The sequence below is a fragment of the Chiloscyllium punctatum genome, chromosome 32 (genome assembly GCF_047496795.1).
Source record: "Chiloscyllium punctatum isolate Juve2018m chromosome 32, sChiPun1.3, whole genome shotgun sequence".
Lineage (NCBI taxonomy): Eukaryota > Metazoa > Chordata > Chondrichthyes > Orectolobiformes > Hemiscylliidae > Chiloscyllium > Chiloscyllium punctatum.
Genome location: NC_092770.1, coordinates 55,510,120 through 55,582,208, shown reverse-complemented (window position 1 = coordinate 55,582,208; position 72,089 = coordinate 55,510,120). Strand labels below are relative to the sequence as shown.

At 44.0% G+C, this 72,089-nt stretch overlaps 1 protein-coding gene and 1 long non-coding RNA gene across 8 annotated transcripts in view; one reads left to right on the top strand and one right to left on the bottom strand.

Moving 5' to 3' along the window:
• Window positions 1–10,213, top strand: part of LOC140458191 (uncharacterized) — a 14,236-nt gene extending 4,023 nt beyond the window's left edge. Inside the window, exons 1-3 of one of the 4 annotated variants that reach the window (XR_011953454.1) lie at window positions 1–1,473; window positions 2,137–2,234; window positions 4,131–10,213. The exon at window positions 1–1,473 is cut by the window's left edge and continues 625 nt beyond it. This is a non-coding gene — a long non-coding RNA (uncharacterized lncRNA). Of the gene's footprint in view, window positions 1,474–2,136; window positions 2,235–3,809 lie in introns of all 4 variants that reach the window. The other 3 variants (XR_011953452.1, XR_011953453.1, XR_011953451.1) reach the window with 3 other exon arrangements.
• Window positions 10,214–26,774: 16,561 nt separating this feature from the next.
• Window positions 26,775–58,773, bottom strand: LOC140458189 (transmembrane protein 17B-like). Of its 4 annotated transcripts, none has more exons than XM_072552425.1 (4): window positions 58,435–58,754; window positions 31,028–31,131; window positions 30,140–30,253; window positions 26,775–29,841 (listed from the first exon to the last, which is right to left on the bottom strand). In XM_072552425.1, the coding sequence occupies exons 1-4, from the start codon at window positions 58,559–58,561 to the stop codon at window positions 29,446–29,448; spliced, it is 741 nt and encodes a 246-aa protein (XP_072408526.1). In that variant the 5' UTR covers window positions 58,562–58,754; the 3' UTR covers window positions 26,775–29,445. The 4 variants fall into 4 exon arrangements, with proteins under 4 accessions (XP_072408526.1, XP_072408522.1, XP_072408523.1 ...); XM_072552421.1 differs by lacking the exon at window positions 58,435–58,754 and adding an exon at window positions 32,368–32,604; XM_072552422.1 differs by lacking the exon at window positions 30,140–30,253 and having other exon boundaries at window positions 58,435–58,773.
• Window positions 58,774–72,089: the final 13,316 nt, after the last annotated feature.

Below are 72,089 nucleotides of genomic sequence, written 5' to 3'. Positions count from 1 at the left end.
TTTGCCACCTCTCAGCCCAGCTCTACAGCTTAACCATGTCTCTCTGTAACCTTCATCGCTATCCACAACTCCACCGACCTTAGTGTTGTCTGCACATTTACTAACCCACCCTTCCACGCCCTCATCCAGGTCATTTATAAAAATGATGAACAGCAGTAGACCCAACACCGACCCTTGTGGTACACCACTGGTAACTGGACTCCAGGATGAGCATTTCCCATCAACCACCACCCTCTGTCTTCTTTCAGCAAGCCAATTACTGATCCAAACTGCTGTATCTCAATCCCATTTTTCCGCATGTTGTATAATAGCCTATTGTGGGGAACCTTATCCCCACAGCCTTGCTGAAATCCATATACACAACCGGTTTACTCTCATCTACCTGTTTGGTCAATAAGGTTTGTGAGGCATAGCCTTACCTTCACAAAACCATGCTAACTATCCCTAATCAAATTATTCTTTTGTAGATGATTACAAATCCTACCTCTTATAACCTTTTCCAACACTTTACCAACAACTGAAGTAAGGCTCACTGGTCTATAATTACCTGGATTGTCTCTACTCCCCTTCTTGAACAGGGGAACCACATATGCTATCCTCCAGTCTTCTGGCACTATCCCTGTAGGCAATGACGATTTAAAGATCAATGCCAAAGGCTCGGCAATCTCCTGCCTGGCTTCCCAGAGGATCGTAGGATAAATCCCATCTGGCCCTGTTAGTAAACATTCTTCGCCTATTTGTAATCTAGCTGAGCAAAGAACTGATTTAAATAAAAGTACTGATGTAACCACTCCAGTAATGGACAATACTGAGGCAGCAAAGGTGCCTGCAGAATTACAAATTAAATATTTTAATGGAATGAATCTCAGTGACCTCGAAGTGATCATAACACTTTAAATTAAATGTAAAAAAAAACAATGAACTTTGGATGCTGGAAATCTAAAGCACTGACAGAAATTGCTAAAGAAACTCAGCGAATCTAATAGCATCAGTGGAGAGAAAGCAAAGTGAATATTTTGAGTCCAATGACCCTTTTTTAGGGTCAAAGTGACTCTAAGTCACTTGACTTCGTGGTAATTCTGGCTTTTCTTGAGAGATTGCTACCTAACCAGCTGTGTTTCTCCAGCAATTTCTGTTATGTCGTTGAATTAGACATATTTGCCAGTACCGAAAAAGTACAGAATACAACAGGATTCAACGGTCTGATAATAAAAGGGGGTGGTTAGACAAGCTCTGAGTTTTTTATTTAGCGTATGGGAGACTGAGGATGGGATCTTATAAAAGTGGATAAGAACATGAGAGGCAATGGATAGAGTGAATGCACTTAGTCTTTTTCCCAAGGTTGGAGAATCGCGGATAAAAAAACAACAGTTTAAGGTTGAAGGGGACAGAATAAAAGGGAACCTGAGGGGCAATGTTTTTACACCAACAATGTCATCCATATAGAATGAGCTGCCAGTGGAAGTTGTTGAGGTGGGTACATTAATAACATTTTTTAAAATATATTTTTATTGAAAAAGACTTTTTTTAATGTTACAACAAATCCAAAACAGTACAAATCTGGGTACTAGATTCATGAAAACACACACGTCATGGCTATTTAAAAGCCCTTATTAATGAACAGACAAATCTGTGTCCAGGTTGTCCACAAAGGGCAGCTATGTCTTATAGAAATTCTCAATTTTATGGTGCACCATACTTGTGAGAAAATCCAATGGGATGTGCTCCATGACTAGTTTATGCCAGCCCAACAACCCTGGGGGATTTTCAGACTCCCACATGAACAGAATGTTTTCTCTTGTGTAAAAAACAAGGATACTGAGAAGGTTTTTTTTGTGCCTGTCTGAAGGAAGTACATGAGCCAGGCCAAGAGGAAGAGTTACCTGGTCCATCTCTACTCTGTCCCCAAGATCCTCTGTATTGTATGTACTATAGCACTCCAGTATGTCCAGAGCCTGTGACAAGACCAGAGACAATGAGTGAGAGTGCATATTCATTTTGTACTTGGGGCATATTGAAGATACTCCCACTTTAAATTTTGAGAGACGATCTAGAGCCAAGTGGACCTTGTGGAGAATCTTCAATTGCAAGACATGGGTCCCATTGCAAATCGAGGTCCTTCTTATGTTTTCCCAGATATCTTTCCATGTTTCGGAGGAGATCTCAATACCCAACTCCCTCTCCCATACCTTACAAAGCTGTTTGGTCATGTCCAAGGAGCCTTCTCCCAACAGGTGAGAAAGAGTGCTGACAGAAAGTGTGTTCTTAGCATTAAGCACCCTCTTCTGTGTGTCAGATCGATATGAGTCTTTTAGGAGTATAGTTCTTTTCTGAATGAAGTTCCTGATTTGAAAAAAGCCAACATAACAGGAGGTCAAAAGAGGAGGTCATAGGAGCTACCTGGTCAAAAGACATTATTGTGTCACCCAGACAAGTCACACCCCAAGCTGCCCAAAGCTTAAATCCAGAGTCCATCATCCCCGGTTGAAAACTCGGTGTACCAATTATGGATGTAAGAAACAATGTTTTGGCAATATTGCCTTACCTCTGCTGTGTTGCCTTCTATGCTTTTACAGGTTGATAACTATTGGGTTATGGCAATATTCCTTAACAGCCATCATTTTGTCCAAGAACAATAAGCTAGTAAGGGGGCACCCTGCTTGAGAAACTTTGACGTCTAACCATATTGAAAGAGGGTCCCCACAGGCCCAGTCATTCATATTGAACCCTATCAACTTGGGTGGCAACATTGAGGAATCTATGGATATGGATGCCAAGATCTCTCTGTTCCTCCAAACTGCCAAGAATCCTGCCTTTAACCCCGTAATCTGTATTCAAATTCGACCTTCCAAAATGAATCACTTCACACTTTTCCAGGTTGAACTCCATTTGCCACTTATCAGCCCAGTTCTGCATCCTGTCAATGTCTCTTTGCAAATTACAACAGCCCTCCTCACTATCCACCACTCTACCAACATTCATGCTATCGGCAAACTTACTAACCCACCCTTCCATTTCCACATCCAAGTCGTTTATAAAAATCACAGAGTAGAGGTCACAGAATTGACCCCTATGGAACACCACTGGTCACCAAACTCTAGGCTGATATGGGCCAGCCAATTCTGTATCCAGATAGACAGATTTCCCTGTATCCCATGTTGTCTCATTTTCTGAATGAGCCTACCATGCGGAATCTAATCAAACACCTTTCTAAAATCCATGTACACCACATCCACGTTGTCAATATGTTTTGTGAAATGCTGGCTATATCTGATCAAACTATGGTTTTCCAAATACTCATAAATCCTGTCTCTCAGAATTCTCTCCAATAATTTGGCCATCACAGAGGTAAGACTGACTGATCTGTAACTCCCAGGATTATCCCTACTCCTTCCTTGAACAAGGGAATAACATTTGTCGCCCTCTGGGACGAGGGTGATTCCATCTGTGTCCCTCTGTCAAAATCCTGGAAATATTCACCAGAGCATATGTCAATTGAGATTTGATGAAAACTGAGATGTCAGTCGCACAGGCAATATAAAAGAAGAGAGCACAGGAAATGGGAATAGTGTTGATTAACTGGTCTATATGGTTCCAAGTTCAACATCTATGTGGGAAAACGTGTCTGATTGGAGCATGGAGAGAAAAACAGTGAGAATGTGGTTATGGACCTTATATAAGAGGGGTTCAGCCTCTTCATTTTAGATTTTCTCTGTATTTGAAAGATCTTTGGTATTCCATAACTTATTCTTGATGAGTGTATGATAAATTAGACTACAATGTTAAATTCAGCGGGATTGGTATTTCAGGATCGATCCTTTGAAAATGACGGACTACATCCTAATGTGTGCTCCCAGCAACTGAGACTTACTGATGGCAGTTCGTATTCAGAACATTACTAGACTTGGTGAAATAACTCCACAGACGATGATAACCCATCACCAAGTCACCCTTTATTTACATGGGAATAGTCCTTGACACTGCTCCAATTCTGTCTGAGTGTCAAGATGTCTGGCACTTTGTTTTAAGCCAGGGCTCCATGATTGGAGCAGATTAACAGCCCCAACCAGGGTCTAGCTGCCTGACATCACTACACTTGGGTTCTCAGGACATACCTTCCAATTTTGCAGGTACCACACAAATTGACAATAAAGTGACCAGGGAAGAGAATCGTAGCAGACTTTAGGAAGATACAGACAGAAGCTGTTTACAGTTGGTCTGAGGATGAAAGTGCTCCACAGTGTTCCTGATGTTTTTGCAGTAAAACACTCGAAGCAAGACTTCTGAAAGAAAAGGAGAGAGAGAGAGAAAGACTCCTGTGCATTGTCTTTGTCATTACTCCCTCAATGTGGTTCTGAACATGGAAAAGAGCTGTGACAGCAGTGAGGCGTGGTGAGGGTGGAAATTATTGGAAATCACTAGGAGGTGATCTTGCCCACATTTCATCAGATGCAATAAACCTTTATTGGGATTGGAGTGGATACAAATCAGGGATTAATCTGACAATGGGGCAAATTTCCCAAGCATGTTCTAATGCATCAACAGCAGGAAAACCTCATCCTAACCATTTGCCACCTCATCTGTGTACTCTCCATGATGGAAATGATCACTATCAAGCAAAGTTATGACATGCTCAAAGGCTGTCAGTATAGTTTCAGACAGGGCCAGTTACTCCTGAACTCATTAAAACTTTGGTGCAGGAATGGAAAAGGGTGACAAATTCCAGAGGTGAAGTGAGAGTGACTGCCCTTGACCCAACCATCGTCAGCTGCTTCTTTGTTCCATCAGAAGGTTGGAAGTAGGATGCTCGCTAACGGTTGCAAAATGAACAGCAGTATTTGGAGCTCCTCAATTCCTGAAGCAGTCCATATCCAAATGGTGCAAGACCTAGACAATGCTCATGCCACATGAGTACCAGTCAATGACAATCTCGAACAAGTTCCTTGTATTTTTAATAGCATTATTGATTTTAATTTCCTGATAGTTACCACTGATCAGAAACTGAACAGGTGCAGCCAAACAAATCCTGTGGCTCCAAGAGCAGTTCAGATGCTGGTACTAAGTTGCTGCTGACCACTTCCCATTCCCTATTGCCCAGAGCTTCCTCAGCATCAACAAGGTATAAGTTGGGAGTGTGATGGAACTCTCTCCGCTTGCCTGGATGATTGCACCTCCAACAACACTCAAGAGGATTGTCATGATCCAGACCAAAGCAGCCCCTTGATTGGTCCCACATTCACAAACATACATTTCTTCCACCATCAATACTCACTGTGTCAAGTGCTATCTCCTGTAGCTTCTCATTTGGCTTTGGAGCTGTATTCTGGGTAGTTTCATCAATTTTATTTGTCCACCTCCAGTCCACTCAGACTCTCCAATGGAGGAGGATATTGTACACTTTTGATTAGATTACGTACAGTGTGGAAACAGGCCCTTTGGCCCACCAAGTCCACACCGACCCTCCGAAGAGAAACCCACCCAGACCGATTTTCCCCTCTGACTAAAGCACCTTACATATAGGCAATTTAACATGGCCAATTCACCTGGCCTGCACACCTTTGGACTGTGGGAGGAAACCGGAGCACCCGGAGGAAACCCACGCAGACACGGGGAGAACGTGCAAACTCCACACAGACAGTCACCCGAGGCTGGAATCAAACCTGGGACCCTGGTACTGTGAGGCAGCAGTGCTAACCACTAAGTCACTGTGCCACCCATTTTGGGGATTCAGAGTGATTTTGACATGTGATGGGTGTAAGATGGAGGAACTATAGGGAGGAGGGGAGGGGTGCAGTTCAGGGTGGTGAAGTTGCACAGGGGAGGCCAGTTAGAGAGGGTTCATGGACAGGGTGGTGCATGATTGGGAGACTGCAAATTCAGCGAATAAACATCTGATCAGCGTCAGGTTGAAATAGCAATTGATCAGCCAGAGGTATTTACAAAAACACGCATAATCCAAACACAGCTTATTGAATGAACACATTATCCTTGATCAATATACCCATCAGTAATATAGAAACATAGACACACACACACACTTTGCAGTGGCTTTCTTTCTGAAATAATAAATCAAATCTTGTATCCAATGGATGGTTTTGTTCTTGAACTGGAAAGTAAGACATTAGATATGGAGTATTAACATCATCTCGTTCTGTTTTGTGGATCCTGAAGGTAGTGCCCAAGACAAGACACAGGCTGCTCAATAATTAAAATGTTGGGAAGGTCTTTCAGACACTCCTTAAGAAGGACAAGTCAATTTGCCCCTGAACTCAGAAGAGAGTGTTTCAGAAACAGGAAAGATCAGCTACTCAGTTTTATCACAGGCTCCTTGTCCCTTCACTAATTGGAGATAACAGAAGCACTCTCTGCTAGTCCTGTGCCAACAAACCCAACTGCATCCTAAAGCACAGTCTGGTCTAGGGTGTAGGTTTGCTTGCTGAGCTGTAGGTTTGATATCCAGACGTTTCATTACCTGGCTAGGTAACATCATCAGTGGCGACCTCCAAGTGAAGCGAAGCTGTTGTCTCCTGCTTTCAGTCTTCAGTTCTCTAGGATTTTCCCTGCCATTGGCTCCAGACCACCCTCTGTTGGGACCGTATGGTGGTTGGTCTGCAGTGACCACTCCACATTAAAGGAATCCACAAACTGGCAGCTTCCATCCCAACCCTGCTCAACCCCAAATGAATCTGGGAGCTGGAACATCAGGAACCTGATGGATAACACCAACACCAATAGACCTGAGTGATACACTGCTACAATCACTCATGACAACATTGACATCACTGCCGTGAGTGGGATATATCTGACAGGAGAAAGCCAACTTGAAGAACAAGGTGGTGGTTATACCTTCTTCAGGGAAAGCAAACACAGAACACTGCCTCGAGGGAATCAACTTCACTATGAGAAAGAAACTAGTCAGACATCCCAACAAATCCCTCTGTGGGGTAAATGAGCTCCTCATGACCCTCTGACACACCCTCAGACAGAAGCAGTATATCACAGCTGTCAGTGCCTCTGCCCTGAATCTCGACACAATGGAGGAGACAAAAGACTCGACTATTGCTATCCCGCTGAAGGAAGTATTTCTCAGGCATTGCCTCACAACCGACCTGCTGATGACCAAGATACGTGAGTCACAGAGTGCCCATGGCATCTGGTCCACCCTAAACTCCGCCCCAGTCAGCAGCTGTGTGGAGACTCTTAGCCTCTTGACCGGGGAAGTACCCAGTGCCAGATGGGATCTATCCCAGGTTACTGCGAGAGGCAATGGAAGAAATAGCTGGGACATTGGCAGATATCTACATATCCTATTTAACCACAGGCGACTGGGGATTAACCAATCTTGTTCCAGAAGCAGGGATAATCCAGAAAATTATAGGCCGGTAAGCCTGAGTCTGTGGTAGGGAAGCTCTTAGAGAAGATGCTGAGGAACAAGACAGATGCACATTTGGAAATAATGGACGAGTTAGTGACAGACAGCATGGTTTTATACACAGAAGGCCATGTCTCACTAACCTGATTGAATTTTTTGAAGAGTCAACAATGATAATTGAGGGGGAAGGGCTGTGGATGTAGCTTATGTGGACTTTAGCAAGGCATTTGATAAGTCCCATATGGCATTGGTACAAAAACTAAAATCACATGTGATGTGGATGGGCTGGCTAGAGGGATACAAAACTGGCTTGGTCATAGAAGACACATTGTAATGCTGGAAGGGTGCTGTTCAGGTTGGAGACTTGTAACTAGTAGTGTTCCACAAGGATCAGTCTTAGGCCCTCTGCTGTTTGTAGTTTATACAAATGACCTGAGGAAAAATATATGGATGGTCTGTTAGTAAGTTTGTAGATCACATGAAGATTGGTGGAGTTGCTGATAGGGCTGATGATTGTGAAAGTATCCGGCAGGATATAGATAGATTGGTGACCTGGGCACAGAAATGGCATGCAGAGTTTCATCCAGGCAAATGCAAGGCGATACATTTTGGAGGATCAAATCTAGGTGTGAATTATACTATAAATGGCAGAAGCCTCAGGAACATTAGCACACAGATGGATCTGGGTGTCCAGGTCCACAGTTTCCTAGGTTAAGAAGGCATAAAGAGAGACTGAAAGAGAGAGCTTAGAAGAGCCAGGAGGGGACATGAGAAGTCTTTGGCAGGTAGGATCAAGGAAAACCCTAAAGCGTTCTATACATATAGAATAGATTAAAAAAATGAGGAGAGTAAGATTAGGGCCAGACAAAGGCAGTAGTGGAAAGTTGTGCGTGAAGTCTGAGGAGATAGGAGAGGAGCTAACTTAATATTTTTCTTCAGTACTCACACTGGAAAATGACAATGTTGTCGAGGAGAATACTGAGGTACAGGCTATTAGACTCAATGAGGTTGAGGTTCACAAGGAAGGGGTGTTAGCAATTCTGGAAAATAGATACGTCTCCTGGAATGGATGGGACTTTTCCTGGGAAAAATCCTTTGGGAAGCTAAGGAGATTTCAGAGCATTTGACTTTGATCTTCATGTCATCATTGTCTAGAGGAATATGCTAGAAGACTGGCATATGTTCCCTTGTTCAAGAAGGGGAATAGAGACAACCCTGATAATTATAGACCAGTGAGCCTTACTTTGATTGTGGGTTAAGTGTTGGAAAGGGTTAGAAGAAATAGGATTTATAGTCATCTGGAAAGGAATCATTTGATTAGGGATAGTCAACATGGTTTTGTGAAGGGCAGGTCATGCGTCACAAACCTTCTCAAGTTGTTTGAGAAGGTGAACAAACAGGTAGATGAGGGTAAAGCAGTTGATGTGGTGGAAATGGATTTCAGTAAAGTGTTTGATAAGGTTCCCCATGGTAGGCTATTGCAGAAATATGGATGCATGATATTGAGAGTGATTTACCGGTTTGGATCAGTAATTGGCTATCTGAAAGAAGTCAGAGGGTGGTGGTTGATGGGAAATGTTCATCCTGGAGTTCAGTTACTAGTGGTGTACAGCAAGGATCTGTTTTGGGGCCACTGCTGTTTATCATTTTTATAGATGACCTGGATGAGGGTGTAGAAGTATGGGTTAGTAAATTTGTGGATGACAGTAAAGTTGGTGGCGTTGTGGACAGTGCAGAAGAATGTTGTAGGTTACAGAGGGACACAGATAAGCTGCAGAGCTGGGCTGAGAGGTGGGAAATGGAGTTTAATGTGGAAAAGTGTGAGGTGATTCACTTTGGAAGGAGTAACAGGAATGCAGAGTACTCGGCTCATGGTAAGATTCTTGGAAAGGTGGTTGAGCAGAGAGATCTCAGTATCCATGTGCATAGATCCCTTAAAGTTGCAACCCAGGTTGATAGGGTTGTAAAGAAGGCGTATGGTATGTTAACTTTTATTGGTAGAGGGATCGAGCTTCGGAATCATGAGGTCATGCTGCAGCTGTATGAAACTCTGTATGTAGCGGAGGAAAAGGTGGTGCCAGTGTTTGTTTGTTAAAGGATTGCAACTAATTGTTTTTACACAGCTATTGTATGGTTTCATCTACTCTCAGGGAGATGGCTTGGTCCATAAAGGATGAAATTAAAGATCTCAGATGGATTTCACAAGGAGCCAGAAAATGTGAGGGAATTTTCTTGTTCTTCACAAAAGAATGGGAATAATTCTCCATATAAAGAACATTTGTTATCCTACTATTGCAGCCTTTGGTGTTCTTGGTAAAACAATGTAATTTTTCTTCATGGACAGTGAATGTCATGGTGTTCATACAACAGATTTCGGGAATAGTCCTCATTGCAGAGTTGCTAATCCATGAGAAGAAACTGGGGGAGACAGACTTGGTGATGCACATTTACTGAGCAGTAAAGAAAATCAAATCTTGGATGTTAATGCAATGTTTGTGTACAAACGGAATATTTTGTTGGAATCAAGAAATGTTTAGCAATTATCTGGAAACTATTTAGACATTGCCATCAATGTTTCTTGGAAGAGCACAGGAATTAAAATCTTCAATGTTGTTTTTACCCCTCAGATGAATTGTCAGTGCCGTTAGTCTACATCAGTGTTTCTCAACCTTTCCGTATTCCATGCCCCCTTCTTATCCTTGAAATCATGCAATGCCCCCAAATCACCAAAGTCTGCTTTTGCACATATAACTGCAATACACTGCAGTGCTGAAAACGGAAAACTTTTGTGAAATATGTTGTATATACAACAAAAAATAAATGTTATCATTTATTACTGTTCTTACTGTCCACCTACTTTTGGCTCACTCTGTATAAAATTTAGTCTGTGACAGGAAAATAGTCAATGCAATCCTTGTGGTTCATGTTGTCTTGCTAATTCATATACATCTGGTTCAATTTTTGTCAAAAGCAATCTCAGGTCACCACGCTGAACAACATCCATGCGATTGTGGGTCTTATTGTGTATTCTGGTGATGGCACTGAATCCTTTCTCAACCAAATAGGAGATAGGAATTGGTAGTGCAAACCGCTTTACCTCTTCGCTGAAGAGCGGAAAATGACATCGGGTGGCATCTTGAATCCAAAAAAGGGGCTCACCCATTTGCAAAAACCGAATTTTCATTGCAGTGTCATTTTGGAGCTCTATCGTTTCTTCCTCAAGGCGAATGTCCATTTCTTTTGCACATGAGATAAAGGGGTCAGTCAGCCATGTAGGGATCTCCACATCGATAAGGTCAGCAAATTGTATTTTCATATCATGCTGCAGTGCATGAATGTGAGCTGAGTAGATTAGTAATTGATGATCAGTAACATCCTCTGCAATATTGTTTAAACTCAGGAACTGGTAAAACTCACGACGACTGATTTATATTATATAATTTACCACATCTATCACCACTTGTAGAGAATGGTTGAGGGCTTCACTAAGTTTCTTTGCAGCCAGATGCTGCCGATGGATAATGCAGTGTACTGTGAAAACATGTGGCACTTCTCTCTTTAATAATGCGATAAATCCCTGCTGTTGGCCAGCCAAGCGTGCGCGCCATCCGTAGCACAAACAACAGTGTTTTTGAGGGGAACAGACTTTTTATCAAAATAATCCTCGATGCAGTCGAAGATAGTCTTACTTTTGGTATCTGTCGGTAGATCCAGAGCAAAAAGTAGTTCTTCTCGTATTTCATTTTTGTCAATGCAATGTATGTACCCCAAAAGTAAAGCTTGATTTCCGCATATAGTACTTCCATCAATTTGTAAGGTGATTTCTTTCGATATCAAAAGGGAACATAATTTATCCTCAAACATTTGAGGCCATTTCATCGATGTGCCTTCTCACGGAATCGTTGCTAAGAGGAACACGCTTGATAGTCATTGATGGTTCCTGGTGTAACATGGTTGATAATACTTCAGCAATAGCTGGAAGCACCAATGATTCACCCATGGAATGAGGCTTACCACATTTTGCAATTAGCTTCGCTTTCTTGTATGATGCCACAAGGCCATCCACGTTTGTGGCTCCCATCTTTGAAAAAGCAATGGAAATTATTTATTCTTTAATTTTTGAAAATATGCTAAATCTTTGTCCTTTTTGTCACCATGTTTCTTTTCCAAATGTTTACTAAGACAGGAAGGCTTCATGGCCTCGTTGGAAAAACTTTGTTCACAGAGCAAGCACAGTGGTAACTGCTTATTAGATGGAGATTGAATAAAGCCATATCGCGAATAGTCCATGCTATACTGCCTGCACTTTTTCTTACTCGATGAGGCCATTTTTACACTGTCGCTCGAATACCCTGGTGGAATCATGGGTATTACCTTATCACGATAATTTAAAGACGCTCAGACAAGTGGCAAAATTTGATTGGCTAATTAGCTGTAATGTACATCATTCTGCCACCCAGCAGAACAGTTGAAAAGCTGTGTTTCATCTTCCTAGAAGCGACATGAGTTAGGTGATATTAAACTTGGCATTAGAATCAGTGCCAGCTATGAACAAGTTCAAATGGTTTGCCATTCACAGAGAAGACTATCAATAATAGCGCAGCAACCAATCAGAGTGCATGCCTCCATGGGTGCAGGGAAAATGACAGACTCGTGTTATGCGACTATCCATCTGCACACAGCAACGTCCTTCAAGGACACAGCAGTCTTCCAAGTGATTGGTAAGCTCTCTACAAAGTTGTTCAGTGCTGCCTTGCTGCCCCCTTTGACTTCGATGCCCACCGAAGGAAGGCAAATGCCCCTCTGGGGGCACTTCCGCCCCCATTGAGAAACACTGGTCTACATTATAAAAGCAAATCTTTGGGAAACTCTATGTAAAATTACCTCTGACTATGACCTAAACATTTACTGTAATATTTCTTGATGGAAGTGCCACTTCTAATCTCTTCTCTTTCCCTCAAACAGCAAACCTACTGACCATCATCATTTTTTCCAGTGGAAATTGTGGACTTTCTAAATGTAGCTTGGCTTACATGATTACCATGGCAACTGCAGATTTTTTAATGTCATTGTGTATCACATTTTGAGTTATCACTTTCCACATTCATTTCTATCATACACTGCTTTGTAAGCTCATTCTCTGTGTCAATCCTGCCATATTGGACATGTCTGTGTGGTTCACTGTCTTCTTTACAATTGACCGGTTCGTAACAATCAACGTTTCTGTGGCCAGTAGTGAAAAATCAGAATGGTGTGTTGCCTCCCTGGTGACAGGATCAAGGATATCTCAGAGAGGATGCAGAATGTTCTCACGGGGGAGAGGGGTCATTGTATACATTGGAACCAACAACAGAGGAAGGGATGAGGATGACACTCTGAAGGGAGAATATAGTAAGTTAGGTAGGAATTTAAAAAGGATGTCCTCGAGGGTAGTAATATCTGGATTACTCCCGGTGCTACAATCTAATGAGGGTAGGAATAGAAAGATAGTGCAGAACAATGCATGGCTAAGGAGCTGGTGCATGGGAGAAGGATTCACATTTTTGGATCATTGAAATCTCTTCTAGGGTAGAAGTGACTTGTACAAGAAGAATGGATTGCATGTGAATTTGAAGGGGACTAAAATACTGGCAGGGAGATTTGCGAGAGCTGCCTAGGAGGATTTAAACTAGTAAGGATGTATCATAGGAGGTATAGTTAGTAAGTTTGCAGATGATACCAAAATTGGAGGTGTCACCAAAATTGGAGCGAAGAAGGTTACCTTGGATTACAACTGGATCTTGATCAGATGAGCCAATGGACTGAGGAGTGGCAGATGGAATTTAATTTAGGTGCTGCATTTTGGGAAAGCAAATCTTAGCAGGATTTATACAATTAATGGTAAGATCCCAGGGGGTGTTGCTGAACAAAGAGACCTTGGAGTGCAGGTTCATATCTTCTTGAACATAGAATTGCAGTTAGATAGGATAGTGAAGAAGATGTTTGATATGCTTTCATTTATTGGTCAGAGTATTGAGTACAGGAGCTGGGGGGTCATGTTGTGACTGTACAGGATTCAGCCACTTTTGGAATATTGAGTGCAATTCTGGTCTCCTTCCAATTGGAAGGATGTTGTCAAATTTGACAGAGTTCAGAAAAGATTTACAGGTATGTTGCCAGGGTTGGAGGACCTGAGCTATAGGGAGCTTGGGCTCTTTTCCCTGGAGGCTGAGAGGTGAACTTATAGAGTTATATAAAATCATGAGAGGAATGAATAGGATAAAAAGACAAAGTCTTTTCCTTAGGATGAGGGAGTCCATAACTAGAGGCTTAGGGGAAAGATATAAAAGGGACCTAAGGGGCAACTTTTTCATGCAGAGGGTAATGCGTGTATGGAATTAGCTACCAGAGGAAGTGGTGGAGGCTGCTACAATTACAACATTTAAAAGGCGTCTGGATGGGTACATGAATAGGAAGGGTTTAGAGGGATATAGGCCATGAGCTGGCAAATGGGACGAGATTCGGTTGGGATATCTGGTTGGCATGGAGGAGTTGGACCACATGGTCTGTTTTTGTGCTGTACATCTCTATGACTCTATGAATCTATGACTCTAAGTTTGAAGTCTCAATGAAAATGGCTTCTAGTGCCACAAAATCACTTCCACAATCCCTCCTTTTTTTTGCATAGAGTCAAAAGAATCGGTCTGGAGCGTCTGCAAAAGGGGGCTTGGAGTATTATCTGGTGGTGGTGGTGGTGGTTCCGATTCAGATGGAACAGCATTGGCAGGTTCAAACTCAGTAGCAATCTCACTCAGGAATTCTGCCTCACGGTCGGAGTTTCCATTGCAGGGGGTTTGAGCAACAATGAGTTTGGCCAACTGGAAGGATCATGGGATGGAGAGTAGCAGCAGTGAGCTGATACATGCACAGCATTCCTTAAGGAAGGTAATAAGAACTGAAAAAGTAATAGAAGTAACAAAAAGGACAATAAAGCCTTGTATGAGGGTGCTGCCCCAGGATCCGGACTGATCACTCATCCAACTCCATAGATCCCAATGCGAGCTGGTATCACAGGAATTGGATGCTACCTTTCGAATGTGATTGGCGGAGGTTTGTAATGTCCTTGCTCAGGTCAGGAATATAGGTGCAGCAATCGGAGCCAATAATGGCCCATGCACACGCCTTTTCAGCTCATAGATAATCTAGGGTGACTCTGTTTTGTAGGGCAACTGTGCAAATGGCTATCACCTCTGCACTTAGTTGTTCAAGGGCTGATGCCATGTCATTCCCTATTTCCTCAAGAATTGAGGCCATTATGTAGATAGGCCAACAAGAGGTGAGGCCATTTTGCATTTAGTACAGGGTAATGAATCAGGACAGGTATTAGATTTGGAGGTAGGTGAGCACTTTGGTGATAGCAATTACAATTCAGTTACATTTAATTTAGCGATGGAAAGAGATAGGTAAGTACTGTAGGGCAGGAATTATAGCTGGGGAAAAGGCAATTATGATGTGACTAGGCAAGATGTAAATGCATAGGATGGGGAAGGAAACTGCAGGGAAAGGGCACAATTGAAATGTGGAGCTTGTTCAAGGAACGGCTACTGCATGTCCTTGATACGTATGTACCTGTCAGGAAGGGATGAACGAAGTGGTCAAGGGAGGGAGCCATAATTTACTAAAGAAGTTGAATCTCTTGTCAAGAGAAAGAAGGAGGCTAATGTGTGGATGAGATGTGAAGGCTCAGTTCGGGTGCTTGATAGTTACAAGTTAGCCAGGAAGGATCTAAAGAGAGAGCTGAGAAGAGCCAAGAGAGGACATGAGAAGTCTTTGGCAGTTAAGTTCAAGAAGAACCCTAAAGCTTTCTATTGGCCGGTCAGGAATAAAAGAATGACTAGAGTAAGATTTGGGCCAGTCAAGGACAGTACTGGGAAGTCATGCGTGGAGTGTGAGGAGATAGGGGATGCGCTAAATGAATATTTTTCATCAGTATTCACACTGGAAAAAGATAATGTTGTCAAGGAGAATACTGAGATACAGGCTACCAGACTGGATGGAATTGAATTTCCTAAGGAGGAGCTGTTAGCAATTCTGGAAAATGTGAAAATAGATAAGTTCCCCGGGCCGGATGGGATTTATCCTCAGATTCTCTGGGAAGCCGAGGGGAGATTGCAGAGTGTTTGGCTTTGATCTTTATGTCGTCATTGTCTACAGGATAGTGCCAGAAGACTGGAGGATAGCAAATGTTGTCTTCTTGTTCAAGAAGGGGAGTAGAGACAACCCTGGTAATTATAGATCAGTGAGCCTTATTTTGGTTGTGGGTTAAGTGTTGGAATGGATTATAAGAGATAGGATTTATAACCGTCTAGAAAGGAATAATTTGATTGGGGATAGTCAACAAAGTTTTGTGAAGGGTAGGTCATGCCTTATTGAGTTCTTTGAGAAGGTGACCAAACAAGTGGTTGAGGTTAAAGCGGTTGATGTGGTGTATATGGATTTCAGTAAAGCTTTTGATAAGGTTCCCCATGGTAGGCTATTGCAGAAAATATGGAGGTTTGAGATTGAGGGTGATTTAGTGATTTGGATCAGAAACTGGCTAGCTGAAAGAAGGTGGTGGTTAATGGAAAATGTTCATCCTGCAATTCAGTTACTCATGGTGTACAGCAAGGATCTGTTTTGGAGCCACTGCTCTTTATCACTTTTATAAATGACCCGGATGAATGCATAGCAGGATGAGTTAGTAAATTTGCGGATGACACTAAAGTTGGTAGAGTTGTGGATAGTGCCGAAGAATGTTTAGATTACAGAGGGACATAGTTAAGCTGCAGAGCTGGGCTGAGAGGTGGCAAATGGAGTTTAATGCAGAAAAGTGTGAGGTGATTCACTTTGGAAGGAGTAATGGGAATGCAGAGTACTGGGATAATGGTAAGATTCTTGGCAGTGTGGATGAGCAGAGAGATCTTGGTATCCATGTACATAGATCCCTCAGAGTTGCTACCCAAGTTGATAGGGTTGTTAAGAAGGCATACAGTGTGTTAGCTTTTATTGGTAGAGGGATTGGGTTTTAGAGCAATGAGCCCATGTTTCAGCTGTACAAAATTCTGATGCGGCCGCACTTTGAGTATTGCATACAGTTATGATGGCCGCGTTGTAGGAAGGATGTGGAAGCATTGGAAGGGGTGCAGAGTAGATTTACTAGGATGTTGCCTGTATGGAAGGAAGGTCTTATGAGGAAATATTGAGGGACTTGAGACTGTTTCCATTAGAGAGAAGGTTGAAAGGTGACTTCATTGAGTAATACAAGATAATCAGAGGGTTAGATAGGGTAGACAGTGAGAGCCTTTTTCCTCAGATGTTGATGGCTCGCACAAGGGGACATGGCTTTAAATTGAAGAGTGATAGATAAAGGACAGAGGGCAGTGCTAGTTTCTTTACTCAGACAGTAGTAAGGACGTGGAATGGCCTGCTGGGAACAGTAGTAGACTTGCCAACATTTAGGGCTTTTAAATGGTCATTGGATAAAAATATGGGTGATAATGAAATAGTGTAGGCTAGATGGGTTTTGCAGGTAGGCGCAACATCAAGGGTTGAAGGGCCTGTACTGTGTTGTAGTGTTAGATTAGATTGCTTACAGTGTGGAAACAGGCCCTTCGGCCCAACAAGTCCACATCACCCCGCCGAAGCGCAACCCATCCATACCCCTACATTTACCCTTTACCTAACACTACGGACAATTTAGCATGGCCAATTCACCTGACCTGCACATCTTTGGCCTGTGGGAGGAAACCGGAGCAAACCCAAGCAGACACAGGGAGAACGTACAAACTCCACACAGTCAGTCGCCTGAGGTGGGAGTTGAACCCGGGTCTCTGGCGCTGTGAGGCAGCAGTGCTAACCACTGTGCCACCATGTGTTCTATGTTCTATGTTCTATGAGTCTAACTTCCTTTATTAGCCAAGGAGTTCCATAAAGGGGGAAAGATAATGGCAAAGAGCCCCTCAGCTTCACTTTGGGTTCTCTTGGTATGAGGTTAAGGTCTTTCGAATGGGGAGGTGTATGAGTGGTAACTGAGGGGAATCACATGCAAGGGATAGCAACTCCCAGTCTAGGAGAGTGGGATCCAGGGCTGTGCTTTGTGGCTGCAAATGAAATAGGTGCCATTATCCGTTCTTAAGTAATTAGACTGAATTTCAGTCCAAGGAGTTTTGAACGTGGCTCTTGTAGTCGGCTCAGAATACTCCCAGAGGAAATTGATTGGGGTGAGGAGCAGGGAATGGCTACATTTACTGGTTCCAGCATTCTATCCAGACTTGGGGCTGCATTTAAAGCAGATGGTCCCCATGTGTGTACCTTCACCTGTGGTATTAGTGTGAAAGGTCATAGTGAGGTTGGAACCAACCTTCATATTTTTCCATATTATAACCTGTGGACTCCCAGGTGAACTTATCATTGGTCATATAAATGGTGCCATCAGGGTCTCGCATAAAAGAGTCGTGAGACTCCCTTTCAGACTGATCTTTCCCAAATGGATAATTCCAATGATCGTTTTTGTTCCAACCACCATTCAACTGTTTTGGATTCACTAAATGGAATGGTTCCTGGGGGGATCACTTCCTTCGAGTGGACAGGGATATGGGCACATGCCCAGCAACCAGAGAGGTTAATCTTCTGTTTGTAAATGTGAATCATATGAAGAAAGGTATTAACCAATGACCGAATTCATGATGCTGTCTCTTCTATCCACCTCATGCCCAGTCAGTGTAAATAAGGCAAAGTGGAACACAGAGATCAATCCGGTGATTAATCTGCACATTCCGCAGCAGGCAGGTGGAGCCTCTGCAATGCCTCTGGCAATATCTGCTCAGGTTCCACCGGGGGGTGGTGCTGTCCTGCCTCAGGTTCCGTGTGTCCACTCGGGTCTTCCCCTGACCTTGACCGCCGTGCAGGTGACTCGCAGAATAAGATACGAGCCTTTCCACTGAGGCTCCAACTTTCCCCTGGTCCCAATTCCAGGCTTGGCATACCTGTGAATGTTAACTTTGAAAAGTTTTGTTTAACTTATGCAGATATTTTCACACCAAAGTTTGGGAGAAGATTTGTAGCTCGTTGTTGTGTTTCTGTTCGCCGAGCTGGGAATTTGTGTTGCAGATGTTTCATCCCCTGTCTAGGTGACATCCTCAATGCTTGGGAGCCTCCTGTGAAGCGCTTCTGTGATGTTTCCTCCGGCATTTATAGCAGATACAAATCACTATAAATGCTGGAGGAAAGATCACAGAAGCGCTTCACAGGAGGCTCCCAAGCACTAAGGATGTCACTGAGACAGGGGACAAAATGTCTGCAACACAAATTCCCAGCTCGGTGAACAGAACCACAACAATATTTTCACACCTTTTAAAGCACTGTTGTAGCAATATTATCAGTCGTTGGGATGATTTTGATCATTCTACTAAATATATCTTCTCTTACTAGACAATTTTTAAAACAATGTACTCGAGATAATTCTATAAAATCAAGTTGTAGAGAAGTAGAAGGGCCCACTAGGAGTGGTTCCAGACCGCAGGGGCATCCATGTAAAACATGGTCATTTTCTTTTACAAATCAACCATGCTTCAGCTCTTTTCTTAGCTGCTTTCTGGAAGTTCAGGTGCCACCAGGTTTGTAATAATGTATTAACCATTCCTTCCTCTCCCAGGCGTGTACAATTATACACAGAATCAAAGAGGGTAGAAGCAAAGAAAGAATACAAACTTGTCCCGCAGGGGTCACCCATAGCTTGGTTTGAGTATCAAGGGAGCATCCCATTTGAGTCCATTGTTTGTGCTGTTCAGCAGGGTCACCCCCGCTGCAATTTCTGTGTCTTACCCAGGTCTGGCTTACCTGGCCTTATATTGTGTCTAACCCATTTTGCTGGGAACTAAATGGGACCAGAAGTTTGCACCTACCTGCTCATTTCCTTCGCAGGCTGTGTCAGTTGCTTCAGCATGAGCTGACCATTTGATAATGCCAGACTGGTTGGACAAAACCAGTAAGCTCCAAGGTAACGATAAGGACACTTCACTCCCCAGTGGCCATACCTCCCACAGTTAAAACAAGGGCCTGCCATTCAATCCTGGGGGAATTAGCTGTTTTGTTCCCGGTCCCAAAGGTGTAGTACTGGGGCCTACCTGTCCCCCTTTCCAGGGTCCCTTCAGGAAAGGGTTGCTCAGTAGCGGTTGCCGGGTGGACATCTGAGGTAGATTCCGCCCCCAGTGGGTATGCTGGTCTCTATCAACCACATCAGGGTTGGCACACAGGGTATATGGCTCACGAGGTCATGGACATATTTGGGGATATTTTTCCTTGTAACTTGGATCGTGGTTTGCTCTGGCTCTGGCCATCCCAATAGAAGACCACCACTCATCTCTTTTGAGACCGGGAATTCTTGGACCAGTTCATATTGTTTGTCTGGATCATGTCAGTGACACCACATTGCAAAAACATAACATTAGACAAAGGTGAGTCAGCTTCAAGATTAAAGGCTTGATCACCTGCAAATGTTCTGTAACAGGGCACAAGCTGTTCCCAATAATCACCTTCTGACTCCCAGGGTTTGGGATTGCATTCCAGTCCATCACCAATGTTTACAGGTTGTTGTAAGGATCATTCTAACAACTGGGTTGAATGGTCTGCCTGGGCATCATTGTTGGGGAATCTCTCCTTCAAGTCCCTGTAACTGCGGACAGGCCCAGCACCTCCCTGGCCATTTGGTAATTTCTGCAGGGACAGGATAATATAGCAAAGAGCAAACAAGTCCTGAGGAGTGGCATTATCCATCTGTATTGTCCTTGGGACATACTGAGCAAATAAGGCCAGTTTCTCCTTGTGGCCAGGGGCTTGATTCATTAACATTACTCTGTATCCCGGGACAGGTATTGGTTGAGGGTGGTCCAGGCCGCTCATCCCCATGATGTTGGCTATGAGGCCGGTGACTGATAGTGGATCTTCAGAGTAAGGGGAAGGTTTGGGAATTGGGGGTGTGTGGGGGACTATCAGGAGATGTTAGGGACTCAGTGGGTATCCTGGAATCAAATCCCCATTCCTCATCCCTATCAGTGTCATCGCCTTCCATAAATAGTGTCGGTATGCCAGACATAGGTTCAGGATCCCAAGTAGAACTTAGTTCTTTTCACAGTGCTTTTACTTCAACTCCTTTTTTTTATGCTCTACTTCCAACACATTCCATCAGATTGCCTCCTTTTATTGCAAATTGGATGTACAATGTTCAATTTGTTTTAAGGGAGGGTCCAAGTGAATACTAATCAATGCAGCCATGCTTCAAATTAACCATGAGGTACTGATACAGATTATCGACAATGTAGTAAGGTATAAAAACCAAACAATCTTGTCTATTAATTCTAATTATGTAATTCAGGACTAATAGAAATGGTTTAAAAATATTGACTAATTTTCCCATATTCTGTAATTGAGAGATGGAAACTGAACAAGTGGCTGAGACATTTCACTGTTAATTAATAAGAACAAACGGATTTTCATGTCACAAAAATGATGTCAATCTACTTAGGGTTGTATACATTAAATTGCATCAGAATTGCTCTACTATGTGCATATTCCACTCAGCTATTGAATTACAAGTTTTCTTCCTATTGAGTACAAATTCTGTTAAGAGTCTTCAATATAAACTGGAATTTCATTTATTAAAAATCTAAGTTTCCAACTCTGAAATCCATTATAATTACCTGGTTCGAATCTCTCAATTTAGGTCTTAAGTTTGGTTCTTTAAGTGGTTCTGATAATCATTGCTCATTTCTATTGTTACAGGCTGTGAAATGACTGCAGCTGCATTCATAAATGTCTACTCAAATTTATTTTTGAGAATGTGATGATGTTTACGGTAACAAAATGTTTCTTATGCACAAATAATGATTAATCTAAAGACACAGATATTAACAATAGCATCTTTGTTACATGAATTTTACAAAATAATGTTGAGCTGAAACCTCAATTCTCAGTGAGGAAAGGAAATTGAACTAGAATAAAGCTACAGCTGGCACTCTGTACTCACATACAGAAGATTTTCTGAAAGAAAATGTTTTCAGCCAGTGGGTGGTGTGGGGCTGGAATGTTTGCCTGGGAGGATAGTGAGCAAAGGGTTCAGATACACACTTCCTTGAAAGTGCTGTCACAGGTAGACAGGGTGGTGAAGGCAGTGTTTGGCACGCTTGCCTTCATCGGTCAGAGCACTGAGCGTAAGAACTGGGATATCTTGTTGGTGAGGCCACTTTTAAAATACTGCATACAGTTCTGGATGCCCTGCTATAGGAAGGATATTATTAAAGTAGAAGGGATTCAGAAAACATTTATGTGGAGGTTACCAGGACTTGAACGGTTGAGTTACAAGGAAAGACTGGACATGCTTGGAATGTACCCCCAGGTGATGTGGTGCCAATCAAGTGGGTTGCTTTGTCTTGAGTGGTGTCAAGCTTCTTGAATGTTGTTGAAGCTGCATCCATCCAGACAAGTGGGGAGTATTCCATCACACTCCTGACTTGTGCCGTGTAGATGCTGTATAGACTTTGGGGTGTCAGGAGATAGGTTACTTGCTGCAGTATCCCTAGTCTCTGACTTGTTCTTGTAACTACTGTGTATATATGTCATGTCCAGTTGAGGTTCTGGTCAATGGCAACCCCAAGGATGTTAACAGTGGGGGATTCAATGATGGTAATGCCGTTGAATGACAAAGGGCAGTGGTTAGAGTGTCTCTTATTGATGATGGTCATTGTCTGGCATTTGTGTGGCCTGAATATTACTTGCCACTTGTCAGCCCAAGCCTGGATATTATCCAGATCTTGTTGCTTTTGAGCACTCCTCAGTATCTGAGGAGTCACGAATGGACCTGAACACTGTGAAATCATCAGTGAACATTCTTACTTCTGACCTTATGACAGACCAGCTGAAGATTGTTGGGCCTCATGAGGGATTCCTCGGGGAGTCCAGTGTGACTCCTACAGAGATGCCCTGGAGCTGATGATTGACCCTCCACAACCACAACCATCTTCCTTTGTGCCAGGTATGACTCTAACCAGTGGAGTGTCTGCCCCCCGATACCCGTAGAGTCCAGTTTTGTCAGGGCTCCTTGATGCCATTCTTGGTCAAATGCAGCCTTGATGTCAAGGGCTGTCACTCTCACCTCACTTCTGGAATTCAACTCTTTTGTCCATGTTTGTACCAAGTCTGTAATAAGTCTGGTGTTAGCCCTCTTCAACACATTATCTGGGCTGATACCAATTGTTAAAGTTAACCTGAGAATGTAACTTTTAAAAAACGTTTTGTGATTTACATATGAAAGAAGTGAAACTAACATGGTCATTCTATCAGATGAGAGACTTAACAAACAAACAAGGTATTTTTCAATATATAATTTCAGTTACATCACACTGCAAACATTTGCTGTAAATTCTGTGTCTTACAATTGTGTCCTCCACAGCCATCTGATGAAGGAGCGGCTCTCCGAAAACTAGTGCTCCCAATTAAACCTGTTGGACTATAACCTGGTGTTGTGTGATTTTTAACTTTGTACACCCCAGTCCAACTCAAGACTTCCTATTCATATACATATTCAGATGCCTTTTAAATGTTGTAATTGTATCAGCCTCCAGCACTTTCTCTGGCAGCTCATTCCATATACGCACCACTCTCTGCATGAAAATGTCACCCTTTTGATCACTTATAAATCTTTCCCCTCTCACACAAGACCTATGCCATCTAGTATTGGACTCTTGTACCTTGAAAAAAAGATATTGTTTATTTACGCTATTCATGTCCCTCATGATCTTATAAACCTTTCTAAGATCACCCCTCAGACTCTGACACTCCAGGGAAAATAGCCCCAACCTATTCAGCCTCTTCCTCTAGCTGGCAACATTGTAAATCTTTTCTGATAGGAGAAAGTAAGGACTGCAGATGCTGGAGATCAGAGCTGAAAATGTGTTGCTGGAAAAGCGCAGCAGGTCAGGCAGCATCCAAGGAACAGAAGAATCGACATTTCGGGCATAATGAAGAAGGGCTTATGCCCGAAACGTCAATTAATCTTTTCTGATACCCAAGTATCACAACATCGTTCCTTACGCCGAGAGATCTGAACTGAATGCAGTATTCTAAAAGTGGCCTAATCAGTGTCCTATACAGCCACAACATGACATCTTAGCAACTATACTCAATTCACAGACGAATAAAGTCAAGTGTGCCAAATGTTTTCTTCAAGGACCTGTTTATCTGTGACTCCACTTTCAAGGAACTATGAACCTGCACTTCAAGGTGCCTGTGTTTGGCAATCATATCTTACCAGTAAATGTGTAAGTCGCGCCTTGATTTGCCTCATTAAAATTCAGCACCTCACATTTATCTAAATTAAACTCCATCTGCCACTCCTTGGCCCATTGGCTCATCTGATCCAGGTCCCATTGTATTCTGAGGTAACCATCCTCACTGTCTACACCACCATCAACTGTGGTGTCATCTGCAAACTTACTAAACATACCTACATGGCAGATGAAGTCCAATGTGGAGAAGTGTGAGGTGATAGATTTCGGGCAGAAGAACAGTCAAGAGACAATTTGGCATCCAAATCAAAAAGGGGTTTACAGGAGCAGAGTGTACATGGACTTATGGAATCTATGTTGGCAGGACAGGCTGAGACAACATCTTATAAAGAACGCTGTCTCCTGGTCCTTGTTCACAGTGACAGAGACTGCAAGATCAGTGAGTTTTTATAAGGCACCAGTTCAGTTGGAGCATCGTTTCCAGTTTTGGAAACCACATGATCAGAAGGATTGTGGAGACAATCAAAACAAAGTCAAACAGGTTTACAAGAAAGCTCCTGGGGATGAGCATCATCGCTTGGAGGAGTTAGAGCTGGTTTCCTGAGGAAGACTTGGCTGAGGAAGGATCAGAGTGAAGTCTACAAAATGATGTGAGGCCTGGGCTGGATTAGAGGAGAATAAGGGTCTCACTCACAAAGAGACTGAGTCCAAGAGGCACCAGATTGATAGAACTTGGTTAAAGCTGCAGAAGTAAGATGAGGAAAATACTGATTTTGTTTGAAATAGTATTGAAACATTTATAAATGTTTACAAAGGCAACAAATTATTTGATGACCCTCTCAGGACTCTTTGGCATCCCCAGATTGAAAAGGAAGAAAATAAAGAGTTAGTTTTATATCTCTTCCCATGACATACATGATATTTCTATCTGTGGAGCAAGACCCAAGATGCAGTTTCGTAACTACTTCCAAACCTTACACCAGCACTTACATCCCTCACTATTTCTGTAATCTCCTCCAACCCCATTAATACTTCCCTATCTCAAACCTTCTCCAGCCGGTACATCCTTCCCCATCACTGTAAGCTCCTCCAAACTCGACACTCTGTAACCTTTTCCAGCCCCATCTCTCTCACCTCCTCCAGCCCCATCTCTCTAACCTCCTCCAGGCTCTAACCCCTGCCTTTTTTTTGTTTCCCAACTCCAGTCTATGCACACTCTGTCACCTCCTTTAGCCCTAATACCCTTCCTTAGCTCTGGAACCTCCTCCAGCATCTACATCCCTCCCTGTCACTGTAAACACCTCCAGCCTGTACATCCTTCCCTATTTTTTCACCTTCAACAGCCCTGAGACCCCCATCTGTCACCTTCTGCAGCCCCAACACCCCTCCCTATCTCTGTCACCTCCTTCAGCCCCTACACCCTTATCTCTGTAACCACCTCCAGCTCTTACACCCTCCCTATCTCTGTAACCACCTCCAGCCCTTACACCCCTCCCTGTCTCTGTAACCACCTCCAGACCTTACACCCCTCCCTATCTCTGTAACCTCCTCCAGCCCCTACATCCCTCCCTATCTCTGTAACTTCATCCAGTCTCCAAAACACCTCCTAATCACTGTAATCTTCTTCAGACTCCACACCCTGTCCTATATGTCACCTCCATCAGCCCGTACATGCCTTCATATCTCTGTAATCCCCTCTAGACCTTATAACCCTGCCTATCTCTGTAACCCTCTCCAGTCCCTGTACCCATCCCAATCTCTGTAACTTCCTACAACACTCCAAGATCTCTCAGACCATCGCTCCCAGCAAACTACCCAGCCTTCAGGACAATTGCAACCACAACACCACACAACCCAATCATGGCAACCTCTGCAACACGTCAGATCATCAACATGGATACTGCCAATACACGTGGTAACACGATTCAACACATACATGGCAGGTACTCATATGACTCAGCCAATGTTGTCTAACTCATACACTACAGGCAAAGATGCCCTGAGGCATGGAATATTGGTAACACCATACAGATACTATGACAACGGATGAATGGACACCGCTCAGCAATCACCAGACAGGAATGTTCCCTCTCAGTCGGGGAACACTTCAGCGTTAGGTGCATTCAGTTTCCCATCTTTGGGTCAGCATTCTCCAAGGTGACCTTTGAGAAACATAACAATGCAGAATCACCAAGCAGAAACATACAACCAAGTTCTGGACCCAGGAAGACAACTTCAACCATGATCTTGGGGTCATGGCATACGACATTTAACCCCACTATACTATTGTGTTTTAGTACAAACTTTGTTACTGTTTTGCTTTGACACCATCACCTTGATAACTTGCTATGACCCCTCTACATTATTTAGTTTGTAGAGTTTTGATTATTCGTTAATATGCTGAGACCCTTGGGTGCGACTCTTATGCCTCTCTCATTATTCCAGCTGTTTGTTTTGACTCCAGAGCTACCTTTTGCATCGTAGTCACTTATTCTTAATTTTTTGTTATTATCTCTCTGCCTCAATTACTCGGATCATAGGTCACACCTTCACTTGTTATTCAGCTGATGATACTTCACTCACAATGTCTGACACTTTTGATCACCTCAACGACTTGTTATTCAGCATGTCGACACTCCACTCATACCATTTGCACAATATTTTGATCTCTCCACCTGTGTGCCTCCCTGAGTCACTTCACCTGAGGAAGGAGCACTGCTCTGAAAGTTTGTGCTTTCAAATAAACCTGTTGGACTATAACCTGGGTCATGTGACTTCTCACCCTGTCCGCCCCAGTCCAACATCGGCACCTGCACAACCATGAGAGCACATTATCCATTCAGATCCAGTCTTTTCTGAAACACGAGGGTGTTCGTAAACATCAAAACATTCGAAAATTGATCTGAGAAAGAAGTTGAAGGTTTAGAGAAAAGTTTGGAATTGGTGTGAACTTCACTTTCCAACTTTATTTTCAAACAGAAACCTGTGCTGTAAAAAGCTTGCTCGCAAACGTACAAAGTTTGACTGACATTCCATTCCAATTCAAAATTCAGTAATTCTTTAAAGGGGGAAAAAGGGTAAGCACAAATGATACGAGAAATACCTTGTCCATATGCCTCGAATTGTTTATTTTTTGAAAAGCGGCTGTGAAAATAAAGTATAAAAAACATTTTTAAGTGATAAAAATGTAAAAGTCAGTTTGAAAGTTTCAGTTCCCGAAAACAGTCAGTAAAATGACAATATGAAGTCGCCTCGTGATTCAGAATCCCCTCCATCTCAGACCAGCAGAGAGTTGATCCTTTTTGCCGACAGCTTTTTAAATATTTTTATCACACAAAGGCCACATTGCAAGACTTTCAACAAGTCAGCATTTTGGATAGTTCTAAATTTGTTCATTTTTTTAACATCTGATTAAAATAATCCAGCAGGTCAAAGATGTGGAAGGGAATTCAAAAGTTCAGAGAGCGTTCTCAGTACGAGCTGGTACACAACGTTAATCAGGTCCCAAGCTCGGGAATGTTATCTTTATGTTTTGTAGGTTGATACTAACTGCTTTAGTGGCTTCATTACATGAGGTTTATAAAACTGTAAAGGGTATCGATAAGATGAATAGGCAGGGTCTTTTTCCCAAAAATAGGGAGTCCAGAACTAGAGGGCATAAGTTTAAGGTGAAAGGGGAGGCATATCAAAGGGACTGAAGGAGCAACTTGTTCACAGTGAGGGTGGAGTTGTAATAGAATGAGCTTCCAAAGGAAGTGGTGGAGGCTGGTACAATTACAGCATTTAAAAGGCATCCGGGTGGGTACATGAGAGGAAGGATTTAGAGGGATTCGGAGGGCAGGTATTTGAAACTACTTCAGTTCAGGATATCTGGTTGACACAGACAGGTTGGACTGAACGGTCTGTTTCCATGCTGTTTGACTCTATCGAAGCAAGAAATTAGGGAATGAAATTTGATTAGATTACTTAAAGTGTGGAAACAGGCCCTTCGGCCCAACGATTGCACACCGACCCACCGAAGCGCAACCCACCCAGACCCATTCCCCTAACACCACGGGCAATTTAGCATGGCCAATTCACCTAACCTGCACGTTTTTGGACTGTGGGAGGAAACTGGAGCACCGGAGGAAACCCGGGCCACACACGGCGAGAATGTGCAAACTCCACACAGTCAGTCGCCTGAGGCGGGAATTGAACCCGGGTCTCTGGCGCTGTGAGGCAGCAGTGCTAACCACTGTGCCACCCTAAATGTGCCCTTCTGAAGTATATAGGTCAGTTACGGATTAGTTAGGATATTCCCATCTCAAAGTGGGCACTGTTGGAAATTGGGCTCTGTTTATAACTAAATTTCCTAATATTTACTGAGGAGCATCAGGATGCATTTAAATGCAAATGCAGCAACAATTAACTCTCCACATTTCTCACACACACACAGACATCACCCCCCCACCCCGCCGTGTGTGCACACATACAGACACACACGCAATTACACAGACATACACGGTCACAGACATTCCTGATGAAGGGCTTATGCCCGAAACGTTGATTCTCCTGCTCCTATGATGCTGCCTGACCTGCTGTGCATTTGCAGAACGACATTCTCGACACACACAGATACACGTCCACATGGACACGCAAATATACAGACACACATAGATACACACAGACACACAGACAGACGCCCACACACACATAAACACCGACACACACACATACACGCCCCCCCCTCACATTCTCACTCTCTCCTCTCTCACACACACTCTCATCCAATTCCTCACTCTCCCTCCCTCTCTTCCTCTGTGTGTGTGTGAATGAAAACAAAAGGGAAGCATCACAGAGGTCGAGAGGTCCCATTGACGACTATCAACAATTTCTCTGGTGTCACATGCTCCCTTTTCTTAGTGCATTGTTTGGGAAAAGAAGCAGTTTGCTTTCTTGGAAAGAACGGCAAACAACCCCTCAGTTAAGGTGGGCATCATACTCGCATCGTGAGCATCTGCCCGTGCTCATTGCAAAAGGGTTCCAATAGGTGACTAACAGTGCCTAGAGGGCCAGCCTCCAACGTACTGTCAATGGGAGGTGGGTGGGAGAGAGGTAACAGAGAGGGGAGAGGGAGAGAGAGTGGGGAGAGAGAGGAGAGAGAATGGAAGAGACAGACAGACAGGGAGAGAAAGATACAGCATCAGAAGGCAGAAAGAGAAGGGAAGAGTTAGAGAGGGAGGAAGAGATGGAGATGGGAAGAGAGGTGAGACAGTGGGATGTGAGAGAAATTTCTTGATGAAGTGAATAAACTCTGTATTCTAAGTGAATAAAGTTGTGACCACAAACTTCCCAAATCCACCAGCAACAGGCATGGAGGATGGAGGACGGAGGTTTTAGTCAAAGGCGAGGGAGAATTTGTCCTGATGCCCTAGCAATTATCTCACCCATAACCAACAGCGCCTGGGAAAAATAAATTCAATGTGGTCACGATGGCATTGTTGTTGTGGCATCAGTTCAGAACTGATAGTGCTCTTCTGTGTTCTCAAACAGTTGGAGGCACTGGATGGTAAAAGGATGTCTCTAGATAAGGGCAGGATGATGTGATCATTAATAGATAGCAGTCACTCATCATCAGCGACAAACCAAACTATACAGAGAACATTGTTTTCCCAGAGACTGGTGGGCGGTTGGGGCTGACCAATGTGGGCACACCCTGATAGTGTTCCCCCTTGTATCCCCATGCACTGTCTTATGTCACGATCTGGACACTGGTAATGGCTGTCCTGGTGCCCATCAGGCTGTGGTGCCCCAGTCCATGCCACCTTGAGCAGTCAAGCTGTGGATCTGGGTGCTGGCTGTGCCATGCTGGGGTTGGAAGGTGGGGAGATTGTGCCTGACGTTGGGAGTAGTGCCCGAGATGTGGCTTGGTGGTGATGGTGGGGTCAAGCTGTCCCTGCGACCCTCCAGGCTGTGGAAGTGGGTAATGTGAAAGCGGATCTCCAGCTGGTGGACCATACGGCGGAGGCTGCTGAAGGTGAGCACGGTTTCAATGAGCAGGAAAGCAATAAAGACCAGATTCACACCATACTCCAGGGGCAGCACCATGAACCGTGGGTTACAGCAATCGAACAGCGTCATGGGGATCTGCAGCAGCAAGCTCAGCAACCAGAAACCAGCCAACTCGGGTACCTGCATGGGAACAGGGAGGGGGAGATGGAATGGGGAGGGGGGAGAAAACAAGAGAAACTCAGGTACAGCAATCACAGAATGGCCAGTCCCAACTGCCTGCTGCAGGCTCCAGGTACTCAACCCCCATCCTGAAGCCTCATTCCCCCCCCATAATACCCCATCCCATTACCCAAACCCTATCCCTTCCTGTCCCCTTCTTCCACCCCCTCCTCCATCCTCATTCTCACCCAGTCCCCTCCCCCATATCCATTCCCCCATCCCATTCCCCTCCATCCCTCCTATTCCACACCCTGCTGACCTTTTCCTGGAGGTTGCCGATGTAGCCCAGGTAAAGACGGATCACTTCAACCAGGGAAATGAGGATGAGCAGGACACAGAGCACAATGCGGTAGTAGGTGCTCAGCACTTGGTACTGGGTTAGGGGGTGGGGGGGGAGAGAGAGAGAGAGAGAGAGAGACAGAGACAGAGGGAGAAAGGAACAGAGGGTCACAGAACAAAAGACACAGAGACAGAGAAAGAGCATGCATAGAGAGGGAGACAGAGAGACACACAGAGCAGGAGACAGAGAGAGAGAGAGAGAACAAGAGAGAGGGAGAGACAGACCGAGAGAGATACAGACAGAGAGGTTAGGGGTAGAGATGGAGAGAGATGGGGAGACAGACAGAGCGAGAGACAAGACAGACCGAGAGAGAGAGAGAGAGAGAGTGTGTGGTGGGGGGTGGGGGAGCAGAGAGGAAGCAATGCATTGATGGAGGAGGGAAAAGGACAGGATGAAGGGGGGATTAGAGGGAGAGTTGCAGAGAGGGATGGGTGAGGAGAGGGAGGGTGGGAAGTGAGGAGAGAGAGAGGGGGGGAGAGCCGAGAGACAGGGAGGCACAGAAGGGGAGAAAGATGCAAGGAGATGGAGGGAAGGGAGTTGGGGAAAGACAGAGGGCAAGATTCAGAGAGGCAGAGACAAAGTCAGAGACAGAGTTTGAGGTAGAAACAGAGATAACAATCGTTAGATGCAATGCCAACATTCCCTGAACTCTCACAAACACCCCCGTTTTAATATCCCATCACTGGATACTAATCCTCATTATGCTGCTCCACTGGCCCTTCTGATGTCTAGCCCATTGGCCTTGCCATCACTCCAGGACAATCAGGCTCCTTCCCTCCCATCACTCCTAATTGTCCCCAATCCTACCTTCAGCTCCAATATGATGACTTCACACACCCACCAGAATGGGAAGAAATAGAGGTTAAAGTAGAGGCAAATCTGTAGAGGTAGACTGGTCGCACTCTCCCGCCCTAGAGAGAGACAGAGACCGGGAATGAGAGACAGAATGAAGGAGAGTCTGGGTTTGTCATTACCATCAGTGGTTAGGGATGTTAACTAGGTTAGTGATTACTGTCAGTGGTTAGCGATGTTAACTGGGATTGTGATCACTATCAGTAGTTAGGGATGTTAACCAGGTTAGTGATTACCCTCAGTGGTTAGGGATGTTAACCGGGTTTGTGATCACTGTTAGTGGTTAGGGATGTTAACCGAGTTTGTGATTACACTCAGTGGTTAGGGATGTTAACCAGATTTGTGAATACTGTCGGTGGTTAGGAATGTTAACCGAGTTCACGATTACCGCGGGTGGTTAGTGATGTTAACTGGGTTTGTCATTAGCATCAGTGGTTAGAGCTGTTTACAGGGTTAGTTATAACCGTCAATGGCTAGGGATATTAACCGGGTTAGTGATTACTGTCGGTGGTTAGGGATGTTAACTGGGTTAGTGATTACTGGCAGCAGTTAGGGATGTTAACCGGGTTAGTATTTACTGTCGGTGGTTAGGGATGTTAACCGGGTTTGTGATCATAGTCAGTGGTGAGGGTTGTTAACCAGCTAAGTGATTACTGTCAGTCATTAAGGACATTAACTGGGTTTGTGATTACTTCAGTGGTTAGGGATGTTAACCGGGTTTGTGATTACCGTCGGTGGTTAGAGCTGTTAACAGGGTTAGTTATTACCGTTAATGGCTAGGGATGTTAGCGAGTCAATGATTATTGTCGGTGGTTAGGGACATTATCTGGTTTAGTGATGACAGTCAGCAGTTAGGGATGTTAACCGGGTTAGTGTTTATTGTCGGTGATGAGGGTTGTTAACCAGGTTAGTGATTACTACCAGTGGTTAGGGACATTAACCAGGTTCGCGATTACTGTCAGTGGTTAGGGATGTTAACCAGGTTAGTAATTACTGTCGGTGGTTTGGGATATTAACCGGGTGCGCGATTACCGTGGGTGGTTAGTGATGTTAACTAGGTTTGTCATTAGCATCAGTGGTTAGAGCTGTTTACAGGGTTAGTTATAACCGTCAATGGCTAGGGATATTAACCGGGTTAGTGATTACTGTCGGTGGTTAAGGACATTAACCGGGTTGGTGATTACCCTCAGTAGTTAGCGATGTTAACCGGGTTAGTGATCACTGTCAGTAGTTGTAACCATCCCAAACCCCTTCTACCAGGCGGTCACTGAGCTCCCCCCCGCCCCCGGTGTTACCGATCGGGCAGGCCGCCTGTCTCCGCTCGCTCGGGTTGTTGTTGTTGTTGCTGCTGAAGACGCTCTGACTGAAGTGACTGAGCTTTCGGCGGAGCGGCTCCGGGAGGGGGCTGCCCTCCATCCCCGGGACCGGCTCCACCTCCCGGGGGCTGTGATGGGGGGGAGGTCGGGGGGTGAACAGATGGAACGGACGACCGTTGATCGAACTGCCTGTATCAAAGATGGCGATGTTGCTGCGCGGATTATCAAAGATGGCGATGTTGCCGCGCGGATGCTATTGCGGACGGTGCCATCTTTGATACAGGCAAGCTGCTGCGTTTGGAGTCAAAGGTTAGACACGTGGCAGGAATCATCCAGCAGTGACACGTCAGTCAGAGTTTATAAAGAGAAGACTCTCTAAGGTCTCTCTGCTAAAGTTAAATGGGGGTTGTCCAGTTATTTGGCACCCCTGGTGTCTCAAATGTATGGAAATGTAATCCTGTACAAATAAGAGATGTCTTTGGTATGTTTGGTGGGGAGAGTTAATTTTCAATGTTTGTTTGTTCATATGCTCCTGGATTGAACCAAATTGCTTCAGTCACTGTGTATGTAAATAAATATACTTCTATGAATAAAGTACATTTTTGAAATAAAATGAAACTGATTTCTCTCACTGATGCAGCCAGACCTCCTGAGCTTTTCCAGTGATTTCTGCTTTTGTTTCTGATTTCCAGCATTTGCAGTTCTTTCAGCTTTTCAATTTAACTGGTTTGGGTATCAATCTGTCCAGCCTCATTCAATTCCCAGCCTGCTGTTCAGTTGGCCAGTGTTGCTTTTAGTGTCTGAAAAGGGCAGTTATTGAAAAGGGGTATTCCACTACCTGTAAAAAAAATGGAAGAACTGCGAATGCTGTAAATCAGATGTTGCTGGAAAAACTCAGCAGGTCTGGCAGCACCTTCGAAAGGAAATCAAAGTTAATGTCTTGGGTGCAGTGACCGTCAGAACTGATGGCAGCAAATGTTGGTTATATGTAGATGATAGGCTGGGGAAGGGAGTAAGGCTTATAAGATAGATGGGGATAGAGCCCAAAGAAAGAGAAGAACAGTTGGACAAAGGAGTGGAAAATGAGCTGGCTGGGAGGGTGAACACCTGTTAATGGAGACTGTTAGTGGCTAACAATAGGTAGTGTGTAATAGCAGACTATGTGGTAACAGGGCGTGGTGTGTGTGGGGTAGGGGGCTAAGATATGGGAGATTTCAGACCCTAAAATTATCAACTCAATATTGAGTCTGGAGGGCTGCAGGGTCCCCAAGCGGAAAATGAGATGCTGTTCTTCCAGTTTGCGCTGAGCTTTGAGTTTGACAGTGCAGCAAGCCAGAGACATAGATGTTGGCTGGGGAACAGGGTGGTGTGTTAAAATGGCAGGCAGCTAGAAGCTCAGGGTCTTTTTTGTGGACAGAACGTAGATGTTCTGCAAAGTAGATACCAAGTAGATTCTTCATTCTGCAATGTAGGCAAGACCATATTGTGAGCAGCGAACGCAGTAGACTAGATTGTGATACATGCAGGTGAATTGCTGCTTCAACTCAAAGGTGTTTTTGGGCCCTTGGATACTGAGGAGGGTGGAGGTTAATGAGCAGGCAGTATTTCTTCAGCGGTTGCAGGGGAAGATGTTTTGGGAGTGAAGGAAGAGTGTACTAGGGTATCCTGGAGGAAACGGTGTCTGCGGAAGGTTGACAAGGGACGGGAGGGGATCAGAGGAGCAGAAATTAGGCCGTTCAGCCCATCAAGTCTGCTCTGCCATTCGGTCATGTCTGATAGGTTTTTCAATATGATTTTTCCACTTTCTTTGATCTCCTTTGCAATCAAGAACTTATGTATCTCTGTCTTAAATATACTCAATGACCTGGCCTCCACAGTCATCTGTGGCAATGAATACCACTGATTCACCACTCTCTAGCTAAAGAGGTTTCTCCTTATTTCTGTTCTAAAGCATCTTCCCTTTACTTTATGGCTATGCCCTCGTCTCTCCTGCCAAACGAAACATCTTCTCGACATCCACTTTTTCCAGGCCGTTCAGTATTCTGCAAGTCCGCCAAAACTCCATCAAGTTCCAAAATCCTCAAATGTTCCTCATATGTTCAGCCTTTCATTCCTTAGATCATTCTGGAGAACCTCCTCCCAAGCCTTTTAGAGCCTCAGAAATACATCTCTGCTTTAAATATTCTAGTTCTCTCGAGATGAATGCCAACATTGTATTTGCCTTCCTAAATACTGACTCAACCTGCAAGGTTACCTTGGGAGGATGCTGGACTTTTGTACTCCAAACTTCTGAATTGTCTCCCTATTTAGAAAATAGTCTTTGCCTCTATCCTTCCAACCAAAGTGCGTGACCTCACATTGTATTTCATCTCCCTCTTCTTTACCCATTCTCCGAACCTGTCTAAATCTTTCTGCAGCCTCCCTGCCTCCTCAATACTATCTGTCCCTCCACATATCTTTGTATCATCTGCAAACACAATGCCCTCAGTTCCTTCATCCAGATCATTGATGTATAAAGTGAAAAGTTGTGGTCCCAGCACTGACCTTTGTGGAACACCACTATTGATTGGCTTCCATCCTGAGAAGGACCTTTTTATCCCCACTCTCTGCTTTCTGCCAAACAGCTAATCTGCTATCCATGCTAGTACCTCGCCTCTAACGTCATGGGCCTTATCATACTCAGCAGCCTCCTGAATGGCACCTTATCAAAGGCCTTCTGGAAGTCCAGATAGATAACATCCATTGTCTCTCCTTGGTCATTACCTCCTCAAGGAATTCTAACAGATTTGTCAGGCATGACCTCCCTTTGATGAAACCATGCTGACTTGGCCCTGTTTTACCATGTACTCCCAAATATTCAGAAATCTCATTCTTCGCAATGGACTGCAAAATCTTACCAATGACTGAGGGTCAGACTAATCGGCCTATAATTTCCCACCTTTTGCCTTCCTCCCTTTTTAAACTGGTGGGGGGGGGGGGGAAGTTTTGCAATTCCTGCAGTGGCAGGGGAATGTGCCAGGAATGCAGGGTGTTTTGGTTGGGGGAGGGGGGGAGGGGCGAGGAGCATGGACCTCACGATAAAGGAGCAGAGGGAATGGTCTCTGCAGAATGCTTATAGTGGTGGGGAGGGAAATGTATTTCTGGTGGTGGGATCTGTTTGTAGGTGGCAGAAATGGCAGAGGATAATACAATGTATCTGGAGGTTGGTGGGGTGGAAAGTGAGGACCCGGTGGGGGAGGGGGGGGGGGTGGGAATTTGTGAAGAAGAAGACCATCTGGGCTGTTCATTCTGTTATTTCTGACAGTCACAATTTGGAGGAGCCAGTCTTGGGCTGCAGTGGAATAAGTTAAAAAACACACTTCACCAGGTTATAGTCCAACAGTTACTTGGAAGCACTAGCGTTTGGAGTGCCACTCTTTCATCAGTTGGTTGTGAAGCTAGTGCTTCCACATAAACCTGTTGGACTATAACCTAGAATTGTGTGATTTTTAAATTTCTGACAGTTTCACAATGACTTGAGTGATGCAATGGTGCAAGCATCTACATGGTGACTTCACCCCAAGATGGCTGCTTTCTTTGGGGTAGGACTGACAAGGAGAAAGGGGAAGTAGGCAAGAGGTGACTGGGGAAAGGCAAAGCAGGTCAGGCAGTATCTGAGGAGCAAGAGAGTCAACGTTTCTTCAGTCCTACTGAAGAGTATGTCCGCTATGTTGACTCTCCGATATACTGCCTGACCTGTCTTTTCTGACACCACACTTGATCAATACTGACTCTCCAGCATCTGCAGTCCTCACTTTCTCCGGAGGGGTCAGGCCAGAGTCATGAGGCAAAGCAGAGCGACTCCCTCTGGTGGCCAGGAGAAGGAATCAGCAACCATTGTCTGAATGAATGAGACTTTTTTTCTTTACCTTGGAGGACTCTCTCTCTCTCACACACACACACACAGACACATCGAGCAATTCTTCTTGACCACCCTATCTACTTGCATTGCCATTACATTCTTCCACAAATCATTCCTATCATTTACAAACAATAGAGGACCCAGCTCTGACCTTGAGAAACACCAGTGACTGCAGATCTCCAGTCAGAAAACAACTTTTCCATTGCTACTCTCTTTGAGCATTAGCCTCCTCAAAGAATAAAGAACAGTACAGCATAGGAACAGTGACTTTAATAAAACCTAACATGCGCTGAAAAATGGTGCCTTACTAAATGAAAACCCTTTGCCACCACATGGGTCATATCCCTCAATTCTGTACATATTCATGTACTTGACAAGTTGGGGTGGAGGTCAAAGGCAGAGGTAAGAGTGCAGGCCTCAGTAGAGGTTATTAAAATCTCCAGGGCAGACCTAACTAGGATATAGAGTACGGAATGGGTTAACAATCAAACTTCAAGCACACTGGACAAACGAATGACAATGCAGAGAGGGACGGTTAATATGTGACTGAAGGTATTATATCTGAATACACACAGAATAAATAAAAAAAGGTAAATGACCTTGTGGCGCAGATCGAAGATGGCATTCAGGAAAGGTGGCTGCAAGGGGCTCAGGATTGGGAGCTCAATATTTAAGGAAATACATCCTATCGAAAAGACAGGCAGGTGGGCAGAGGGAGTGGGTTTATATTATTAGTAGGAAAATAAATTAAATCAACAGTAAGAAACAAAGTAGGGTCAGATGGTTTAGAATCTATGTGGGTAGATAAAAAGTTAAAAAATAATGCACAGTTGGAGTTATGTACAGGCCTCCAAACAGTAGTCAAAAGCTGGAGCGCAAGATACAGGGAGAACTAGCCATATGGATATAGGACTGGCTCAAAGGTAGAAGACAGAGGTGGTGGTGGAGGGTTGTTATTCAAACTGGGTCCACTACTTTTCATTATTTATATAAATGATTTGGATGAGAACATAGGCGGTACAGTTAGTAAGTTTGCAGATGACACCAAAATTGGAGGTGTAGTGGATAGTGAAGAAGATTACGTCAGAGTACAATGGGATCTTGATCAGATGGGCCAATGGGCTGAGGAGTGGCAGATAGACTTTAATTTAGATAAATGTGAGGTGCTGCATTTTGGAAAAGCAAATCAGAGCAGGACTTGTACACTTAGTGGGAAGGTTCTAGGGAGTGTTGCTGAACAAAGAGACCTTGGAGTGCAGGTTCTTTGAAAGTCAAGTTGCAGGTAGATACAATTGGGAAGAAGGAATTTGGTATGCTTTTCTTCATTAGTCAGGGTATTGAGTATAGTAATTTGAATTTCATGTTGCCATTGTACAGAACATTGGTTAGGCTACTTTTGGAATATTGCTTGTAATTCTGGTCTCCTTCCTATTGGAAGGATGTTACGAAACTTGAAAGGGTTCAGAAAAGCCTTACAAGGATGTTGCTAGGATTGGACGATTTGAGCTAAGGGGAGAAGCTGAATAGGCTAGGGCTGTTTTCCCTGGAGCATCAGAGACTGAGGGGTGACCTTACAGAGGTTTATAAAATCATGAGGGGCATGGATAGGATGAACAGCCAAGGTCTTTTCCATGGGGTGGGGGAGCCCAGAGCTAGAGGGTGAGAGGGGAAAGATATGAAAGGGCACCTTTCTCATGCAGGGGATGGTGCATGAGGAATGCTGTCAGAGGAAGTGGTGGAGGTTGATAAAATTACAGCTTTTAAAAGGCATTTGGATAGGTATATGAATAGGAAGGGTTGAGAGGGATATGGGCCAAGTGCTGGCAAATAGGATGAGATTAGATTAGGTTAACTGGTTGGCATGGTCGAGTTGGACTGAAGGGTCAGTTTCTGTACTGTACCTGTCTATGTATCTATAACTAGGACTCTATACAGAAAAAGGTAGAAAAGATGTGTAGGAAAGGCAAAGTTACAATGATCATGGGGGATTTCACTGTGCAGGGCGACTGGGAAAATCCGGTTGGTAGTGAATCGCAAGAAAAGGAATTTGTGGAATTCCTATGAGATGGCTTTTTGGAGCGAACTAGGGAACTAGTCAATACTGGATTTAGTGTTGTGCAATGAGGCAGACCCGATAAGGGAGCTTCAGGGTAAGGAATCCCTAGGAGGCAGTGATCATAATATGATTCAATTTACTCTGCAATTTCAGTGGGAGAAGATAGAATCAGAGGCAATGGTATTTCAGCCGAATAAAAGCAACTACAGAGGCACAAGGGAGGAACTGGGTAGAATTGACTGCAAGAGAAGCCTAGTAGAAAAGAGATTGGACCAGCAATGGCGGGGTTACTGGGAGTAATTCAGGAGACACAGCAGAGATTCTTCCTGAGGAAAAGGAAGCATGGTATAGGGAGGATGAGGCAATGATGGCTGACTAGGGAAGACAGGGATAGTATAAAAATAAAAGAGAAACTGTATAAAATGGTGAATGGCAATGGGAAACCAGAGGATTGGGAAGCTTACAAAGAACAACAGAGGGCAACAAAAAAAGAAATAAGGAGGGAGAAGATTAAATATGAGGGTAAGCTAGCCAGTAATATAAAGGAAGAAAGTAAGAGTTTCTTCAGATTTATAAAGGGCAAAAGAGAGGCAAAAGTGAACATTGGGCTGCTGGAAAATGGCACTGGAGAGATAGTAGTGGAGAACAAGGAAATGGCTGAGGATTTGAATGATTACTTCATGTGAGTCTTCATGATGTAAGACACATGTAACGTTCAAAAAAATTCAAATGTGTGAGGGGGCAGAGCTGAGTTAGATGGCCATCACCAAGGAGAAAGTGCTAGTAAAACTGAAGGTGAATAAATCACCTGGACCAGATGGAGGGCACCTTCCGAATTCTAACTATTCCGAGATAGTTGAAGAGATTGTGGAGGCTTTAATGGTGATCTTTCAGGAATTGCTAGATTCAGGAAGCATCGTAATGGACTGGAAAATCGCTAATGCAGCTGCCCTGTTTTAAAAAGGGAGTAAGGCAAAGGACGGAAGATTACAGACTGATTAGCCTAACCTTGGTCATGGGTAAGATCCTGGACTCCATTGGGAAGGATGAGATTTCCGAATACTTGGAAGTGTACCGTATATCAGGGAAAAGTCAGAGAGGTTTCATCAAGGGGAGATCATGTCTGACAAATCTTCTAGAATTCTTTGATGCAGTAACGAGCAGGTTAGACCAAGGACAGTCAATGGATATTTTCTACCTGGACTTCAAGAAGGACTTTGACAACGTGCCGCACAGAAGGCTATTGAGTAAGATGAAGTCAGAGCCAAGATGCTAGTATGGATATATGCTTGGCTGTCTGGCAGAAAGCAGAGAGTGGGGATAAAAGGGTCCTTCTCAGGATGGCAGCCACTGACAACTGGTGTTCCGCAAGGCTCAGTGTTGCGACCATAACTTTTCACTTCATATATTAATGACCTCCATGAAGGAACTGTGGGTATTCTGGCTAATGCAGATGATACAAAGATCAGTAGAGGGACAGGTAGCATTGAGGAGATGAGGAGGTTGCAGAGGGATTTGGACAGACTAGGAGAGTGGGCAAAGTGGCAGATGGAGTACAATATGGGGAAGTGTGAGGTCATGCACTTTGATAAGAAGAATAGAGGCATTGACTATTTTCTAAATGGAAAGAAAATTTAGAAGTCTGAAGTGCAACGAGACTTAGGAGTTCTAGTCCAGGATTCTCTCAAGGTAAACTTGCAGTTTGAGTCAGTAATTAGGAAGGGAAATGCAATGATGGCATTTATTTTGAAAGGATTTGAATATAAAAGCAGGCTCCATAAGGATCTAGTCAGACCACATTTCGACTATTGCATGAGGTTTTGTGCCCCATTTCTCAGGAAGGATGTACTGGCCTGGGAGTGTCTTCAGAGGAGATTTATGAGAATGGACCCAGGAATGAAAAGCTAAACATATGAGGAATATTTGAGGACTCTGTGTCTGTTCTCAATGGAGTTTAGAAGGATGGGGTGGGGAATCAAATTGAAACTTACAGAGTACCGAATGGCCTGGACAGACTAGATGTTGGGAATATGTTTCCATTGGCAGGAGAGACAAGGAGCCAAGCGCACAGCCTTAGAGTAAAGGGAAGAGTTTTAGAATGGAGATAAGGAGAAACATCTTCAGCCAGAGAGTGGTGAATCTATGGAATTTACTGCCAAGAATGCTGTGGAGGCCAGGTCATTGAGTAGGTTTATGATAGGTTCTTGAGTATCAAGGGAATCAATGGTTACAAGGGCAAAGCAGGAGAATGGGGTTGAGAAACTTATCAGCCATGCTTGACTGGTGGAGCAGGCTCGATGGGCTGAATGGCTTAATTTCTGCTCCTTTGTCTTGTCGTCTTAAAAGACAACGGGGGTAAACTTGGGTGTACTGTACTGAACTTGAGCTGCAGCAGTTGAAAGAGACAGCTTCTTGACCTTCTCAAGTGGCAATACCTGATGACCCTGCCAATGATGCCCAAATGCCATGTGTGATAAAAATCATTTCATAGTCTGGAAATACTAGAACCCTCCTGTGGGCTTCACTGAGGAGTTTTATTTCTTCATAATGCAAGAAATTTGTGTAACCAAGTATTTTACTGTGTTACTGATCTTCACTCTGAAAAGAGACAATGTTGCTGCATAAATAAATGTGTTCGTGCAACAACTTAGGTTCCGCTGAATGTCACCAACTGAGATGAAGTAATACATCAAAAGGTGAAAAGCAACAGGATTGATTCCTTGAATGACATAATATAAGAAACTTACAACATTGATTAACCACAAGAGGATAAAGCTCCCAGAAATGGTGAAGAGCAAAATCACAGATTTCCTTCTGCTCTCCATCTCTGGGTCTCTGTGATTTTCTCCTTTGTTCTCACCCTTTAGCCTCTTCCGGACTTGACTGGTCACTAAAATGTGTCTGACTGTCAGAGCATTGAGCAACAGAATTAAAGTGAATGGCAGTAAGGGGGTTAAAACTGTATCAAGCCAATCGAATACCACCCACCAAGCCTCAGTAAAGTAGCTTGACTTTGCTTTACAGTAGAATGGCATATTGCTGATTATCCTCTGAGGCTGGTATGCAACATAAATGGGCACATTTTTCAAAACAGAGCAGGGTGAAGACTGTTGCTAGAACCACAGTTGCAGTTTTCTCAGTGCAATATTTTGTTCTCAGCTTCTGACAACAAATGGTCACAAATCGGTCAAAGGAAAAAGTAACGGTGACCCAGACAGAGCAGTCAGTGGCTGCATGACACAGCGCTCCAGTAACACTACACACAGGAGTGATGTCCAGGAAACACAGTGGGTAATAATAACGGTGAAACCTCCATAGTATAACATCAGTGATAATGACCATCAGATCAGCAGCTGCCATAACCACCAGGTAGCGAGTGGTGCAAGGAGAAACCCCGCACTTTCCCCGGGAAAGAATAGCAATCGCCAGCAAATTAACTGTGGAAGACAAATGGGAAAGGAAGGAGTGAATTACTGATCAGAAATTATGGTGCCTATTCCAGAAAACAACAATAAGATTTTTAACCACCAAACACCAGTGCATTGTGTGACTTCGAATGGTTGGGGTTCAGCTCATTTGAATTTTGAGATGTTTACACACACCTCAGATTGTCCTCCAGCCCAATCACTCCAGAGATTATGGAGGTTAGACAGAGAATGAGCTCACAGAGTCTTCTAGGGGAGCAGAACGTTGTCTGCAATTTTGTTTGGTTGCAAGTTAACTATTTGAATGAATGTATTAGTTTCTTACTGTTGTCAGTTCCATCTCTGGCAGGCCCAGAACCCAGAGCGGCACGGTTGTTTACTGGTTAGCACTGCTGCCTCACTGTGCCAGGGACCTGGATTCGATTGCAGCCTCGGGGGACTGTCTGTGTGGAGTTTGCACATTCTCTCTGTGTCTGTGTGGGTTCACTCCAGGTGCTCCGGTTTCCTCCCACACTCCAAAGATGTGCAGTTTAGGTGAATTGGCCATGCTAAATTGTCCATAATGTTCAGGGATGTGTAGGTCAGGTGCATTAGTCAGGGGTAAATGTAGAGTAATGGAGAATGGGTTTGGTGGAATAGTTTTTGGCAGGTTGGTATGGACTTGTTGGACTGAAGGACCTATTTCCACATTGTGGAAAGGCTAAGTTTAGAAACATCACCCCAACTCACTCTGATTGAACTGTCATTGAACCAAACTCTTCTGTTCTCCTTGGATCAAATCATCCCCTGCTCTTGGCATGGGACCAAATGCTGATTGGAGTTACAACAGCACCACACAGGTCATCAATACCTTCAATTTTCCAGCAAGACTCCTCCATGTACCTTGCACAAGTGCAGCATAACAGAGCATGCAGGACTCTTTAGTGACAATGTGTGAGTGTTGGGACTGCTCTGATATTTACACTGTAAATCTACACATCGGTACATCACAAACATCTCAATGTGCAGGGAACAGGAGGGCAATCGGTCACTATTTAAATTTCCTGACCAGAGACAGTGAGGAGGAGAGAATTTCCAGAAGGGACGGTAGTTAAATGAAGCTTTATATTTCAAAATGTGGTACATTTCCCTTAATCTCTTTACTTCGCAAAAAAATCTCAGATTTAAAATACAATACTGCCATTTGTGGAAAGGAGGTCCTACCTCTCCCACTGTGTGTGTGGAAATGCTTCCTCACATCCCTCATGGACACTCTGGCCTGAATTCTTAGATAGTGCTCCTTCATTCCAGAATCCCAAACAATAAAAAGAGTTAATGTTTTCCTATATTTTTCTGTTAATATCAGATCATCCCTTCACCTTCTAAATTCTAGAGAAAACAGGCCTTTTAAAAAAAAAACAGAAGTAACTCAGCAGGACTGTGGGAGAGGAAGCAGAGTTAACATTTTGGGTCCAATGACACATCTTTAGAACTGACTTGCATGATCTTTCATCATATCTACAAACTGGATGAACGCTGAGATCAGAAAGTGCAGCAGCAGTGGTGTTAGACTGTAAGGCCTTAGACGTCAGAGCAGAAATTAGGCCAATCAGCCCATCAAGCCTGCTCATACACTTCCAAACATTCTGAATTCTCACCTTTCATAATGGATTCTAGGATCTTACCCACAAACGTGGTCAGGCTAATCAGTCAGCAATTTTCCATATTTTGCCTTACAATTTCTGAAAGATCTCCACTAAAGCTTCCAAAGTCTATTCAGCTCTCTCCCTTAGAACTCTGGGATGTAGTCCACCTGATCCAGGTGATTTATTTACTTTCAGGCCATTCAGTTTTTTCTAGCATCTTCTCCTTGGTGATGGCCACCATAATCACCTCTTCCCTCCTCACTCCCTTGAACTTTTGGGATGTTACTCATGTTTTACACCGTGAAGACTCACACAAAGTAATTATTCAGGTCTTTAGCCATTTCCTTGTTCCCCACTACTGTCTCTCCAGCGCCATTGTCCACCTTTGCCTCTCATTTGCCCTTTATATATCTAAAGAAACTCTTACAGTCTTCCTTTAAATTACTAGCTAGCTTCTCCTCATATTTAATCTTCTCCTTCCTTATTTCATTTTTAATTGCTCTCTGTTGTTCTTTGTAAGCTTCCCAATCCTCTGGTTTCCCACTGCCCTTCACCATTTTATACAGTTTCTCTTTTGTTTTTATGCGGTCCCTGATTTCCCTAGTCAGCCATGGTTGCCTCATTCGCCCTATACCATGCTTCCTTTTCCTCAGGATGAATCTCTGCTGTGTCTCCTGAATTACATCCAGAAACCCCGCTGTTGATGATCAATGTCTTTCCTGCTCAGCTCCTATCCCAGTCAATTCTACCCAGCTCCTCCCTCATGCATCTGTTGTTGCTTTTATTCAGCTGTAAAACCATTACCTCTGATTCCACCTTCTCCCTCTCAAATTACAGAGTAAATTTAGTGATATTATGATCACTGCCTCCTAAGGGTCCCTTCACCTAAGGGTTCCCTTATCAAGTCTGCCTCTTGATGTCACAAGGAACTAAGGGCTACAGGGACAATGCGGGTAAGTGGAGTTGAAATGCCCATCAGCCATGATTGAATGACAGAGTGGAGTCGATGGGCCGAATGGCCTTACTTCCGCTCCTATGTCTTATGGTCTTATTGCACAACACTAAATCCAGAATTGTCTGTTCCCCAGTAGCTCCATCACAAGCTATCTCATATACAGTGCACAAATTCCTTTTCTTGCAATCCACTGCCAACCTGAATTTCTCAGTCCACCTGCATATTGAAATCTCCCATGATATACTGTAACTTTGCCTTTCCTACACATCTTTTCTATCTCTTGGTGTTTCTTGTGCCCCACCTCCTGACTACTGTTTGGATGCCTGTACGGATCTCCAGCAATTCACCCCATACAGATTCTACACCATCTGACCCTACTTCGTTTCATACTATTGACTTAATTTCATTTCTTACTCATAAGGCAACCCCATCCTCTCTGCCTGCCTGCTTATTGTTTCAATAGGACAACTATCCTTGATAATCCACCTCCAAATCCTGACCCCCTTGCAAGCCTTGTCTGAACAATCTCCTCCACATTATACCTGCCAATTTCGATCTGTGCCACAAACTCCTTATTCATTATACTGCATGCATTCAGATGTAACACACCTTCAGTCCTCTATTAACCATCCCTCATCTTATTGTCATTCATTTGTCTAGTGTGCTTGAAGTTTGATTGCTAACCTTTTCCATACACCTTAGTCTGTGCTGGAGATTTTAATAACTGCTGTTGAGATCAGCACCTCTTTTTTGTTTTGGGTTTTCTAATTTCCCTGATAACTGAACCCTCCTCACCTCTTCCCCCCCAACACACACACACACACACACACACACACACACACACACACACACACACACACACACACCAACATTTAGTTTAAGGCCCTATCTACAGTTCCAGTTATATTATTCACATGGTCCCAGCATGGTTCAGATGAAGACTGTCCCATTGGGACAGTTCCATTCATCCTCAATACGAGTGCCACTGTCCCATAAATGTGAACAATTTATCTGAAACCAGTCTTTGAGGCACAAATGTCCGTGCTTACTGATATTGACCCTGTGCCAATTAGCTTGTGGCTTTACTTTTATGGTTCTGCTTTTTACTTTAGCTCCTATCACTTCAACTCCTTCAGCACAGCCTGTGCCCTAGTTTTATCCATGTCGCTGGTGCCTATGTGGACCACAGCCACTGGATCCTTACCGTCCCACTCCACGTTCCTCTGCAGCCCAGTAGAGATACCCTGAACCCAAGCACCAGCAGGAAACACAATCTTTGGGACTCTCGATCCTGGTCACAGAGAACAGTGTCTCTGCCTCTAACTATACTATCCCTAATTACAACAACACTTCTCTTCTCTCCCCCCACTTGAATGGCTCCCAGCACCATGGTGCTGTGGTCAGTTGGCTCGTCCTTCCTGCAGTACCCATTCCTCTCCACACAGGGAGCAAAACTCTTGGACAGCAACTGAGGCTTCTGCAACTCTACCCCCTGGATCTCGAGTTGGTAGTCTAAGGATTGTGACTGTCTCCTGAAATACAGCATCCAGGTAACTCTCTCCTTCCCTGATGTGTCGTAATGTTTCAAGCTCAGACTCCAGCTCATTGACTCTGAGCTGGAGTTCTTCCAGCAACCAACATTTACTACAGATATGGTCACTAGGAACCACTGTAGAGTCCACCAGCTCCCACATCATGCAGAAACAACACATCATCTGATCTTCCTTATTTTATTAGTCCTTTGCCATATCCTTAGCTTCACTACGCAGCTTATCCTGCTTGTTCCTTCTGGACCTCAAACAATTCTTCAAAGATCTTTTATGATTAAAAATATAGTTTATTATTACAATGGAAAGTTCATTATCAACATTTCCTGAAGGATTTATCCCAAAGATAGGAATCTGTTCAAATGGACAATTGAAATAAGAGGGAGGTCAGTGATGTATTTGGGTGGATACTAAGGTCAGTAATGTATCTAGGTGAACAATATTGGTTAGTGATGTATCAGGATGGACAGTGTGGTCAGTGAGGTATCAGTGTGGACAGTGAGGTCAGTGGTGGATCGGGTGGACAGTGACTTCAGTGATGTATTGGGATGGACAGGGAGATCAGTGATGTATCAGGTGGACAGTGAGGTCATTGATGTATTGGGATGGAGAGTGAAGTCAGTGATATATTTGGATGGACAGTGATGTCAGTGGTGTATCGGGGCAGGGGGGCAGTCAGGTTAGTGATGTATCAGGTGGACAGTGATGTCAATGATATATCGGGGTGGACAGTGAGGTCAGTGATGTATCTGGATGGACAATGAGGTCAGTGATGTATCTGGATGGACAATGAGGTCAGTGATATATCTGGATGGAGAGTGAGGTCAGTGATATAGCTGGGTTGACAGTGATGTTAGTGATGTATCAGTATAGATGGTGAGGTCAGTGATTTATCAAGATGGACAGTGAGGTCAGTGATGTATCTGGATGGACAATGAGGTCAGTGATATATCTGGATGGAGAGTGAGGTCAGTGATATAGCTGGGTTGACAGTGATGTTAGTGATGTATCAGTATGGACAGTGAGGTCAGTGATTTATCTGGATGGACAGTGAGGTCAGTGATGTATTGGGTGGATTTGGTTGTGATTTTTACTATTGGGACAACTGTAAGGTTTTGTTTGTAGGATAGGAATTGTATTTGGATGAGTTACATTAGTTTGAGAATGTACATCATGCAATGTGTTTTTATTCAGGTTTAGTGATTGCCTAAATTTGACTTCAATTAATTGCAGAAAGTGAACCTGGTTATGGTGTTGAAGTAATGCTAAACGCTGAATTGATTTATTGATACAATGCAAGTGTTACATCACAGAGTTCAACCCCGTCTAGTAATTAAACTAAACACAATGAAAGGATTGACTTACCTCGTAATCTGCTAAAATATGAATAACTGAGAACTCCTAAATTCTACAATTTAAGTAAAAATAACAATAAAAGTATCCACAAGTATAAACCTCCCTTTTCTTACTCACCATCTGGCTCCAAACCTGTAAATATATACTGTTCCAATAATACACTTATTAAACATTACAATAACTTAATCTGAAGACCACACAATCTCTGTCTTCAGTCTTCCGGATGATGATTTCCCTAGGTCATCTTCTTTTACTTTTTTTTTACTGCGAGTAGGTTTTACATGAAAAGGTAGCATTGATGCAGAGTGTTTTCTAATTTCTTTAAGATCATGGTGGCTCAGTGGTTAGCACTGCTGTCTCACAGCACCAAGGCTTCAATTCAAACCTCTGGCAACTATCACTATGGAGTGTGCACATTCTCCATGTGTCTGCATGGTTTCCTCCAGGTGCTCTGGTTTCCTCTCATGGTCCAAAGATGTGCAGGTTAGCTGAATTGACCATGGGTGTTTAGAGATGTGGAGGTTGGGGGAATGGATATTGGTAGGTTACTCTTCGGAGGATCGGCAAGGACTTGTTGAGCCAAATGGCCTGTTTCCACATAGTACGGATTCTATGATTCTATTAAGTTGTTAGATGGACAGTTATCTCTCCGGCTGTATGACAGTTGCTCTGTTATTCAATGGCAGTTGCTCTCCCTCTAATTTTCAAAATACATGGTTTATATAGCCACCATGACATACAGAATCCTTATAATTTGGTAGGTTTCCAGGTGTCAAAACAAATTGCACTGGCTTCTGGTGTCCTTGGCATAATTTAAACGAATTGGTTAAATTCGAAGTGTTGTCAAAACAAAGACGAAACGTTAGGGTTCTATTTGACAGTCAATTGCAACAGCCAAGATCAGAAACGCACTTTTTACCTTAAAGTGAACATACTTTGTAACACAAGCTGTACAGACAGTGGTATGGTGATTTTATCACTGGGGCTACTCTTGTGAACTTGAGGTTAATGTTCTGTGGGCGTGGGTTCAATTCTACTATGGTAGGTACTGAAGATCACATTCCGTCACAATTTAGAATTCAGATGCTCACGCATGTCACCATTGTTGGAAATGTCTCTTGTTCACTGAGTTCCTTTCACTCAGGAAAGGCAGCCTGTTCTCCTCCCTTGGTCCTTCACGTGACTTCAGATCCTGGGTATGAATGTGGAATAAATGCTGACTTCGGCAGCAACACATACAGTGTGTGAGAAGAATCATATTTCAATCAGTGAGTGAAATGTTCTTGTTTAAAGAAGGCAGCTCTTACCCTAGAGGACAGAAGGCCAGTTCTGAGACGTATTTTCACACTTGGAATGAACTGTCTCAATGCAGCTTTGGTTGAAATATTTTATGAACTCAGGAAGTGGACAGATGCATTGCCGGTAGATTCCAGATTCTGTTTTTTTTTATTTCATTACGATGTGTGAGCAGCAACACCCCTTCATAATTGGGATTAAACTTGTTATCGTAATTAGTTTGTTCATTGACAGAAATTTGAAAAACAGCAACAAAGCTGAGCAATGATGTAATCTTGATCTCCCCAAGGAGCTTCCACACAGTATAAGGCAGCGTCTCTGGGAATGTATCTGCTCACAGTTTCAAACAAAGAGCCTGAAGGGACAGATCACCTCGCACGGAAAAATGCATCGGCCAATGCAACACGTGGAGAGGGCGTTTCCTGACATCCGTGGTGTGGCATTATGAGAACTAAACTAAACTAAATCTGCTGTTGATCTGCTCTCTGGTTTTATCTTTTGAACAATAATGTCCCCAACTCACTGATTGGTTAACCTTATCCAGATACTGGAACAGTGACAGCAATTCACTGAGCTTCAATACAATTCTCCACTGACAGAGACTCCCAGCTTCACTGCTGCAGCAGCATTCTCTGATCTCAGTATTCTGTCAACTTTTCCGGTTTCATACGATTTCATACCACCCTCTGAGTGAAAAACGTTGCCCATTAGGTCTCTTTTATATCTTTCCCCTCTCACCCTAAACCTCTAGTTCTGTATCCAAATGGCGAGTTCTCCCTGTATTCCATGAGATCTAACCTTGCTAACCAGTCTCCCATGGAGACCCTTGTTGAATGCCTTACTGAAGTCCACATAGATCACAGCTACCGCTCTTCCCTAATCGATCCTCTTTGTTACTTATTCAAAGAACTCAATCAAGTTTGTGAGACATGATTTCCCATGCATAAAACCATGTTGGCTATCCCTAATTAGGAGAAAGTGAGGACTGCAAATGCTGGGGATCAGAGCTTAAAAATGTGCTGCTGGAAAAGCGCAGCAGGTCAGGCAGCATCAAAGGAGAAGGAGAATTGACATTTCAGGCATAAGCCCTTCTTCAGGAAGGGCTTATCCCTAATTAGTCCTTGCCTTTCCAAATACATGTACATCCTGTCCTTCAGGATTCCCTCCAACAACTTGCCCGTCACTGACGTCAGGCTCACCGGTCTATATTTCCTTGGCTTGTCCTTACCACCCTTCTTAAACAGTGGCACTATGTTAGCCAACCTCCAGTCTTCCAGAACCTTACCTGTGACTACCAATGATGCAAATTTCTCAGCAAGAGGCCCAGCAATCACTTCTCAAGCTTCCGACAAAGTTCTAGGGTACACCTGATCAGGTCCTGAGGATTTATCCACTTTTATTTGTTTCAAGACATCCAATGCTTCCTCCTCTGTAATATGGACATTTTGGAAGATGTCACCATCTATTTCCCTACATTCTATATCTTCCATGTCGTTTTCCATGGTAAATACTGATGCAAAATACTCATTTAGTATCTGTTCCATCTCCTGCGGCTCCACACAAAGGATGCCTTGCTGGTCTTTGAAGGGCCCTATTTTCTTCCTAGTTAATCTTTTGTCCTTAATGTATTTGTAAAAATCCTTTGGATTCTCCATACCTCTATTTGCTAAAACTATCTCATATCCCCTTTTTGCCCTCCTGATTTCCCTCTTAAGTATACTCCTCAAGTATACTTTATACGCTTCTAAGGATTCATTCGATCTATCATTTCTATACCTGACATATGCTTCCATCTTTTTCTTAATCAAACTCTCCATTTCTTTAGTCATCCAGCATTCCCTATATCTACCAACCTTTCCTTTCACCCTGACAGGAATATACTTTCTCTGGACTGTCGTTATCTCATTTCTGAAGGCTTCTCATTTTTCAGCCGTCCCTTTACTTGCGAACATCTGCACCCAATCAGCTTTTGAAAGTTCTTGCCTAATACCGTCAAAATTGGCCATCCTCCAATTTAGAACTTCAACTTTTAGATCTGGTCTATCCTTTTCCATCACTATTTTAAAACTAATAGAACTATGGTCGCTGTCCCCAAAGAGCTTCCCTACCGACACCTCAGTCATCTGCTCTGCTTTATTTCCCAAGATTAAGTCAAGTTTTGCACCTTCTCTAATAGGTACATCCGCATACTGAATCAAAAACTTTGCTTGTAAACATTTAAGAAATTCCTCTCCATCTAAACCCTTAACACTATGGCAGTCCCAGTCTATGTTTGGCAAGTTAAAATCCCCTACCATAACCATTCTATTATTCTTACAGATAACTAAGATCCCCTAAAAATTTGTTTCTCAATTTCCCTCTGACTATTAGGGGGTCTCCAATGCAATCCCAATAAGATGATCATCCCTTTTTTAATTCTCAGTTCCACGCAAATACATTCCCTGAATGTATTTCTGGGAATATTCTCCCTCAACACAGCTGTAATGCTATCCCTTATCAAAAACGCCACACCCCCTCCTCTCTTGCCTCCCTTTCTGTCCTTCCTGTATCATTTGTATCCTGGAACATTAAGCTGCCAGTCCTGCCCATCCCTGAGTCATGCTTCTGTAATTGCTGCAATATCCCAGTCACCCGTTCCTAACCATGTCCTGAGGTCAGCTCCCTTCCCTGTTAGGCCTCTTACATTGAAATAAATGCAGTTTAATTTATCAGTTGTACCTTGTTCTCTGCTTTGTCCCTGCCTGCCCCAACTGTTTGACTCACCGTTGTTCTCAACTGTACCAGTCTCAGATTGAAATCTTTCCTCACTAACTCCCTGGGTCCCCCCCCACCCCTCCCCTCCAACACTACCTTACTAGCTTCAATCTTCCCAAACAGCTCGAGCAAATCTCCATGTCAGTATATCAGTCCCCTTCCAATTTAGGTGCAATCCGTCCTTCTTTTACAAGTCATTTCTACCCCAAAACAGCTTCCAATGATACAAAATTGTGAATCTTTCTCACATACACCAGCTCCTCAGCCACGCATTCATCTGCTCTATCTTCCTATTCCTGCCCTCACTAGCTTGTAGCACTGGGAGTAATCCAGATATTACTACTCTTGAGGACCTCCTTTTTGAATTCCTGCCTAACTCTCTGTAATCTCCCTTCAGAATCTCAACCTTTTCCCTTCCTATGTCGTTGTTTCCAAAGTATACAATGACCTCCTGCTGGCCCCTCTCTCTCTCTTGAGAACATTCTGTACTCTCTCTGAGACATCTTTGATCTTGGCACCAGGGAAGTGACACACCGTTCAGATTTTTTTGCTGCTGGCCACAGAAACATCTGCCTATACCTCAGACTACATAGTCCCCTACAACTGCTCACTTGGAACCCGACATACCTCTCATTACATTAGAGTCTGTCTCAATACCGAAACTTGGTTGTTTATGCTTTGTTCCCCTGAGAATCCATCACCTCCTACATTTTCCAAAATAGCATACTTGTTTGAAATGGGGATAGCCACAAAAGACTCCTGCACTACCTACCTACCTCTCTTACCTTTCCATCTAAGTGACTGTATCTGAGACTTGCACCTTTTCTATAACTGCCATCCATCTCATCCCCCTGCTCTTGTAAATTCCCCATTGCCTCTAAAAGTCTCTCCAACTGATCCATTCAATCTGACAGGATTAGCAACAGATTGCCCTCCTGATACATATGTATACATAAACAAATGGTTGTGTTGATTTACAGTGTAAATATCACAGCATCCTAACATTCACACATTGCCACCAACGGAGACCTGCATGCTCTGTTATACTGTATGGAATAGTCTTGTTTGAAATCTTATGCACATTCTGATAACCTGTTCCCTGGCCCTACTGTGGCACCAATAATGATTTGATTCAATGCGAAGAGCAGGGATCCAAGGAGAAAGGGAGAGTTTGAGTTATCGACAGCCCAATTGCCAGTCCTATGACTGAAGTGGAAGTAAAGTTTCTGATGGGGTTCTGCACCAGCCAGATTTGGAGATGACAACTTTAAGAATGTGTTGCACTCATTCAAATAGTGACCTTGCAACCAAACAAAATCATAAATTTCCTTCTTCTCTCTGAGGAGGGACCGTGAGGTCAGTCTCTGTCCAAACTCCTTAATTCTTGCAGTGATTGGGCTGGAGGAAAATCTGGGGTGGATGTGAACGTCTAAAAATTCAATCTCACTCAACCCCAAGCACTTCCACTCACACAGTGCCGCGGTTTTTGCAGGTAAAGCTTATTGTTACTCTCTGAATTAGGTTGGGGAAATTTTTGATCAGTAATTTGGGTGGCACAGTGGTTAGCACTTCAGCCTTACAGCACCAGGGCCCCACGTTCAATGCCAAACATTGGGTGACTGTCTGTGTGAGTTTGCACTTTCTCCCTGTGTCAGTGTGGGTTTCCTCTGGGTGGTCCAGTTTCCTCCCACAGTCCAAAGATGTGCATGTCCATAGTGTTAGGTGCATTTGTGAGAGGAAAATGGATCTGGGTGGATTACTCTTTAGAGGACCAGTGTGGATTTGTTGGGCCAAATGGCCTGTTTCCACACTGTAGGGAATCCAAGCTAATTTGCTGCGATTTTCCTCATTTGTCTTTCACAATTAATTTGATGGCAATTGCAATCCTTTCCCAGGGAAACAGCGATATTTTCCCTTGCACTACTCGCTAACTGGTGGTTATGGCAGCTGCCAATCTGATGGTCATTTTTACTGATATCATATTGTGGGGATTTCGCTTCTCTCATTACCCAATGTGTTTCCTGGACATCACTCCAGTGAGTAGTGTCACTGCTGTCCTGATACATGCAGCCACGGACTGCTCTGTCTGGTTCACCATCACTTTTTCCTTTGATCGATTTGCGACGATTGGTTGTCAGAAACCAGAATATTGCACTGAGAAAAGTGTGACTGTGGTTCTAGTAACAACCTGTACCCTGTTCTGTTTGAAAAACATCTCCTTCTATCTTCAATATGAGCCTGTGAGGATAATCAACAATGTTCCATTCCACTGTAAAACAAAATTAAGTTACCATACTGAGACTTGGTGGGTGGCATTAGATTAGTTTGATACAGTTTAGACTCCTTCTTTTGCTCAATGCTCTGACAATCAGACGCATTTTAGTGACCAGTCGAGTCTGGAGGAGGCTGAAAGGTTAAGAGCAAAGGAGAGAATCACAAAGACCCAGAGATGGAGAGCAAAAGAAAGTCTGTGAATTTGCTATTGACCATATTTGGGAGGTTCATCCTCCTGCGGTTAATCGCTGTTGTAAATTTCTCATATTATACGCACCTTTTCTCAATTACTCACCTTTTCTGTATCATTTCAGGAAAGTTGGTTACGGTCTTACCATTTCCAGATCATGAAATGATTTTCTTTATTCACTTGTGGAATGTGAGTGTCACGGGCTGGGTCAGTATTTATTACCTGTCCCTAGTTGACCCTTGAGAATGTGGTAGTGAGGAACAGGACAAACAGTACAGACTACAGATTCAAAAACACCAGCAATAGTTCTCCTTCAAGATCCTCCGCTCCACACTTGCAACAATGCGCCGGCACCTAACCTCTCTACAGTCATCCCTGCCTCAGCTGAGGGCCACACTCTCTCAGAATTGCAAAGGACCCACTCTGTACTACATCCTCAGGTGAATTCATACTCTCAACAAACAGTATTTCAATTCCATCTCAAACATTAAAAACTGTAAGTACAACAAACTTTTATCTACCCACCTCCATAACCAGCGCTCCTCAAACATTCCAGAAGATTCCCCTGGCCTCGGAATCTACTCAGACGCCATCAGCCATGCGGCTGATGCAGCTGCCACCTCCACGCTGATTGATGATGTCACTTCCGCCCCATCATGGCCACTCCCACAACCACTTCCACCCCTCACAATTCCTCATGCATCACATGTGACATCACTTATGCCCCTCACATCATCGCTGATGTCACACGCTCAGTGACTCCCACCACCCCTACTGCCGTGGGCACCACCACTTCTGCCCACACCAGCGCCACTCACCTGCATTCTGCTGACATGCCCCCCACAGACCCCACTGTCACTATCCCCAACCCCCAGAACCCCGAGGGGAACACTACCCCTGCTCATGACTCCACCCCCATTCCCCCCACCATCGCACCCACTCCAGTTACAGGTTCCGCCCCCACTCCCAGCTCTACACCCACACCAGATCCCAGCTCCCAGCCCTGACGGGTTTTCACCATCCCACCAGCCCTCCCCCTCACTGAGGATGAACGATCAGTCCTCAGCAAAGGATTCACCTTCATCCCCCTCCATCCACGCATCAATGAATTTAATACACGCCGTGACGTCGAACAATTCTTCCGTCGCCTCCGCCTCCGAGCTTACTTTCACAATCAGGATTCCCGCCCACCTTCCAAGGACCCCTTCGCCCACCTCCAGCACACTGCATCCACCTGGACACCCCGCACTGGCCTATTACCTGCCCTTGACCTCTTCATTTCCAACTGCCACCGGGACATGAACCACCTCAACCTGTCTACCCCCCTCCCCCACTCCAACCTCTGATCCTGACAACGCGCAGCCCTCCAATCCCTCTGGTCCAATCCCAACCTCACCATCAAGCCAGTGGATAAAGGGGGCGCAGTGGCAGTCTGGCGAACTGACCTCTACACCGCTGAAACCACATGCCAACTCGAGGACACCTCTTCCTACTGGCCCCCCGACCATGACCCCACCCCCATCACCAAATCATCATCTCCCAGACCATACAGAACCTCATCACCTCAGGAGATCTCCCACCCACAGCTTCCAACCTCATAGTCCAGCAACCCCGCACTGCCCGGTTCTACCTCCTTCCCAAGATCCACAAGCCTGACCACCCTGGCCGACCCATTGTCTCAGCATGCTCCTGCCCCACTGAACTCATCTCTACCTACCTCGACACTGTCCAATCCCCCCTAGTCCAGGAACTCCCCACATATGTTCGAGATACTACCCAAGCCCTCCACCTCCTCCAAGATTTCCGTTTCCCTGGCCCTCAATGCCTCATCTTCACCATGGATATCCAATCCCTCTACACCTCCATCTACCATGACCAGGCCCTTTGTTTTTTCCTCTCCAGATGTCCACAACAGTACCCTTCCACCGACACTCTCATTTGTTTGGCCGAACTGGTCCTCACCCTTATCAATTTCTCCTTTGAATCCTCCCACCTCCTCCAGACCAAAGGGGTAGCCATGGGCACATGTATGGGCCCCAGTTATGCCTGTCTCTTTGTTGGCTACATAGAGCAGTTGATCTTCCATAATTACACCGGCACCACTCCCCACCTCTTCCTCCACTACATTGATGACTGCATTGGCGCCACCTCGTGCTCCCTCGAGGAGGTTGAGCAATTCATCAACTTCACCAACACATTCCACCCTGACCTTAAATTTACCTGGACCATCTCTGACACCTCCCTCCCCTTCCTGGACCTCTCCATCTCCATTAATGACGACCGACTTGACACTGGCACTTTTTACAAACCCACTGACTCCCACAGCTACCTGAATTGCACCTCTTCCCACCCTACCTCTTGCAAAAATGTCATCCCGTATTCCAAATTCCTCCGCCTCTGCCGTATCTGCTCCCAGGAGGACCAGTTCCACCACAGAACACACCAGATGGCCTCCTTCTTTAGAGATGACAATTTCCCTTCCCACGTGGTTAAAGATGCCCTCCAATGCATCTTGTCTACATCCCGCACCTCCGCCCTCAGACCCCACCCCTCCAACCATAACAAGGACAGAACGCCCCTGGTGCTCACCTTCCACCTTACCAACCTTCGCATAAACCAAATCATCCGCCGACATTTCCGCCACCTCCAAACAGACCCCACCACCAGGAATATATTTCCCTCCCCACCCCTTTCCGCCTTCCGCAAAGACCGTTCCCTCGTGACTACTGGTCAGGTCCATGCCCCCCTACAACCCACCCTCCCATCCTGGCACTTTCCCCTGCCACCGCAGGAACTGTAAAACCTGCACCCACACCTCCTCCCTCACCTCTATCCAAGGCCCTAAAGGAGCCTTCCACATCCATCAAAGTTTTACTTGTACATCCACTAATATCATTTATTGTATCCGTTGCTCCCAATGCGGTCTCCTCTACATTGGGGAGACTGGGCGCCTCCTAGCAGAGCGCTTTAGGGAACATCTCCGGGACACCCGCCCCGTGGCCCAACATTTCAACTCCCCCTCCCACTCTGCTGAGGACATGGAGGTCCTGGGCCTCCTTCACCGCTGCTCCCTCACCACCAGACGCCTGGAGGAAGAACGCCTCATCTTCCGCCTTGGAACACTTCAACCCCAGGGCATCAATGTGGACTTCAACAGTTTCCTCATTTCCCCTTCCCCCACCTCATCCTAGTTCCAAACTTCCAGCTCAGCACTGTCCCCATGACTTGTCCGGACTTGTCCTACCTGCCTATCTCCTTTTCCATCTATCCACTCCACCCTCTCCTCCCTGACCTATCACCTTCATCCCCTTCCCCACTCACCCATTGTACTCTATGCTACTTTCTTCCCACCCCCACCCTCCTCTAGCTTATCTCTCCACGCTTCAGGCTCACTGCCTTTATTCCTGATGACGGGCTTTTGCCCGAAAAGTCGATTTTGAAGCTCCTTGGATGCTGCCTGAACTGCTGTGCTCTTCCAGCACCACTAATCCAGAATCTGGTTTCCAGCACCTGCAGTCATTGTTTTTGCCTTCGTGAACTGTTGCAATCCACGTGCTTTGGTTGACATACAAAGTTGTTAGGGAGGCAAGTCTAGGAAGCTGACCCAGCGACTGCCGCAGGGAGTGATCAGCGACATGTTTCCAAGTCAGGATGGTGAGTAGCTTGGAGGGGAAGTTGCAGGAAGTGGTGTTCCTATGCATCTGCAACATCCTGTGGCACGGAGTCCAAATCTCCCTCACTTCCGTTCCCCATCCCCTCTTACATAGCCGACGGATCCACAGAGAGAGGAGGAGAGAAAATGCAGGGAGAAGGACATGCGGACAGAAAGAGTGGGAGATGTGGCGTGAAGAACAGACAGATGGGGGAAGGAGAGAATGAGAGAAGGACGGACACAGAGGGAGGGAGAGCAAGGGAGAAGGGCAGATTGGCAGGGAGAATAACAAACCATGCTATCTCATCGTTCATTTACGCACGCGCTCACAGACACACAATAGTCGGGCTCAGGCTGTCTCTGGGACTTTTACCACAAGGGGCGAGCTCTGGCCTGGGGAAGGGTTGGGGAAGGGGAGAATGGAGATGAAGGGACAGAATGGTGGAGAGAGCCTGTTGCACAGAGTAGAGGTTTCACTCCCTCCATCTCTCATTGCAGTTCTCATCTCCATTCCTGTGTTCACAGATGCCTCTCCCACATCTTTCCTTAAATCGCCAACTCTCCCTATCCTTCACTTTTCTCTTGTGCTCTCTTTCGGCTCCTTTCTGCCTCTTTGCCACATCACTATTTTTTTCAAGAATCTTGCTGTTCTTGTCTGTAAATCATCAGTCAGGAGTGCTGTTCTCTAATAAAAAAAACAGGGATTCTCCATAACCCAGGTAGTAAGTGCTTAACTTTATAACAAAGACAAGGACTCTCCGTAACGCAGGCAGGGAGTGCTGTAACTGCAAAAAAGGCACGGACTTTCCATAACAGACTGGTAGTTAGTTCTCTCCAACAACCCCATAACACAGAGAGTGAAGTTTGTTCTTTATACCAAAGACAGGGACTCCGCATAACACAGACAGGGAGTGTTGTTCTTTATAACAATGACAAGGTCACTACAGAACACAGACGCAGAGTGCTGTGTTTTATAACCAAAAGCATACTTCATAACAGAGACAGGAGTACTGACCTTTATTACGCAGAGTGGGACTCTCCATAACACAGACAGGAGTGCTGTTCTTTATAACAAAGGCAGGCACTCTCCAGAACGCAGGGAGTGAATGCTGTTCTCTTTCACGCAGACAAGGACTCTCCATAACACAGAAAGGGATTGCTGTTCTGCATAACACAGACAAAGTCTCTCCAAAACAGACAGGGAGTGCTCTTCTCGGTAACAGAGACAAGGATTCTCCATAACACAGACATTGACCGATGTTGTTTATAACAAAGTCAGGGACTCTCCATAACACAGACAGGGAGAGCGCTTCTCGGTAACACAGACAACGACACTCTATAACACAGGCAGGAAGTGATGTTATCTACAACAAAGACACGCTATAATACAGACCACTAGTGCTGTATGGGATAGTGATGGGATAGACAGGAACACTCCATAAAACAAAGAGTGAGGGCTGTTCTTCACAACAAAGACATGGACTCCCCATAACTCAGACAGGGAGAGCCATTCAAGGTAACACAGACAGGGACACTTCATAACACAAGCAGGGAGCGCTGTTCTCTACAACAAAGACAGGGAATGCTATTCTTTATAACACAGAGAGGGACTCTCCATAACACAGGCAGGGTGTGCTGTTCTCTATAACAAAGGTAGGTAGTCTACATAACACACAGTGACTGTTGTTCTCTATAACAAAGAGAGGATTTCTACAAGTGGAGTTCCACAGGGATCAGTTCTGGGTCCTCTGCTGTTTGTAATTTTTATTAATGACTTGGAAGAGGGAGTCGAAGGGTGGGTCAGTAAATTTGCAGATGATACGAAGATTGGTGGAGTTGTGGATAGTGAGGAGGGCTGTTGTCGGCTGCAAAGGGACTTAGATATAATGCAGAGCTGGGCTGAGGAGTGGCAGATGGAGTTCAATGCTGTCAAGTGTGAGGTTGTCCATTTTGGAAGGACAAATAAGAATGCGGAATACAGGGTTCTTAGTAAGGTGGAGGAACAGAGGGATCTTGGGGTCTATGTTCATAGGTCTTTGAAAGTTGCCACTCAAGTGGATAGAGCTTGTAAGAAGCCCTATGGTGTATTAGCATTCATTAGCAGAGGGATTGAATTCAAGAGTTGTGAGGTGATGTTGCAGCTGTACAGGACCTTGGTAATGCCACATTTGGAGTACTGTGTGCAGTTCTGGTCGCCTCATTTTAGGAAAGATGTGAAAACTTTGGAGAGGGTGCAGAGGAGATTTACCAGGATGTTGCCTGGCATGGAGAATAGGTCGTACGAGGATAGGTTGAGAGTGCTAGGCATTTTCTCATTGGAACAGCGAAGGATGAGGGGTGACTTGATAGAGGTTTATAAGATGATCAGGGGAATAGATAGAGTAGACAGTCAGAGACTTTTTCCCCGGGTACAACAGAGTGTTACAAGGGGACATAAATTTAAGGTGAAGGGTGGAAGGTATAGGGGGGATGTCAGGGATAGGTTCTTTACCCAGAGAATGGTATGCGCTGCCTGTGGGAGTGGCAGAGTCAGAATCATTGGTGACTTTAAGCGGCAATTGGATAGGTACATGGATAGGTGCTTAAGCTAGGACAAATGTTCGGCACAACATCGTGGGCCAAAGCGCCTGTTCTGTGCTGTATTGTTCTATGTTCTATAACACAGAAAGTGAGTTCTGCTCTTTTTTTCATAAATACTGGGACTCTCCATAACACAGAAGGAAGCTGATGTTCTCGGATACACAGACATGAACTCTCTGTAACACAGACAGGATGTGCTCTTCTCTATAACAAAGACAAGAACCTTCCATAATACAGACAGCAAGTTCTGTACTTTTTAACAAAGGCAAGGATATAACATAAAACAGACAGGGAGTGCTGCTATTTTACAACAAAGACAGGGACATTCAATACCGGAGACAGGGTTTGTTGCTCTTTATGTCACAGAGAAGGACTTTCCATAGCATGGGCAGGGAATGCTGCTCTCTATAAAAAAGGCAAGGAGTCTACATAGACAGGAAGTGCTGCGCTCTAACATAACACAGAGTTACGTCCTTTATAACAAAAACTGGGACTCCCCACAACATAGACAGGAGGTGCTGTTTTCGGAAACACAGACAGGGACTCTCCAGAAGAAAGGTAGGAAGTGTTGTTCTCTATAAGAAATGCAAGGACACTCCAAAACACAGGCTTGGAGTGTTGTTCTTTGTATCAAAGACAGGGACTCTCCATAACGCAGATTGGGAATGCTGTGCTCTGTAACAAAGAAAGGGACTCTCCCGAAAACAGATCGGGAGTTCCGTTTTCTTTGACAAGGATAGGAAATCTCCAGAACACAGACAGGGAGTGCTCGTCTTCACAACAAAGACAAGTACTCTCCATAAAAAAAGATAGAGTGCTGATCTTTATTACAAAGTCAGGGAACCTGCATAACACAAACAGGCAGGACTGTTCGCTTGAACAAAGACTCTCCATAACACAGACATAGAATGCTGTTCTCTCTAATATAGGCAATTACTCTCTGACACACAGACCAGGAGTGCTGTTCTCTATTACCAAGGCAAAGACACTGCATTCCACAGAGGGGGAGTATCGTTCTTCATAACAAAGACAGGGACTCTCCATAACACAGACAAGGAAAATTGTTCTTCGTAACAGAGACAATAACTCTCAATAAAGCAGACAGGAAGTCTGCTTCCCTTTCACGAAGGACTCTCCACACCACAAAGAGGACGTGCTGTTCTCTGTAACAAAGACAGGGAATCTCCATAACACAGACAGGAATTGCTGTTGTACGTTATGGCAAAGACAGGGTCTCTCTGTAACAAAGACAGGGATTGATGTTCCCCATAACACAGATAGGGAGAGCTGTTTTCCATTGCAAAGACAGGATTTCTCCATAACACAAACAGGGAGTGCTACTCATTATAACAAAAACAAATTCTCTCCAGAACACAGGCACGGAAAGCTGTTCTTCATAACAGAGACTAGTACTCTCCATAACAATGACAGTGAGTACTGTGCTTTATAACAAAGACAGGGAGTATCCATAACACCGGCTGGGAGTGCTCTCTCTAACAAAGAGAAGGACTCTCCCCAACACAGACAAGGAAAATTGTTCTTCGTAACAGAGACAATAACTCTCAATAAAGCAGACAGGAAGTCTGCTTCCCTTTCACGAAGGACTCTCCACACCACAAAGAGGACGTGCTGTTCTCTGTAACAAAGACAGGGAATCTCCATAACACAGACAGGAATTGCTGCTCTCTATATCAAAGAAAATTGACTTTCGGTAACACAGGCACGGTGGGCTGTTCTCTACAAGAAAGACGGGACTCTTCATAACATAGACTGCTATTCTGTATAACAAAGACAAGGAAATTCCATAGCACAGACAAGGTGCGCTGTTTTTTATAACAAGCACACGGCCTCTCAGAACACAGTCAGGGAATGTTGTACTCCGATACACAGACTGAGGATGCTATTCTCTAAAACAAAGACAGGTACTCTCCATAAGACAGGCAGGGAGTGCTGTTCTCCATAACACAGACAAGGACAATCCATAAACCAGACAGACAGTGCTGTTCTCTACAACAAACACAGGGACTCTCTTTAAGAGAGACAGGAATGCTGTTCTTTAAAATAGGGATAAGGACTCTGCGTAACATAGACAGGGAGTACTATTCTGTATACCAAAGACAGTGACTCCCCATAACACAGACAGTCTGTGCTGTTATTTTTAACAAAACCAGGGACTCTCCATAACACAGACAGGCATGCCTTCTTGCATAAAATACAGCGACAACATTTCAGGGAGTGCTATTGCCTATAACATAGACAAGGTCTCTCCATAACCCAACCGAGATTACTGTTCTCCCTATGAAAGATAGCGACTCTCCATAACACAGGCAAGGAGTGCTCTCCTCTATAACAAAGACAAGGACTATCTATAACACAGACAGTGAGTGCTGTTCTCTGTAACAAAGACAGTTTCTTTTCATAACATAGGTCGCGAGTGCTGTTTCCAATAATATTGACAAGGATTCTCCTTAACACAGACAGGGAGGGCTGCTCTTTTTAACAAAGAAATTGACTCTGAGTAACACAGGCATGGAGGGCTGTTCTGTATAAGTTAGACAGGCACGCTCCATAACATAGAGTGCTGTTCTCTATAACAAAGGGAAGGAAACTCTGCAGCATTGAAAAGCTGTGCTGCTGTTTATAACAAGCACACGACCTCTCCATAATACACTCAGAGAGTGCTGTACTCAATAACAAACCAGCAGAATCTCCATATGCAGATAGGGAATGCTGTTCTCTGAAACAAAGGCAGGCACTCTCCATAAGACAGGCAGCGAGTGCTGTCCTTTTTAGCAAACCCAGGGTCTCTCTGTAACAAAGACAGGGTGTGCTGTTCTTTAAAACAAAGGCAGGGACTTTCCATAACACAGGCATGGAGAGCTGTTCTTCATAACACGACAAGGTCTCTACAGAACACAGGCAGGGAAAGCTGTTCTTTATACTAGAGACAAGTAATCTCCACTACAATGACAGATAGTGCTGTTCTTTATAACAAAGACAACGTCTCTCCATAACACAGACAGAGAGTGCTGTGACCTATAACAGAGAAAGGGATTCTCCCTAACACAGACTGGGAGTTCCGTTTTCTACGACAAGGAAAGGAAATCTCCAGACCACAGGCAGGGAGTGCTCTGCTCCACAACAAAGACTCGTAATCTCCATAAAACAACAGAGCTGTTCTTTATAAGAAAGCCATAACACAAGCAGGCAGTGCTGTTCTCTTGAACAAAGACAAACATGCTCCATAAAACAGGCAGGAAATGTTGCTCTCCCTCATATAGACAACGACTCTCAGTTACAGAGACCAAGAGTGCTGTTCTCTATTATCAAGACAAAGACTCTCCATTCCACAGACGGGAGTATCGTTCTTCATAACAAAGACATGGACTCTCTGTAACACAGGCAGGGAGTGCTGTCCTTTTCAGTGAATTCAGGGTCTCTCTGTAACAAAGACAGGAGTGCTGTTCTTTAGAACAAAGACAATGTCTGTCCACAACACAGACAGGAGTACTGTTCTCCCTAACAGAGGCAGGGACTCTCCATAACAAAGGCAGAAAGAGCTGTTCTTCGTAACAGGTCTCTATAGAACCCAGGCGGGGAAAGCTGTTTTATAACAGAGACAAGTACTCTCCATAATATAGACAGTGAGTGCCGTTCTTTATAACAAAGAGAAGTCCCTCCATAAACCAGACCAGGAGAGCTGTTCTCTATAACAAAGCCGGGGACTCTCCATAACATAGACCGGGAGTGCTGTTCTTTATAACAGAGACAAGAACTCTCCATAACACAGACAGGGAGTACTCTTCTCTCTAACAAAGACAGGGATTCTTCGTAACACAGACAGGGAATGATGGTTTTTTTTTATGTAACACAGACAAGGCTTTTCCATAACAAAACAGGGAGTGTTACTCTTTATAACAGAGACAAGTACATTCCATAACAATGACAGAGAGTGCTATGCTCTATACCAAAGACAGGGAGTCTCTATAACACAGGCAGGTGGTGATGTTCTCTCTAACAAAGAGAAGGACTGTCCAAACACAGACAGGGACTAGTGTTCTTTTGAACAGTGACAATGACTCTCCATAATACAAGCAGGAAGTGATGCATTCTTTCACAAAGGACTCTCGATAACATAGACAGTGAGTGCTGTTCTTTATAGCACAGAGAAGTCCCTGCATAACGCAGACAGGGAGAGCTGTTCTCTACAACAAAGATAGGGACTCTCCATTTCACGGGCAGGGAGTGGTGTACTTTGTAACAAAGCCAGGGACTCTCCATAACACAGACAGTGAGTGCTGTTCTCTGTAACAAAAACACTTAATTTTCATAACATAGGCCGCGAGTGCTGTTCCCAATAGCATAGAGTGCTGTTCTCTATAACAATGGCAAGGACTCCATAGCACAGACAAGGCATGCCATTTTTTATAACATACACACAGACTTTCTAGTGCACATACCGAGGAATGCTGTTCTCTAAAATAAAGAGAGAGAGAGAGACTCTCCATAACACAGGCATGGAGAGCTATTCTCTGTAACAAAGACAAGGTCTCTCCATTAACACAGACACGGTGTGCTGTAATTCATAACACAGACAAGGTCTCTCCAGAAAATAGGCAGGTAAAGCTGTTCTTTATAACAGAGACAAGAACTCTCCATAACAATGACAGGCAGTGCTGTGCTCTATAACAAAGACAGGGAGTCTCCATAACACAGGTTGGGAGTACTGTTCTCTCTAACAAAGAGAAGGTCTGTCCAATTACAGACAGGAAATGGTGTTCTTTTTAACAGTGACAATAACACAAAGGAGGAAGTGATGTACTCTTTCACAACACATAACACATACTTTTTCCATAACACAGAGAGTGAGTGCTTTTCTTTATAACAAGAAGTCCCTCCATAACCCAGATAGGGAGAGCTGTTCTCTATAACAAAGACAGGGACTCTCCATAGCACAGACAGTGAGTTCTGTTCTCTGTAACAAAGGCAGTTAATCTTCAGAACATAGGCTGCGAGTACTGTTCCCAATAATATCGACAAGGAGTCTCCATAACACAGACAGGGAGTACTGCTCTCTATTGCAATGAAAATTGATTCCCAGTAACACAGGCACGGAGGGTTGTTCTGTATAAGAAAGACAATGACTTTCCATAACATAGACTGCTGTACTGTATAATAAAGGCAAGGATACTCCACAGCACAGACAAGGTGTGCTTTTTTTTATAACAAGCCTCTCCATAATACAGCCAGGGAGTGGTGTACTCGCTAACAAACCAACGAAATCTCCAATGCACAGATAGGGAATGCTGTTCTCTGTAACAAAGGCAGAAACTCTCTGAGAGATAACAGCAGTGACTGTGTGTCTGAGCTAGAACAGCAGTGCCTTTGCATCTGACAGAGAACAGCAGTGCCTGTGTATCTTAAACAAAACAGCAGTGCCTTTGTGTCTTATGGAGAACAACAGTGCCTGTGTATCAGAGAGAACAGCAGTCCCAGTGTGTCTGAGAGAGAACAGCAGTGCTTGTTTATCTGAGAGAGAAAAGCAGTGCTGCTCTATATGAGAAAAATGCAGTAGGGCTTCTGTCGCCAAGGGAGAAAGCTGAGGGAGCTAAGGGAGAACAGCAATGCCTGTGTATCTGAGAGAGAACAGTGGTGCCTTTGTGTCTGAGAGAGAACAGCAGTGCCTGTGACTTATTAAGAACAGCAATGCCTGAGTATATTATTGAGAACAGCAGTGCCTGTGTATCTGATAGAGGAAAGCAATCGCTGAATCTCCAAGAGAGAACAGCAGTTCCTATCTTTCTTATAGAGAACTACAGCACATCAGTATCTGAGAGAGAAAACAGCACTGCCAGTGTATCTGAGAGAGACCCCCAGATCCAATGTATCTGACAGAGAACAGCAGTCCCTTTAAATGTATAGGGGACAGCAGTCCATTTGAAGCCATAGAGATCAGCAGTGCCTGTGTATCTGAGCAAGAACAGCAGTGCCTGTGTTTCTGAGAGTGAACAGCAGTCTTTGTGAATCTGCAACAGAAAAACAATCACTGAATCTGACAGTGAAGAACAGTCCCTGTGTATCTGAGGGAGAACAGCATTGCCTTTAGTTCGTATATACAATAGCAGTGGGTGTGTTTCTGAGAGAGAACAGCAGTCACTGTGCATCTGAGTCAGAACAGCGGTCTGCGAGTATCTGAGACATAACTGCAGTCCCTGTTATCTGAAAGAGAACAGCGGTATCTTTTTAAGAACAGTGCCTCTGTATCTGAGTGAGAACAGCAGTGCCTCTGCATTTGAGAGATATCAGCAGCCCATATGTATCTAAGAGAGAGCAGCAGTGCTTGTGCATCTTATGGAGAAAAGCAGTGCCTGTGTGTCTGAGATAGAAGAGCACTGCCTGTGTTTCTGAGATAGAAGAGCAGTGCCTGTGTATCTGAGAGAGAACAGCAGTGCCTGTGTATCTGAGAGAGAACAGCAGTCCCTATGTACCTGAGAGAGAACAGCAGTGCCTTTTTATCTGAGTGAGAACAGCAGTCGCTGTGCATTTGAGAGAGAACAGCTGTCCCTGTCTGTCTGAAAGAGAACATCAGTGCCTGTGCATCTGAGTGAGAGCAGAGTCCCTGTGTGCCTGAGAGAGAACAGCATTACTTGTGTACATGAGAGAGAACACCAGTGCCTGTGTATCTGAGAGAGAACAGCCATTCCTTTATATGTGAGAGAGAACAGTAGTCCCTGTGTGTCTGAGGAAGAACAGCAAGTACCAGCATATCTAAGAGAGAACAGCAGTCCCTATGTATCTGAGAGAAGGACAGCATCGCCTTTGGTTCGTACATACAACAGCAGTGGCTACGTTTCTGAGAGAGAACAGCAGTGCCTATGTATCTGAGAGAAAATGGCAGTGCCTGTGTAACTAAGAAAGCACTACAGAACTTTTGAATCTGAGAGGGAACAGCAATCCTTGTGGATCTGAGTGAGAACAGCAGACCCGTGTGTTGGGGAGACAACAGCAGTCCCTGCATATAAGATAGTAAAGCAGTCCTTGATTCCCTGAGAGACAACAACAGTGCATGTCAATAATGGAAAGAACAGCAGTCCCTCTGTATCTGAGAGAGAACAACAGTGCCTCTGTATTTGAGAGAGCGCAGCAATATCTGTGTTTTGAGAGAGAACAGCAGACTCTGTGTATCAGAGCGTGAACAGTGTTCTGGTGTGTCTCAGAGAGAATAGCTGTGCCTGTGTATCTGAGAGAGAAGAGCATTTCCTGTGTATCTGAGAGAAAATAGCAGTGCCTGTGTATTTAATAGACACCACTGCAGAACTTTTGAATATGATGGGATCAGCAGTGCCTGTGTAGCTGAGAGACAACAGCTATCCCTGTGTATTTGAGAGATAACAGCAGTGCATGTGTATCTGAGAGAGAACAGCAGTCTCAGGGTATCTGCGAGAGTACAGCATCCCTGTGTATGTGAGAGATTACAGCTCTGCCAGCTTATCCGAGAGAAAAGCAGTACCTGTGTATCTGAGAGAGAACAGCAGTATGTGTGTGTGTGTGTCTTAGAGAGAACAGCAGTGCCTGTGTATTTGAGAGAGAACAGCAGTCTCTGTCTTTTGAGAGTGAGCAGCCGTCTCTATGTATCTGAGTGTGAACAAAGTCCCGGTGTGTCTCAGAGAAAACAGCTGTGCCTGTGCATCTGAGAGAATAGTAGTCCTGTGTATCTGAAAGAGAACAGCAGTGCCTGCGCATCTGAGAGAAAACAGCAGTGCGTGTGTTTGAGAGAGAACAGCAGTGCCTGTGTATCTGAGAGAGAACAGCAGTCTCAGGGTATCTGAGAGAGTACAGCATCCCTGTGTATGTGAGAGAACACAACACTGCCTGCTTTTCCGAGAGAGAAAAGCAGTACCTGTGTATCTGAGAGAAAACAGCAGTGCCTGTGTATCTAAGAGAGCACTCCAAAACTTTTGAACCAGAGAGGGAAAAGCATTGCCTGTGGATCTGACAGAGAACACTTGTGACTGTATATCTAATAGAGAACAGCAGTGTCAGTGTATCTGAGAGAGAACAGCAGGCCCTGTGTTTCTGAAGCTATCCCTGTGCATTTGAGAGAGAACAGCAGTGCCCATGTCTCTGAGTGAGAACGAAGTGCCTCTGTGCCTGAGAAAGAACAAATTCCTTGTGAATCTGAGAGAGCACAGCAGTGCCTGTGAACCTGGGAATAGCAGTGCCACTGTGTCTGAGAGAACAGCAGTGCCTTTTAATGAGAGAGAGAACAGCAGTGCCTGCGTTTCTGACAGAGAACAGCAATGCCTCTGTATCTGAGTGAGAACAGCAGTCCCTACGTATCTGAGAGAGAACCGCTGGCACTGGGTATGTATAGAGAACAGCAAACACTATTTATCTGAGACCGAACTGCTGTCCCTGTGTATCTGACAGAGAACAGCAATGCCTGTGCATCTGATGAGAACAGCAGTGCCTGTGGATCTGAAGGATAACAGAAATCCTTGTGTATCCAATAGAGCTAAGTCATCCTTGTCTATGTTAAATTGCCCATAGATGCTGGGTGCACTGGCCGGGGGGTGAAGTGGGTTACTCTTCGGAGGGTCAGTGTGGACTTCTTGGACTGAAGGGCCTGTTTCCACATTGTAGGGAATCTTAATTGAGGGGATCAGCAGTGCCTGTGAATCTGAGAGAGAACAGCAGTGACTATGCATCGGAGACAGAACAGCATTCACTGTGTATCTGAGAGGCAAGAGCAGTCACTGTGTATCTGAGAGAGAATAGCTGTCCCTGTGTCGTTGAGAGATCAGCAGTCCCTGTGTATCTGAGAGAGAACAGCAGTGCCTGTGCATTTGTGAGAGAACAGCAATCACTGTGTAACTGAGAGAGAGCAGCTGTCTCTGAGTATTCCCTGTGTATTTGGGAGAGAACAACAGTGCATTTTTCTCTGAGAGAGAACAGCAGTGCCTGTGTCTCAGAGAGACAGCAGCGTTGCCTCTGTGCACGTGTATCTGAGAGAGAGCAGCAGTCCCTGTATCTGAGAGAGAACAGCAGTGACTTTTTATGTGAGAGACAACAGCAGTGACTCTGGCGCTGAGGGACACCAGCACTGCCTGTGTTCAGGGAGTGAACAGCAGTAATTCTGTATCAGAGAAAGAACAGCATTGTTTTTGTATCTGTGAGATAACAGCAGGGACTGCACGCCTGACCGAGAATAGCAATGCCCGAGTTTCTGAGAGAGAATACCAGTGACCGTGTGTCTGATAGAGAACAGCACTGCCTGTGTATCTGAGAGAGAATAGCAGTCCCCGTGTAGCTGAGGGAGAACTGTGTATCTGAGACAGTATATCTGAGAGAGAACAGCAGCTCCTGTATCTCTGAAATAGAATAGCAGCGCAGGTGCATCAGAGAGTGAATAACATTGCCCGTGTTTCTGAGAGGGAACACCAGTGCCTCTGTGTCTGAGAGAGAACGGCATTGCCTGTGTAGCACTGAGGAGGAACAGCAGTGCCTGCACATCTGAGTGAGAACAGCAGTACCTTTACATCTGAAAGATATATAACGTTTGATTCAGTGAATGACTGCGTGCAGTTCTGACTCATTCAACGAATGAATGCAGTTAGATTCATTAAATCAATGTGTTAACTTTGTTTCATCGAATCACTGAGATATTGAAAGGATGTGATGCCTTTACTCATTGAATTAACACGTCTGGTTTGTTTCAATGAATTAATGTGCTGTTTGATTCACTTACTAAATGAACGCATGTAGTTTGTTTCATTGAATGAATGAATGAAATTTGAATCTTTGAATGAGTGAGTTAAGCTTGAGACTTCGAATAAATGATAAAAGCTCTACGCCTTGATTTATCACGTGCTGCTTGTTGCATAGAATGAGTCCAGTTTGATTAATTGAATAGATGCAGTTGGATTCATTAAATGAATGTGTTCAGTTTGTTTGATTGAATCAATGAATAACGTTTGCTTCATTGAATGTAAGATTGAAGTTTGATACAATGAATGATTGATTGTAGTTTGTTTGATTGAATGAACGTGTTAAGTTCATTAATATAATTCTACCCGTTGAATTAACGTATGGTTTGTTTCATTGAATGAATGAGTGCAGTTGGATTCACTGAAGTAATGAATGAATGCAGTTTGTTTCAGTAAATAAGTTAGTGCAGTTTGATTAATTCAATGCATGGGCTAAATGTCTTTCATTGAATCCAATGAATAACGTTTGATTCATTGAATGAATGCTTGTAGTTTGATTCTTTGAATAAAAGAATTCAGTTAGCTTCGTAAAAAGTATGAATTACCTTTGTTTCAATGAATCAATGAATGACGTTTGTTTCTTTGAATGAATGGTTGAAGTTTGATTCAGTGAATGAAACAGCTAAGATTGAGACACTGGATGAATGCGACAAGGTCAACGCATTAAGTTTAAACTTGCAGTTTGTTTCACTGAATGACTGAGTGCAGTTTGATTCATTGGATGAATGATTGAAATTTGATTCTTTGAGAAATTGAATTCAGCTGAAGACATTCAATTTAAACATGCAGTTTGTTTCACTGAATGCGTGAATACAGTTGGATTCATTAAATGCAGGTCTTACGTTTGATTCATTGAATCAAAGAATAACATTTGATTCATTGAATGAATGATTGCAGTGTGTTTCATTGAATGAATGCGTTCAGCCCGAGACTTTGAATTATTGAGATTAGCTCTACTCTTTGAATTATCACGTGCAGTTTGATTCATTGAGTTCAGATTGATTCACTGCATGAATGAACGATTGCAGTGTGTTTCAATAAATTTAGGAGTTTTGATTCATTAGATGACTGTGTTTAGTTTGCTTTATTGAATCAATAAAAGCGTTTGATTCATGGAATAAATGATTGAAGTCTACTTCTTTGAGTGAATGACTTAAGCTTGAGACATTCAATGAATGGGAGAAGATCTACTGAATGAATTTAAACGTGCAGTTTGTGTCATTGAATCACTGAGTGCAGTTTGAATCATTGAAGTAAAGAATGAAAGGATTCATGAAATGAGTTTGTCAAGTTTGTTTCATTGAATGACTGAGTGCAGATGAATGAGGAAACGAATGTAGGTTGTTTCAGGAAATTAATGTGTGCAGTTTGATTCTTTAAGTGTATGAGTTAAGTTTGTTTCATTGAAGCAATACATACGTTTGATTAACTGAATGACTGAGTTCAGTTCTGACTCATTGAACAGTTTCATTCATTAACTCAATGTGTTAACGTTGTTTCCCCCAATCAATGAACAACATTGGATTTTTTGAATGTGCGATTGAGTTTGATTCAATATATGAATAATTGCAGTTTGTTTCATTGAATGGATGCGTTAAGGTCGAGACATTGAAAGGATGTGATGCGCTCTATCATTGAATTAACACGTCCAGTTTATTTCATTGAATGAATGAGTGAAGTTAGATTCACTTGCTAAATTAATGAATGCAATTTGTTTCATTGAATGACTAATTGATATTTGATTCATTGAATGAATGAATGAAGTTTGATTCTTTGAATTAATCAGTTAAGCTTGAGATATTGAATGATTGAGAAAACCTCTATGCCTCGAATTATCACTTCGTGTTTGTTGCATAGAGCGACCGAGTTCACTTTGAATCATTGAATGAATGGATGCGGTTGGATTCATTAAATTTATGTGTTCAGTTTGTTTAATTGAATGTAGGATTGAAGTTTGATCCCTTGAATGAATGATTGCAGTTTGTTTCATTGAATGAATGTGTTAAGCTCGAGACATTGAAATAATTGTATAAGCTCTACTCATTGCATTAATACGTGTTGTTTGTTGACTGAGTGCAATTTGATTCACTGAAGTAATAAATGCAATCAGATTTATGAAATGAATGTGTCAAGTTTATTTCATTGTATGAACGTGTGCAGATTAATTCAATGTATGAGTGAACGAATGCAGTTTGTTTCAGTAAATTAATGAGTGCAGTTTGATTCATTAGATGTATGAGTTAAGTTTGTTTCATCGAATCAACAGATAACGTTTACAGTTCTGACTCATTGAACGAATGAATGCAGTTAGATTCATTAAATC

Coding starts and splice junctions, on each gene's coding strand:
- LOC140458189 (XM_072552425.1), bottom strand. CDS start 58,561: ATGGAGAGTCCTTGTCTGCGTGAAAGAGAACAGCATTCACTCCCTGCG. Junction 30,254..31,027: donor TCATCATATTGGAGCTGAAG/GTAGGATTGGGG, acceptor CCCCTAACCCAG/TACCAAGTGCTGAGCACCTA. Junction 29,842..30,139: donor TCGGCAACCTCCAGGAAAAG/GTCAGCAGGGTG, acceptor GTTCCCATGCAG/GTACCCGAGTTGGCTGGTTT.